The sequence below is a fragment of the Rousettus aegyptiacus genome, unplaced genomic scaffold (genome assembly GCF_014176215.1).
Source record: "Rousettus aegyptiacus isolate mRouAeg1 unplaced genomic scaffold, mRouAeg1.p scaffold_m13_p_17, whole genome shotgun sequence".
In the NCBI taxonomy this organism is placed as follows: domain Eukaryota; kingdom Metazoa; phylum Chordata; class Mammalia; order Chiroptera; family Pteropodidae; genus Rousettus; species Rousettus aegyptiacus.
The window spans coordinates 1,470,785-1,542,873 of record NW_023416292.1 but is presented as its reverse complement, the minus strand read 5'-3'; the positions used below and the strand labels follow the sequence as shown (position 1 = coordinate 1,542,873).

Genomic DNA, 72,089 nt, shown 5'->3' with positions numbered 1-72,089 from the left:
TGGATGGACCTTGATGGCATTATGCTAAGTGAAATAAATTTGACAAAGAAAGACAAAGGCCATGTGATCTCACTTATTTTTCGGAATATAAACAAAAGCAAATAAACAAAAAAAAGAAACTCATAGATATAGAGAACAGATTGATTGTTGCCAGAGGTAGAGGGCAGGGTACTGGTATAGGTAAAATAGGCAAAAGTAGTCAAAGGTAAAAACTTATAGCTATAAAATAAATAAGTGCCAAGGATGTAATATAGAGCATGTGATTATAGTTAACAACAATGTATTATACATTTGAAAGTTAGTAAGAAAGATCTTAAAAGTTCTCATCACACATACAAAAAAGTAACTATGTATGGTAACGGACATTAACTAAACTTATTGTAGTGATCATTTCACAATATATATAAATACCAAATCATCATGCTGCACACCTGAAACTAATATAATGTTATATGTCAATTATATCTCAATAATGAAAAAGAAAAGCATGATAAGGTATGTCCAACTGAGAGGAACGAAGAATAACCATTGTGTCTGATTGTATGGAGGACATTCATGACCATGACAAGAACTGTTTTAGTGTAATGGTGATGGCAAGAGAGAGAAGGGATTCAAGAGAGAGAAGAAGAAAGAATAAGTTTCGATAGCTCTGTCAAGAAGTGTAGCTGTAAAGAAGAACAGATAAATGGGGCAATAACTAGAGAGGAAATATAGGATCAAGGGAGAGGTTTTTAATTTTATTTTTAAATTAGAGAGACAGCATTTTGAGTAATTTTAAAGATGACCACAATGATAACATCACATGCACTTATAGTCAGGTATAATCTTCTGAGTGGAAAGGGGGCAGAAATTTCTCACTAACCTGAGCCTACCTGCTGTGTTGCATACCTTACCTGATTCTCTACATAGGAGGAGGAACATCATCTAACAAGTGGGTTGCAGTGCTAGTAATGTTGGATTATGTATTATTATATTAGAGATTTTACACATCTACTTATGCAAATGTGTATTATGTTAATTTAATTTTTTTTTAACTGTTGGGGTTGTAGACAACCAGGCAATAAAAATAGAAAAGACTTCAATTTCTACCCATGATGAAATAAAATAGACTAGATTTGCCCTCTTACCTTAAACAACTTAAAAAGAAACAGACAAAATATATGAAATCACTGATAGGACAAGTAGACAGAAAAAAAGCAAGGATATAGTCAACTTGAACCACCCTATTAACCAATTGGACCTAAATGACATGTTGAGAACACTGCCCTATGACAGCAAAATACATATTGTTTTCCAGTGCCCATGGAACATTTACCAAAATAGATCATTTGGGCCATGAAACAAGTCACGATAAATTTCAAATGATTCAAAATATGTTATCTGGCCACAAAGGAATTAAATTAGATATTAAGAATAAAATAGTATCTGGAAAATCCCCCACGTATTTGAAAACTAAGCAGTTCACTTCTAAAAACAACCCATGTGTCAAAGAAAAATTTGCAAAAGAAATTAGAAAATACTTTGATCTAAATGAAAATAAAAACATGATATATAAAAATATGTGGGGTGTAGCTAAAGTAATGTTTAGAGAAAAATTTATAACATTAAAGACTATTATTACAAAAGTATGCAAATTTACAATCGATGATTTCAACTTCCATCTTAAGGAATTAGGAAAAAAAGAGCGATTAAATCCAAAGCAGAGAAAGAAAATAAAGGCAGAAAACAAATAGAAAACAAAACTATGACAGAGAAAAATTAGTGGAGCCAAAAGCTAATTCCTAGAGATGACCGATAAAATTTATAAATTTCTAGCCAGATTGCTCAGGGAAATAATAGAGAAGACAGAAATTACCAATATTGAGAATGAAGGAGAGGCAGCATTAGAGATCTTACAGACATTAAGTTGTTAATAAGAGAATATAATGAACAGCTTTATAGCAATGAATTCAACAACTTGGTCCTATGCAACAAGCCAAGAAAAAGAAGTGAGGCATATTTTTGGGGAAGAAGGAAGTGAAGCTGTCTGTATTTTCAGATGACATTATATTCTATGTAGAAAATCCTAGGGAATCTACAAAAAAGACTACTAGAACTTTTGAGTGAATTTGGCAATATTGCATGATACAAGACGAAATCAAGTATGTTTCTACATATTGGCATCGAACAATTAGAAATTGAAATTTTAAAATACCATTCATGATAGCATAAAAAATATGAATCAGGGATAATTTTGACAAACAAAACAAAACCTGTGCAAGACCTTTATGCTGAAAACTACAAAACATTGACCAGAGAAATCAAAAAGTCCCTGAACAAATGGGGAGCTAGATGTCATCTTAACAATACTGACTTCCGATTTGTGACTAAAAATCAGAAGAGTCGGTATTGTTAAGATAGAGTCTTATCCAATTGACCTTAAGAGCCACGCAACCCCAATCCCAACCCTGGTTGGCTTTTGTGGAAATTTATATGAAAAAAACTAGATTAGCCAAAATAGATTTGGAAGAATAGAACAAAGAAGACTTATACTACCTAATTTTAAGATTTATTTTAAAGCTTAGTTAACCCATTTCCCATTTAGGAAAAAAAAAAATGCAACTCATTGCCAGCATTAATTTAATTTTACATAAACATGCTCCTTGAGGCTGAAGCAAATCTGACTGGTTTTCAAATATAAAAACTGTTTTGGAGTTATTTCTAAACAAAACTTGTCTCTAATCCTAATGTAACAGAAATGTATACATAAATTGTGTACATCAAATGAATCTTCAGCTAAGAACTGTTTGAGGACAATGCTAACATCACACGTAGAAATGCTACATTTTCTAGAATTTGACATTTTCAGAGATTGAAAATTACTGTATTTTGTAAATGAAATTACCACTATGAAAAACAAAATGCTATAAATAGAATGGTGTCATTTGTTTCCAAAGATTATCAATATACTAGAGTGATACAAAAAATAATAATAAAAACGAGATATTTCGTGGCAAATTTTGGGGGTAAGGTTAGGACTGTAATCCATGAGCTATCTCAGGGAAAATGCAGCTGCAAGTGCTGCCCGCAAGTATTCTCCGGGCAAATGGGAAATGGGTTAATCAAGACAGTGCAGTACCAGCATAAAGATACACGTGGAAATCAATGGAACAGAACAGAGCCCAGAAGTAGACCCACACACACATGGCCAATTGATTTTCAAAATGGCCACCTAGGTAATTCAATGGTGAGAAATAATCTTTCAACAAATGGTACTGGAACAATCGGATAATCACATGGCGGGGAGGGGAAGCCCACCTTACACTGAATACAGAATTCAAAGTAGGGCATAGACCTAAATATAAGAGCTAATCTATAAATTTGTAGAAGAAAAGATAGGAGAAAATCTCAGTGACCTTGGCTTAGGTGCAGGTTTCTCAAATAGAACACAAAAGCACAAACATTAAAGAAAAAAAATATTGGACTTCATTGAAATTCTATTAGCTACATATTGCTGTTGTAACAAATTAATACAAACTTAGTGGCTTAAAACAACACAAATTAATTTTCTTGAAGTACAAGACGTCAGAAGTCTGACACGGATCTGTCTCGCTGGGCTAAAATCAAGGTATGGGCATGGCCACACTCATTTCTGGGGTCTCTAGGGGAGATCTGTTCCCTTGCCTTCTCCAGTTTCTAGAGAACTCCCATATTTCTTGGCCGTGGCCCTTTTCCTCCCTCATCAAAGTCAACAACAGTGAGTGGAGTATTTCTCACAGTGCATCACTGCAACCTCCTCTTATGCCTCCTCAACCACTTTAGAACTCTTGTAACTAACTACATTGGGCCTCCCTAAATAAATAATGTGGAATAATCTCCCTATTTTAAGGTCAATTGATTAACAACTTTAATTTCATCTGCAGCTTTCATTCCTCCGTGCCATATAGGGTAACATATTTATTGTATGATTCCACAATGCTGTATGATTTCATTCACAGATTACAAGGCTTAGGATGTGGAAATCTTGGGGGTGGGGCATTACTGTTCAAAGGACACTGTTAAGAGAGGACATACTGCAGACTAGGAGAAAACACAAAACATATATCAAAAAAAGGATTTGTATCTAGAAATCATAAAAATCTCAATAATAATAAATTGAACAACACAATTCAAAGTTGGGCAAAGATTTGAAGAGATACTTCACCAAAGATGATATAGATCCATAGATGGCAAATTAAGCACATGAAAAAATGCTTAATGTTGTCAGTCAGAAGATAAATGTGAATTATCACTACAAAAAGATACTACTACACACCCTCTAGAATGAATAAAATTTAAAAGATTTAACACAGCAATTGCTGGTGAGGATTTTAAGCAACTATAACTTTCATATACTAGTGGCAGGTATATAGATGATTCAACCTCTTTGGAAAATAGTTTATCAGTTTCTTAAATTGTTAAATGTAAACATACATGACCTACCCATGTAAAAGTGAAAAAATTCTCCAGTAAGCTAGTCTCAAGGACAAGACAGGGAGTGATATCTTCAGGCACCAGATCCCAAGAAAAAACATTTCCACTGGGGTGCAGATGACAAAACTGTCTATCAGATTACGAGTCCCTCAGAAACAATATATCTTTGTACCGAAGTTGGCTAACAGCCAACTTCTGCTTTTGTAATCTGCTTGCTTGCTTGATCAAGGCTACCAGGACGTAGTTTCAGGCTTTATAAGGTGCCTCCTCTGGAAGCTTGGGGCTAATTCTCTGACCCTGTGTGCTGGAGAGAGTCAGTTACCGGCCAGCTAATAAAGGCCCATAATTAATCTCAATTGGCTCCGTGGGTCTTGGATTTAAACACGCCACAACACCCAGACTTTCTACTCCTCAATCTTTACCCAACAGACATGAAAGTATGTTTACACAAAGACTTGAACATGAATATTTACAGCAGTCTTATTTGTAATAGTCCCCAAAGATATCCATGTCCTAATGCTCAAAATCTGTGATGTTACCCTGCATGACGAAAGGGACTTTGCTGATGTGATTAAATTAAGGCACTCGAGATGGGGAGGTTATCCTGGATTAAGTTAGTGGGCCCAATGTAACACAGGGTCCTTTTAAAGGGGAGGCAGGAGGAGTCAGTGTCAGGAGAAAGGACCACAGAAGCAAGTCATTGGAGTGATATAGTCACAAACCAATGAATGCCAGCAACCTCTAAAAACTAGAAGAGGCAAGGAACAGACTTTATCCTGAGAAAGGAACCAGCCCTGCTGGTTTTAGCCCTCTAAGATTCATTTTGTACTTCTGACTCCCAGTAAAAGAATAATTTTGTGTCATCATAGGGTTTATGGTAATTTGTTATAGTAGCAACAATAAAACTAGTACAAGCCTCAAACTGGAAACAACCCGAATATCCATTAAGAAGTGAATGGATAAACAAATTGTTGTGTATGCAAAAAATGAAATACTACTCAGCAAGAAAAAGAAACAAACTATTGATATATGCAACAACATGGATGAGTCTCAAAATTATTATCTTGAATGAAAAATAAATAAATAAATAAATAAATAAATAAATAAATAAATAAGAACAAATACTGCATGATTCCATTTATGTAAAATCTCAGAAAATAAAATTTAAGTTTTAGTGACAGGAAGCAGACAAGTTATTGCCTGAAGAAGGATAGGATGGGTTGCCAAGAGGCATAAGAAAACTTTGGGGAGTGGTGGATATTGTATTAGTGTTTTTTTCATTGTTGCATAACAGATTACCACAAATCTAGTCATGTAAAACAATATACATTTATTATCTCATAGTTTCTATGGGTCAGGAATCCAGGTACTCCGTTTAGGGGTCTCTCACAAGGTCAGGGTATTGACTGGTCTGTAGTCTCATCTTAAGGCTGGACTAGGGAAGGGTCTGCTTCCAAAATCACGTGGTTGTTGGCAGGTTCAGTTCCTTGGGGCCAGTTGGACTGAAGCCCTCAGTTTTTGACTGGCTGTTAGCTGGAAGCTCTTGCTTACCATGTGGACATCCCCACAGTGCAGCTCATAGCATGGCAGCTTGCTTTATCAAAGCTAGCAAGGGAGAAAGCCTGCCAGGTTGACATTAATCTTACGTAACATAATCACAGAAGCGACATTCCATCATCTTTGCTTTACTCTATTGGTTAGAAACAAAACATAGTTCCTGCCCACACAAAGGGTTGTCCTAGTGCATTCAGGCTGCTGTAACAAAATACCACAGACTGGGCAGCTTGTTAACAACAGGCATTTCTCACAGTTCTGGAGGCTAGAGGTCCAAGATCTTGGTGCCAGAAGATTCTGCGTGGTCACTGGTTCATAGCTAGTGTCTTCTCTCTGTGTCCTGATATAGCAGAACAGACAAGCTAGATTTCTGGGGTCCCTTTTATAAGAGCACTAATCCCATTCATGAGGGCTTCACCCTCATGACCTAATCACCTCCCAAAGGCCTTACCTCTTAATACCATCACCTTGGGCATTAGGAGTTCAACATATCATTTTTGGAGAGACACAAACATTCAGACCATAGCAGGAGTACATGAGGGCATTGATAACAGGATACAGGGATAATCAGGGACCATCTTAGAGTCTGTCTGCCACAGGAATATTCAAATATTTGATTGTGTTGATGACTTTAGGAGTATATACATATGTTGAAACTCACTGAATTGTACCTGTTAAAAATGTGCAGTTTTTCTACATCCATTACACCTCAATGACGTTGAAAAAAACTAACAGACAAAACACTTGACAAGCTTATTGTCAAATTAATATGGAAATACAAGGAGCCAAGTTCAGCCACCACAGGAGGGGAGCCTAACCCACAGAGATATGAAGACTTGTTTTTAGAAACTACCATGATTAAGACACTGTGGTATTCATATAGGAAGAGACAAAAAGTCTAGTGGAACAGATGAGAGAACCCAGAGACAGACTCTCATCTGTGAAAACAGAGACAGCATTCTAAATCAACAGGGAAAAGATGGGCTTCTAAATAAATGATGCAGAGACAATTGGGTATCCATATGGAAAAAAATAAAATTAGGTATTTACCTCATGCATTCACAAAAATAAATTTCGGGTGGAATAGAGACATAGGCGTTTCAAAAGCAAAACTAGAAAACTTAACAGAAAATATAGATATGTCTTTATGCTCTTTGCGTAGAGAAGATACAGAAACACACTGAAAATGTAAGCTATAAAAGAAAAGAATAGCAATTTGATTGCCTGAAAATTATAATCTTCTGTACAACAAAAATATCATCACACTGCCACTTCTTGATCTGTGTACTTTGGATAAATTTCAGTAATTCTTCAGAAGAACAGAGGCTGAGGCAGATGTGTAGACCCTCTTCGTCCCCAGTTGTGTAAAATGTTATCTCTTTCATATATAATTATTTGCCACAGAAGAGTTTTGGAAGACAAGTAGTACCCCTTCTCCTTCAGGTGGGGTCCAGGAAATAACAGGGAAAGACGTAGAACCGGAGGCCCTCCAGGGACACCTGTAGCTAAAGTAGCAAAGGCTTGAGACCCAGATAATGCCAGGGAATGTCAGCCAGAGAACTCTCCTTAGAGCACAAGGGTCTCAAGAAGATAAAACGAATTGTTGCATTATCTAGGCTATGTAAGATGAAGTACATGGGATTAGCAGCTGCCTGGGTAAGACGGAACCTCCTGACCTGTATGTCAAGTTGTTCCAGTCAAGTATACATGGTAGGTAAAATCAAAAAAACAAAACAAAAAACATTTGGTATTTTTCAACCTCTGTTTTGTACCAAGCAGGTTCTACCTTCTGAAGACAGAATCTCCTTAAGGAAATGGAGCCCACTCTACCCCTCTCTTGGGGATATGGCCTTGGTGTCTAATGGGAGTGGATTTAACACCAACACATTTATTCTCTGACTCCAGCAAGGTTCGTTTCTCTCGAGCCAGCTCACAACGGCTTGTAAGAACTAACTGTTCGATTTTCCAGAATTTTGTGAGCTGGTTGTTAAAGGCTACATCATTTGAAATTAAATTATATAAACCAACAATTACATTACATTAAAAACAAAGGTAATAAATACTCAAAATTCACTACTTGCTAATTATGTTATTGCATTTTATTATTATCTATGCTCTTGAGGTTGTGTACATCTAGCATATCTTTCTGATAGAAATGTTAGAAAATGGAATGCAACTGTGCATCTCCTCCTAACTGTGTTTGGTGACTTTTAGGAGTTCCAAACAGGCTATGGAAAACAGCAGAATTTACAAATCAGCATCCATGCCCCACTCTCCCCGCCCCCCCCCCCCACCAAGAGACCTGGTTGTTCGGTATTTACTAGCCCACCTCTGGATTCCAGGGACCCGAGGGAGATTAGCTTGAATGACCACAGCATCGGCCCACCCCAGGAGCCTGCCATTCTCCCTGCCCTATTTGTACAGTTGCCCCTGTGCAGGGAGGGGGCCAATACTGTGTTTACTTGCTTGAAGGGCATCTTGGCCAGATGGTCTTCCTCAGGCAGCAATGCTGAGGAGCTGGCTGAGGAAATATTTTCCCAACTCTGTCTGGTTTCCTTCTGAACAGGAACAAAACTGGTTCTAAGGAATGCAACCGGTAAGGGCAGTTGTGATGTGAGTTCTAGCTGAAATTTAAAACAAAAACAAAAACAAAAACAAAAAAACAACAACTTATGAGTCTAGTCTGTATAAAAATAAAGCTTATGGATTCAGATTTTCTTCCCTTCCTGCCTCCCATCTCTCTCTGACAACAGGACCCCAGTCTGCTGCATTGCCCTCCCCTACCCTGGTGACGTAACCAGCACCTGGTTGTTCCTTGGCTACAGTACAGGATAAACTTGCTGTTTTCTGGACACTTGTGTCCAGTGGCAGAGCCATTTATTTCTCTTTTCATAGTGGATATTATTTCATAGTGGATATTATTAGACTCCATGGGACTCTTTCAAGTGCTCATGATCAATGATCTGCTGTTCTGAGCTAAAATAACCCTCCAGCCCCAATTCCACTCCAAGCTCAGTCATTTCACTTGAGAGCCAAGGATAGGAGGAGATGGGGAACCTAGTATGTTTAGGAATTCAGCTATATTTCTGATCCTCCCTGAAAATACGTAATTTTCTTTCCTACCACAAACCTTAGAGTGATTTAGCCATATTAAAGATGCACGGTGTACATGCACCTATGGTAATACATGCCCATGACACTCCAGAAATGGCTCTATGACCTAGTTTCTGTTTTGTTCAAATATATGTGTTAGGGTGTAATGTAGCCATCTATTGCGAATGCTTGCAGGTATACATGTGTGTGTATACAGGCATGTGTGACATTTTGTAATGTCTGTGTGTTTGAACATGTACAAAATCACATGTGTGTAGCTGTGTGTGCTCCTCTGTCTGTGCTTTTACATATGCATGATATGATTATGTGTATGCAGGAGTGAGCCCAGTAACTTTTGCAAACCTGATTGAAATGTTTAGAGAATGTCATCATCTTCTAAAAATAGAGAAACTAAAACATTTTGAAGAAAAGATTTTTTAAAAAATACAGCCAAACATTTTTTTTTTTTTTAGGACTGCCTATGTTCTCCCTATATGTAATGGAAAAATACCAAATATTTGCATTTTTCTGTCATGATAAGGACTGTTGACTTTATTTAGGGACAGGATTTCAGTTTAAGCTAAAAGTTCTTTAGAGGGATGGTTGTAAAGGAAGGGTGAGAGCCTATGACCCCTGAAAGGGCAGATTTGGATGTATTAACCTTCTCTTGCTTCTCTCCAGCTGCTTCTATCTGCCTCTAAAACATCTTGGCCCTCTTCTCACAATTCAAAGGGAAGAAGCTTGTCTCTAGCTGTCATCCATTTGGTATAAGGGCAAAGGGCCAGGGGTCATTTCTTTCTTCCTTTTGAGGATAAGGAGACACAAGAAGACATGAGATTGTTGAGGCAGAATGAGGTTAGAATGAGGGGAAATGTCTCTACTTTTTTATGGGCCATGAGACATAAAGACTTTCTGAAGTGTTTGTGAAGTCTCTTCCAGGTGTTTCTAAGAGGTGGGAACTCGGAGCTCTCTAAGGTGAACTAGGAGTAGGACCATGGAGGAGCACATGATCAGTAGGATGAACTCGGAAAGTTTTAACAATAACTTATGTTTATTGAGCTGTATTATGATGACATGGATCAAGAACCTTACGTGTACCAACTCATTTAATCTTCACCACACTGCAGAAAGATAACTATTACCCTTATTTCACCTTATGAGGAAAATGAGACATAATGAGGTAAAGACACTTGGTCAAGGTCATAGAGCTTATGATGGATTATGATGAACCCAGGATTCATACCTAGGTGGTTTAACATGAGTCCATGCTGTTAGCTATCCTAGTCCTTCCAAATCAGCTCAGAGGTCTGTGTCACTTCAGAGAAGTCAATGCCTCTTCTTATTGCTTATACACAGAGTGTTAGGGCTTTAATAGTAGACATCAAAGGTTCCCAACTACCAGGAATACTTTCGGATGTGCTTTCATTCCATAAAAACCCAAAGCTGGAAGGGAACCTCGGGAAGTCACCTCTCCTCATAGGTTTGGGGTTGGAAAGTTTCTGACAGGAAGGAAACTAACATGTATTGAGCACCTGGTATGTAACAGCTGCTGAGTTCCTTGCTTGTCACAATCACCAGCAGTGTCCTGACATACTGGTGTAACAAACTGTTTACCCTGTCATTGCTCCTAGGGTTGTAAACTGTATCTTAAGTAAAAGCCTGCTATGCTCATTGGCTTCTAAGTAAAATTGTCCTGCCCATGACCTCTGTAATTGTAACTCTGTCTCCTTAGATACAGTTGATCTAGGCAAAGGTGACCCAATGGCAGCCAATTCACAGCATGCCCAGCCCTGACTAACAAGATTAACCAAGCCACTCAGATGGTTTGTCAGGAATCTTACCTGGGAACCAATGGAAGGAAGAGGTAGTTAACAGTGAAAGTTGAGGTGGAAATATTATCATGTATAGAGAAGGGAAAGGCTATGATGTGCATGTATAAGATAAGGTAATAAGGGGGCAGAAACTGGGGGGTGAAAAGAGGCTATAAGGAAAAGACAGCACACAGGGAGAAGTGATGAGAGAGAGAGAGAGAGAGAGAGAGAGAGAGAGGAAGTGGCTGAATGCCATTGGCCTTCTGGTTTCAGAACTGCCACCAGCCCATATATGTCCTAAAACACCCAAGTCAGCTCTTTGCAACCTACATGCTTACTTAGAATACTATAGTTTTCAAATTATTTATATTATGTTAGAATTCAAACAAAATCAGAGTTATCCCATAATACATCTTTTATTGATTTGTGTTCCAAAATGGCATTTTGGGTGGGGAGAAAATTAGTAAAAGTAGACAAACTTCACATAATGTAAAATTTATTTGTGCCTGTAGTAACTACATCTAATATATATTAATTGTTGTGACAAATACAGATTGCTGTGGTACTTTATATCCCTACAAAGTTGTTTTAGGTATTACAAAAATGTGTGTCATTCATATGAATACCATCCATTACAATGTGCAATGTATGACAGTGGGAAAATGGATGAGAACCAAAGGTAGGTATTTTTATGTCCCTTTTCACAAATAATCAAATTAAGAATCAAAATATTAAGTTCCTTACCTAAAATCATGCAACTATAACATGTCAGAGACAGGATACAAACTTAGATCTTGACTACATATTCTAGCAGTTTGATGGACTAGAACTTCTGAAGGCTTCTTCTGCTACAAAACAATTAGATCCTACAGTTAAATATAATTGTTATTTAAATGCCAGGCTCATAGTAAATAACTCTACAGGGACAAAAAAAAAAAAAAAGCCTTAAAAACCATGAACTAAAACCAGTGTTATACATGGCAAGCATGAGTGAAAAGGAAAGGTTGCCCAGAGGACAAATGCTGATATCAAGACTGCCCTTAGGAGCCTAAGCTTTGAGCTGTCGGCAAAGTGGGAGAGCTGAACTCAAGATTCTGAGGGTAAGCCAAGAATCCACTAGGGCATAAAGCTGTCCCTTGTCAAGAGTGCCCCTATTTTCTAGCAAAAGCAAATGCAAATTCTCACCGAGGAAATCATCTTCATTTTAGTTCTCTAGATTTTTCAGATATGAAAATCAACTAAATATGAACTCACAATCAAAGATCACAGAAGCAAACTGCCACACAAATTTAGCCCCTGCCTTTCCACAAGGACTTTTGGTACTGAAATTATCAGATACAGAATATAAAGTCATGGTATATAAAATGTTTTTAAAATTTTTTAAATGGAATAAAAAATGTGAGTAAGGAGTTAGACATTACTGGAAATGACCAGGCATATTTGAGAAAGAACCAAATAGACATTTCATAAGTGAAAAAATAATGGTTCCATTTTAAAACACCATCAAGAGTTTAAACAGAATATTAGACACAGTTGAAGAGAGAATTAGTAAACAAGCAGAAATATGAAGAAATTACCAAAATGCAGAACAATAAAGAAAATATGAAAAGGCATTAAGTAATAATTGAAGATAGAAAAAGAAAACTGAATAAAATTTAATTAGCTGACATGCAAGCAAAGGTAACAAAAGCAAAAATAAACAAGCGAAACTACATCAAACTAAAAGGCTTCTGCACGGCAAATGAAACCATCAACAAAAATAAAAGGCAACTTACTGAATGGGCTAAGATATTTGTAAATCATATATCTGATAAGGGGTTAATATCCAAAATATATAAAGAACTCATACAACTCAATAGCAAAAAAAATAACCAAGCAATCTAATTTAAGAACGGGCAGAAGTACTGAATAGACATTTTTCCAAAGACTACATAGATGGCCAACAGGTACATGAAAAGATGCTCAGCATCACTAATCATAGGGGAAATGCAAATCAAAACCTCAATGAGATATCACCTCACTTTTGTTAGAATGGTTATTATCAAAAAGACAAGAAATAACAAATGTTGTGAGGATGTAGAGAGAAGGGAACACTTGTGCATTGTTGGTGGGAATGTAAATTGGTGCAGCCACTTATGGAAATCAATGTAGGGTCTTCAAAAAATTAAAAATAGAACTACCATCTGACCTAGAAATTCTACTTTATTTATCCAAATAAAATAAAAACATCAACTTGAAAACTTACACGTACCCTGTGTTCATTGCAGCATGATATATAATAGCCAAGACAGAAACAACCTTAGTGTCCATTGATGGATGAATGGATAAAGAAAATGTCACACGTGTGTGCACGCGTGCGAACACACACACACACACACACACACACACAGAGGAATATTACTAAGACATGAAAAAGGTAAATCTTGCCATTTGCAACGACATGGATAAACCTTGAGGACATTATGCTAAGTGAAGTAAGTAGATAAAGACAAATATAATATGATCTCACTTATATGTGGAATCTAAAAAAATTGAGCTCATAGACACAGATGACAAATTGGTGGTTGCCAGAGGTGGGGGTGGGGGATAGGAGAAGTTGGGAGGTAATGAGGAAAGGTAATCAAATAGTAAACTTCTAATTACAAAGTAAATAAGTAATGGGTATATAATGTATAGCCTGGTGACTTTATTTAGTATAGTTAATACCGTATTGTATATTTAAAAGTTGCTAAGAGAGTAAATTTTAAAAGTGGTAATAAATGTTAACCAGACTTATTGCAGTAATCATTTCACAATATATACAGATATTGAATCATCATGTTGAACACATGAAACTAACATGTTATATGTCAATTATACCTCAATAAAAATCTAACCAGAATCCCAGAAGGAGAGAAGAGAGTGAATGGATTAGAAATAATATTTGAAGAGAATTTTCCAGAACTGAGGAAAGATATGAATTCATAGATAGAGGAATACAACATATTCCAAGCAGTAAAAACAAAAAGAAATTCTCATCCAGACACATTTCAAGAAATTCAAAGAATAGTGGAGTCAAAAAGAAAATATTACAATCAGTAAGAGAGCAAAGAGGAATCACCTGCAAAGAAAAGACCTTTAGACTCATCATAGGATTCCCAAGAAAACATGCCATGTGCTTGTATTGGAGGAGCCTCCAGGGGAACGCTCTTCTTCAGGAAAGGTCCTGAAGTGAAAATACCACTGCTGTACCCTCCCGCGGTCTGCAGCTCAGGGGGCTCCAGTGAAGCAGAGGGCAGCAGTCAGGGAGCATACCATGCAGGCCCCCAAACCCCTTCCAGAAACCTTTCGTGCTCCCTCAGAGGCCACAGCTTGGTGAATACTGTACCTTTAAACACTATATTGTTCCAAGTGAGCAGAACTTGCAGGCACAGCAATAATCAACTCAGTTTTCCCTCCAGATCTGGGGGCTGGCTGAGTTTCCCCTTCCATTTCCCAAGGTCAGTAATTACTTTGTAGTTCACTTGGTTCTATTTCCCTTTGGATAAGCACTAAGAGAGGCTTTAACTGAAAGTTTTCTTCTGCTTGAAATGCACCAAACTCTCAGCTAAGACTCCTGGCCTTTGATCACAGATCCCCCTCCTTCCCACTTTCCCCTTCCCCTCCACCAGAAGCAATCCTGAAGGGTAACTGATTTGCAACATTTATTCCTACAAATATGAAAGGCAGCTGCCTCTGCTCAGTGAACATTTAAGTAATTAATTTATTTCCAGGGCCTGGCATTTCCTAAAGGACTTTTCTGGTCCTCTGAACAGCAAAAAAAGGCAAGGTCCTCTCAGTAGAAAATAGGAGGAACCACAGGAGCAAAAAAGGGAGTCAAAATAAAGACGTTGCAAAGGACTAAATGGTCAGGAGACCCCAGAAATCAGTGGAAGGGCTACTGTGCCCTCCCCGCCAGGGTCTGAATCTTAGGCTCTTCAGGTGTGTTTCCTCTCTTCCTCTCTCCCTCTCTCCCTCTCTTCCTCCCTCCTTCTCTCCCTCCCTCCTTCTCTCCCTCTCTCCAATCTTTATCTCTCCCTTCTGCCTCCTCCCCACCCCTGCTCTGCTCTGGGCTGGCCTATAGCTCTCTACTCTACCCACCTTAGCATTCCTGGGCCCTCTATTTCTTGGACCTCTGGACAAGAGAAGACTTCCCCCCTTGCAACCTAGAACTTGCTGCATCGTCTCTCCTTCACCCTTAATCAAGGTCTCCCAGGCTTGGGCTCCCAGAAATCCTCCCTTACTCCTTGTGTTAGTTGATAACTAACTGTTAGAACAAATAGTCCTAAAAAATATATGGCTCCAATATGATAGAAATTTATTTCTTGCTCATATGAAGTCCAAAATGGGTCTTCTTGATGGGCAAGCGTCCCCGCTTCAAGCAGTGGCTCCCCATATTCACCCCCCTGGCTTCTCAGGTGAGAGAGAAGACTCACAGAGCACTATACATGGGATACTTTATCATTCAGGCATGAAAGTGGTGCTTACCTTCTCCCCATTCCAATAGTTAGAACCCAGTTACGTGGCCCCAAGACTGTCATGAGGGTGGCTGGAATATGTAGGGTAGCTGTGTGCCCAGCCCTGCAGCATCTCCACCTGATACCTGGTAAGGCTGAGTGTGCCATTTGGACATGCTGAGCTGCTTCACTCATTTTTCTTGATGGGGTGGTCACTAGATGTCACCCCCACATCAATTCCAAGTACATGGGAACAGACCCCTTGGCACTCTCTTGAGAAGCATTCTGGGGCTTCACTGGATCTTGAGTGCCAGGATCGACTGATTCAGAGCAGACGTGGTGGCACTGGTGCCATCATTAGCCGTCCTGTTCCATCATTTTGTGTTTATTTCCCTAGTGCCTGTGAATGTCTCAATGGGCAGTGCCATCACCCCAGAGGCCTATTGCCTTTATACATTGTCTTCCCACTGCCTCTTGGATGTTGCTCCCCCTATCCATTTCACGAATTTAACCCCTCCGGGCTCAGCCTCTATGTTCCTGGTTAATCTTGGTTGATTTGCAGAGCAGACCTGTCTTGTACAAGGTTAATTAGGGAAAACTGTAGATTACGCAAGGCCTTAAAAGGCAGCCCACTGACCTAAGCAACACTGAGTAGTGGTGTGGATGGCATGATACAGCTGTGTTTTAGGAGGTGGCCTTCTGGAATGAGTAGGGGGAGCTGCCTTCTGAGAGGGCAGCCAGAAGTCCTGAGCCAGAGGTGCTGCAGGTTTTATCAAAGTGGTAAATAAATCTGGCTCAGGGGCCCCGACTTCTCCGCCTCCTCCTAACACTCAGCCATCCCCCAGGTCCATTATAGCAGAAGAGCTGGAAGCTGAGATTATGATATCCAAGTCACCTTTGATGGATCCCTTCTCCAACACACCAATTGTCTACATTGCTTCTTGATGGCTAAGGAGATGCAAATACATGCAAATCCCTCCCCCAAGTATCTTCTCTATAGTAATGAAGTCCTAGTTAATCCAGCCCTGAGAGGCAGGAACTATAGAGCAAGACTGTCAGGTCTCTAAGTCTGAAACAGGAAATGATCGGCTTCCACAAAGTTCACAATCCTTGATATTCATCAGAAACACATGGAGAGGTTATTAAAAAAAATTTTTTTTAGACTGCAAAAACAGATTTATTTGTATGCACAACAATGAAGATTAGGTTACTAGATAAGGAAAACAGTCTTCTGTCAAATGGAGAAGATAAAGATTCTTAAGTAGCTGACTTCAGGACCTGCTAAATTAGAATCTCTTTGGTTGCATCAATGGCTCCATAGGAAATCCAGATACACACAAAAGTTTGGGAACTACTGGTTTCGGGGAATCATATCTATGGACTCTGACATGAGAGATGCTCTGAAGAGACTCCAAGATATTATAGCTCATAATTTTGTAATCATGAAAACAGTGGTGGGAGTAGTGACGATAGCTAGCACTTATAGCCATTCCCCAGGTCCCAGGTGCTATTTCTAAGGGCTTTACATGTTTTATTTCCTTCTCACAATAACCCCATGTGAGAGAGGAGGCATCTGAAAAAATGCAGAGGAAAGGGCCTGTAAAAGTAACCGACTCAGCCAGTTAAAACTGCTCTTTCCTCCCATGCTGCCCGGTGCTCTTCAGCTGTTTTCTTATAACTACCTCCCCAACCTCAAGAACTTTCTCTCCAGCTCGCATCTGTTGATTGATGGCTTTGCCAACCAACTAATGTTCTTTACCTTCCTACCTTAGCTGCATAGGAATAATACTACTTGTTATGTTACAATTAGAGCTCACCTTTTGGATAGGAATCCACTGAGCAGGTCCCATCTCTGTTCAAGAATCCTATAATGGTGCTGATAATGCCAAGGTTGTGGGTTCTACAAAACCTGTAAGACCAGTGGTCTGGAAATTCCTCCCCACTTGCGGCCCCTCAGCCGAAGCTCCCCCTCCCATCCTGAGTCATGTAGCAAATGTGAAACCTCAGACAAAGGAATCACGCGTCCCTTGCATGGACACTGGAAGGGTATATAAGCTGTAAGAATCTAACCAAGGGGTAATCGTGCTTTGGGTCTGTTGAAAGCCCCATTCTCTCCACTGGCATTAAATTCTCCTTCCTCTAACAAAGTTGTCTGAGTGTCTGATTTCTCTGCCGGGTGTCGCTTCCTACAACACATAAAGTAGGTACAGCTATTTTCTCCATTTTACAGTTGGGAAACTGAGGTATAGGGAGGGTTTTTCTAAGATCTCATAGCTAGTAAGTAGCAAAGCCGAAATTTGATCTCAGAAAGTCTTACTCCAAAGTCTCTGCTCTAAGCCATTATGCCATAAGATTGTCTGTCCCATCCTATCTAGCCTTTTCTCGTTTTTATAATAGGTGCGGGGTTGAAAGGGAGAGTCTAGAGAAGTGAGAAGAAAAAAAGATCAATGAGCGCCATCTCTCCCACCTACCACCAGTCCCCAGCACACTAATAAGAGGAGGATAATGAAGGGGTCATAGAGGGTGTGACAAGAAAGAAGGGCCTCCCCCATTCATGTTTCATTCTGGGACCTCAGTTATGACTTCCTGCTGACCTATCCATGCCTCTGAGGAATGCAAAGTCTGCTCCTGTGTTCCTTGGAAGCAGGAACTCCACAGTCCTGTCTGTCACTGTAGTCCCTATGCTTGGCACATAAAGACACTCAATAAATGTTGTTAAAAAGAAGTGAATGAGGAAGTGAAACACATATCGAGTACCTCTTATGAACCAGACACCCCTAGACCTTGTGGATCTCTGAGGATGTGTGGACATTGGCCTTGATTGCAAAGAATGTACAATCCTGTTAAGAACAGAAGTGTCCCTAAGCAAAGTTGGGACTGGAGGCATCACTGGCCTGTCACGTCACTGTGAGTCAGCTACTGCCCAGCTTCCTCTTTTCTTCCTGGTAAAAAGGGGTTATAAAACCTCTGGGGATATTCCCTATGATTCTGTTATCTACTGCCTATTTCCACATAGAGACATCTTTAAATAGAGAGGCCCATGCGCTTGTTGTCTGGGGGTGGGAGTTCCCAGGGAGGGGGAGCTGGAAAGGCCACCTCCCAACTGCACTAGGGTAGGGAAGCTCGTGGCAGAGTGAGAAGGAGAGAAAAATTGACAGAAGCCCTAGGACCCTAGTAAAGAATGAGAAGTTTATCAGGGAGCCAGCCTGGGAAGAGACAATGCTCCTAGGGGTGATTTTTATGTTTGAGTGCCAGTCTAAGGCGGTTCTCCATAGCTTGCTATTTGAGGGTGTCGGAAGGTGGCAGGGGCTGTTTTCTCATTGCCATCTCTCCCCAGCCAGCTCTGCTCAGAGGCCAGGAATCCTGAGACCAGGTGTCTCCCCAGGCTGCTAAACAACATTTGTTTGGATCTTACATACTAATTGGCTCCACTCTGCAGCTCCAGGGACTTAATTGTGAGCCCATCACGACCCCTTCTGTCCTCAAATAGGAATATGCACGAGCTTGTAGCAGAGCTTGTAAGTTGCACAGGGACAGGAGGCTAGAGAGTGGGGTGAGGGAGAGTTCTTGGGTGTTAAGTTTTGCTTGAATGGATGTCATCTTCTGAAGGATGAGACAAAGAAACAAGGCCAAAGAGGTCCAGCCAGAGCCTTAGAGGTCAAGAAAGAGGCAGACGCATTTCATGAATTTCCCCAACGGAAAACCAGGGGTCAGGACACAGGGTGGAAAAGTTAATGTATCTCCCAGATCCTGGCTATTTTCTTTCCTTCTGATCACAGACACTTCCCAAATGACTTGTCCAGGCCTGCCCACTCCCTCGGCAGAGCCTGGGTGGATGAGGTTAAGGCTGAGAGGTCAGCATCGTCAACAGGATGCAGGATCATCAAGAAACCCATCCATCTTCTTTCCAGAATGAATCAGTCCAGGCTGCATCAGCAGGCAGCCTTGCCTGGCCTAAGCTTCAGCCAGTGCCACAGCATAGTCCTGTGTCCCAACCCTGGACTTGGGAAGGAGAAATTAAAGGTGAGGGAGCCTAGTGCCCTGGGTCTGTGCATCAAGCCCCTGGCTTCTACCTCTGACTTCAGGACCGAGTTCTGACAACCAGTTTTCTGCCTTACTCTTGAGGCCCAGTTCCTTATATCCTGAGGACCTAGGCCTTTCCACCAGTCTTATTGTGAAGACTTGATCTGGTGAGTCCCTGCCTCTGAGCGCTGTCTGACTCCTGGTCCTCCTGCTCTTTCCCAGGGACAGCAAACCCCCACCAGGTACCTGTGGTAGCCATTGCTAATCAATCACATCACTCTTTCCTACTTTTTCTGCTGAAGCCACTTAAAATCCCCCTTGGCCCAGAGCTCCAGACAGCCACTACCAATCCATTAGACTCAGCACGAGAGCTGAAACCTGTTGGCCCTCCCTACTTTTTCTGTCCCACCCTCCACCAGGACCCAGGGTCCTGACAATGGCTAAGGGTGCTCAGGGGACTGGACTGCCACAACTGCCAAACACGTCGACTTGTGTGCCCCACATCTCTGTGCTGTGCCTCATCTGCAGGGACAACTTGGCCATTTTGCTTTGGGACACCCAACCTGCTATATTCCCTCCCCTGCACTACATTCTGCCTGTAAGTCTAGACCCCTGCAGCTGGGTCTTCTGGCAAGTGCCTGACCCACCCAGGGGCAGACCCCAGCTCTTCTCTGTCTCCCCTTTCCTGCTGCATTTTACCAGGCCATGCCCAAAACAGGGTGAGAAGCTCAAAGCTGCTAATGGAACCCTGAGTTCAACTCCTTTCTCCTCTTAATCTCAGATGGAAATGAACATTACACATTTTAGGAAGAGGAGAGTTTGGGGGAGAAAGAAGATACAAGGGTTTTATCTGGTTCTTACTCCAAAGGAGAGATCATCTAATCAGGCTGACCAAAATCCCAGAATATGACCAGAACCATCAGCTTTATCCAATGTCTCCCTCATTAAAAAGGCAAAGTGTGCACCATTTACCTCGGGGGAAGTCCCAGCTTTCACTCATCAATAAACTTGCATTTCACACTTCATTCACACTGCCTACTGCCAAGTATAGAAATGTCTCCATTATACTATCTTTGCCTTAGTTGGGCTCAGAGTCCACCTCCTTGGGATCCCCTGCATGCGTCTTTGGGGGTCCTAGAGCTCTGACTTAAGCATCGGTTTCCTAAAACTTGTGCTTCAGAATTACCTGCACATTTTTAAAAAATACAGATTTCTGTGCCCTACCCAATTCCAAGAATTCCCTGGATTGGGGCCTGAGAATTTGTCCTTAGACCAGTGTCCATGAAGTGTAATCTGCAGGCCAGTGACATCATCAACACCTGGGAACTTCTTAATTAATTTATTTATTTTAAATTACAGTTGACATACAATATTACATTAGTTTCAGGTACACAACATAGTGATTCAATATTTATACACCTTACAAAGTGATCACCACAATACATCTGTCACCATACATACTTATTACAACATTATTGACTATATTCCTTATGTTGTACACCACATTCCTTATTTTATTACATGACTTATTTTATGACTGGAAGCTTGTAATGCTTAACCTCCTTCCCCTTTTCTGCCCAATCTCTATCCTCCTTCCTTCTGGCAACCGTCAGTTTGTTCTCTCTATCTATCGTTTGTATCTATTTCATTTTCTTTGTTTTGTTTTGTTTTTAATGAAGTTTATTGGGATAATATTGGTTAATACAATTATATAATTTTCAGGTGTAAATTATAATTTGACATCAGTATATTCTATTGTGTTTACCACCCAAAGTCCAGTGTCCTTCAGCTACCATATATGATCCCCTTTACCTACTTCACCCATCCCCTTAACCCCCTATATTTGACCCACTTTACCCCAGTTACCTCCCCCCTCCTCCCCCACCCCTTACTGTCTGGTAACCACTAGTCTGTTGTCCATGTCCGTGAGTCTCTGTTTGTCCTGTTCCTTTGTTGCTTTTAGGTTTATATCCCACTTATAAGTGATATCATGTGATTTTCAACTTTTTCTGTCTGGTTTATTTCACTTAGCATTATCATCTCTTGGTCCATCCATGTTGCTGTAAACGGCAGTATTTCATCTCTTCTTATGGCCGAGTAATATTCCATTGTATATATGTATCACAGCTTCTTTAGCCGATCATCCATCATAGGACACTTCTATTGCTTCCATGCCCTGGCCACTGTGAATGATACTGCTATGAACATTGATGTGTAAAAACCTTTACAGATATGAGTTTTCAAGTCTTTGGGGTGAATACCCCATAGGGGGATTGCTGGATCATATGGTAGATCAATTCTTAGTTTTTTGAGGAACCTCCATACTGTTTTCCAGGCTGTACCAATTTGCAGTCCCACCAGCAGTATATGAGGGTTCCTATTTCTCCGCATTCTCTCCAGCACTTGTCCTGTTGATTATAGCTATTCTAACAGGTATGAGATGGTATCTCATTGCAGTTTTGATTTGCATTTCCCTAATAGCTAATGATGTTGTGCATCTTTTCATATATTTATTGGCCATTTGTATATCCTCTAGAGAGAAGTATCTGTTCATATCCTCTGTCCAGGTTTTGATTGGAATGTTTGGGAGTTTTTTTGTTGTTGTTAAGTTGTATGAGTTCTTTGGATATTTTGGATAGTAGCTCCTTATCGGAGGCATTACTTACAAATATATTTTCCCATTCTGATGGCTGTCTCTTTACCATGTTGACGATTTCTTTTGCTGAGCAGAAGCTTTTTAATTTGATGTAGTCCCTTTCATTTATTTTAGCTATTACTTCTCTTGCTTTTGAGGTCTAATTCATAAAATCCTCTTTAAGTCCAAGGTCCTTTAGTTTCATTCCTATGTTTTCTTCTATGTATTTTATTGTTTCAGGTCTTATATACAGGTCCTTAATCCATTTTGAGTTAGTTTTTGTGTGTGGTGATAGACAACAGTCTAGTTTCATTCTTTTGCAGATGGCTTTCCAGTTTTCCCAGCACCATGTATTGAAGAGGTTTTCCTTTCTCAACTGTATGTTTTTTGCTTTTTTGTCGAAAATTATTTGCCCATATAAATATGGGTTTACATCTGGACTCTTGATTCTGTTCCACTGATTTGCATATCTGTTTTTCTGCCAATACCATGTCGTTTTGATCACTGTCGCTTTGTAATATAATTTGAAGTCAGGCAGAGCGATACCTCCAGCCTTGTTCTTTTTTCTCAGGATGGTTTTGATAATTCGGGGTCCTTTGTGCTTCCATACAAATCCAATGGGATTTTGATGGGATTCAATTAAATCTGTATAATGCTTTAGGTAATAAGGTCATTTTAACTATGTTGATTCTTCCAATCCAAGAACATGGAATATCTTTCCATTTCTTTGTACCTTCTTCAATTTCTTTTAATAGGGTCTTGTAGTTTTCATTACACAGGTCCTTCACATGTTTCATTAAATTTATTCATAGGTATTTTATTCTTTTTGTAGCAATTACGAAAAAAATTATTTTTCCACTTTTTTTTCTGACGCTTCATTATTGGAGTGTAGGAATGCTATGGATGTTGATTTTGCATCCAGAAACTTTACTGTGTTAGCTTATTGTTTCTAGTAATGTTCTTGTAGAGTCTTTAGGGTTTTCTATATAGAGAATCATGTCATCTGCAAATAGTGACAGTTTGACTTCTTCATGTCCTATTGGGATGTCTTTTGTGTCTTAATCTTGTCTAATTATACTTACTAGGACCTCCAATGTTATATTGAATAACAGTGACAATAGTGGACAGTCTTGCCTTTTTCCTGATCTTAGAGGGAAGGTTTTTATTTTGTCACCATTAAGTATAATGTTGGCTGAGGGTTTGTCATAGATGGCCTTTATTATGTTAAGGTACTTTCCTTCTATACCAATTTTTTAAAGTGTTTTGATCATAAATGGATGCTGTATCTTATCGAAGGCTTTTTCTGCATTTATTGACATGATCATATGATTTTTATGTTTTAATATGTTTATGTGGTGTATCACATTAATTGATTTGCATATGTTGAACCATCCTTGTGTCCCACTTGATCGTGATGTATAATATTTTTAATATGTTATGGTATTCGGTTCACTAGAATCTTATTTAGGATTTTGCACCTATGTTCATGAGAGATATTGGTCTGTAGTTTTCTTTTTTTTATGTTATCCTTACCAGGTTTTGGTATCAGGGTAATACTGGCCTCTTTAAATGAGTTGGGAGATGTTGCCTCCTCTTCGATTTTTTGGAAGAGTTTGAGGAGAATAGGTATTAAATCTTCTTTGAATGTTTGGTAGAATTCGCTGATGAAACCATCTAGTCCTGGACTTTTACTTTTTAGTAGATTTTTGACGATTGTTTCAATTTCCGTATTGCTGATCAGTCTATTTAGATTTTCCAGATCTTCTTGATTCAGTCTAGGAAGGTTGTATTTTTCTAAGTACTGGTCCATTTCTTCTAGGTTATTAAATTTGGTGTTATATACTTTTTCATAATATTCTTGTATGATCCTTTGTAATTCTGCAATGTCAGTAGTAATTTCCCCTCTTCCATCCCTGATTTTGTTTATTTGTGTCCTTTCTCTTTTTTCTTTAGTGAATCTAGCCAGGGGGGTGTCAATTTTATTAACCTTCTCAAAGAAACAGCTCTTTGTAGCATTTATTTTTTCTGTTGTTTTTGTTCATTTCTTTGTTTTTTCAATTTTATTCATTTCTGCTCTAATTTTGATGATTTCTTTCCTTCTGCTGACTTTAGATTTCATTCGTTCTTCCTTTGCTAGTTTTTTAAGATAAAGCATTAGGTTGTTTTTTTGGGCTCATTCTTGTTTTTGGAGATAGGCCTGTAATGATATGAACTTTCCTCTTATGACTCATTTTTCCATGTCCCAAAAGTTTTGATATGTTGTACTATCATTATCATTCGTTTTTGTGTATCTCTTGATCTCTCTTTTTATTTCTTCTCTGACCCAGTTATTCTTCAGTAGAATGTTGTTTAATCTCCATGTATTTGCGGTTCTTCCTGCTTTCTTTTTGCAGTTGATCTCTAGTTTCAAAGCATTAAGATCAGAGAATATGGTTGGTATGATTTCAACTCACTTATATTTATCGAGATTATCTCTGTGTCCCAGTATAGGGTCAATTCTTGAGAATGTTCCATGTGCATAGAGAAGAATGTATAAGCAGCTATTTGGGGATGGAAGGCTCTGTAAATATCAATTATGTCCAGTTGAAGTAATGTGTCATTTAAGGATGTTATTTCTTTATTGATTTTCTGTTTGGATGATCTGTCCATATCCGACAATGGGGCATTTAGGTCCCCTACTATGATAGAGTTTTGGTCTGCTTCTCCTTTTAGTTCTGTTATTTATTGCTTTGCATGTTTGGGGGCTCCCTGATTTGGAACATAGATATTAAGAAGTGTTATATCTTCTTGATGTATGATTCCCTTTATCATTATGAAATGTCCCTCAGTATCTTTCTTTACCTTTTTCATTTTGAAGTCTATTTCATCTGATATTAGTCTTGCTACTTCCACTTTTCTCCTAATGCCATTTGCTTGAAATACCATTTTCCACCCTTTCACTTGAGTTTATATTTGTCTTTAGAGCTGAGATGTGTCTTCTGGAAGCAGCATATGGTTGGGTTTTGTTTTTTGATCCATTCTGCAACTCTGTGCCTTTTTATTGGTGAGTTCGGTCCATTTACATTTAGGACAATTATTGAAATATGAGGTCTTCTTATAGCCATTTTATCTTTTGCTTTCTGATAGCTCGGTGTTTCCATTGCTTCTTTGTCCTTGTGTTTCTGTTTTTTCGTTGTTGTTGTTTGTTTGTTTTTATTTTGGTTGGCTTTTGTGGGTTTTGTCTCTGTTTCGTCTTGTTTTATGGTATATACTTCAGTTCTGAATCTTTGGTGTGTGGTTACCATTACAAATATATAAAGGATAGTTATATATATATATATATATATATACACACACACACACACACACACACACACACACACACACACACACGCATACACACACAGTTGTCCATTTTCTTCTGCGTGTGCCTTATCTGCATTCCCCTTTGCAAATTTGGATCTTTGAATCCTCCCCTTTTTATTCATTATTATCTCAATTTGTCCCTATGTATGCTGAATGTTCATTAATATCTTGTTATAACAATTCACTTATTATTTAAGCTTATAATGCCCTGTTCTTAGTAAGGGTTGCACTCTTCTGCTTCTATTTGCCTGATAGTCACTTAACTCCTAATTATGTATTTTTGTTGTTTGTTATTTTGTTTTAGGTGAGCTGACCCCTTTCAGTATTTCGTGTAGTACAGGATCCATGATGGAGAATTCCCTCAATTTTTGTATGTCTGGAAAGGTCTTAATTTCTCCTTCATATCTAAAGGAGAACTTAGCTGGATACATTATTCTAGGCTGGTAGTTCCTTTCACTTAATAGTTTAAATATTTGATTCCCTTCCTTTCTGGCTTGTAAGGTTTGTGTTGAGAAGTCTGATGATAATCTAATGGGTTTTCCTTTATAAGTTACTGTTTTCTTCTCCCTGCTGCCTTGAGAATTCTATATTTGTCATTGATTTTTGATAATTTTAATACAATGTGTCTTGGCGAATGCCTTTTTGGGTTGAGATAATTGGATGTTCTGTTGACTTCTTGAATTCCAAGCTCCAGCTCATTCCTTAGATTTGGGAAATTCTCATCCACTATTTGTCTGAAAATGCTTTCTAGTCCCTGCTCCTCTCCCTTGCCTTTGATAATGCTCATTAGTTTTATGTTTCCTCTCCTGATGGTATCAGCTAGTTCTTGTATTTCTCTCTCATTATTTTTCATTCTTTGGTTTCTCTCTTCTTCCTTCTGATTTATTTCTAGATTTCTGTCTCTGATATCATTGATCATTTTCTCCATTTGGTTGACTTTATTTCCCAAGCTTGCTATTTCATTTTTCAACTCTCGTAGTGTGTGTGTGTGTGTGTTTTATCTCAAGAAGATCTATTCTGTTTTTTTTTTTTTGAGGGTTTCAATCTCCTTGCTCAGCTCATTTAGTTGTTTTTTAATTCCTAAAATTGATGATATGACTCATTTCGGAACTCATTGAATTTTTTCAGAAGTACTATCCTGAAGTCTCTGTCATTTAAGTTGCATATTTCTATGTCTGTAAGCTTATTTTCTGGAGATTTTTCTCTTTCTGAGATGCCTTGTCTCCGTGGTTGTTCATGGTGTTTAATGAACCATTTCTCCATCTGGGCATCAATGGAAGTGTATTCTGCTTTTTTTTTTTTTTCCAGAAAGAAGGTTTATTGTATAAAGGTCTCTCTTTAGCCTGAAGGTGCTTTTCTTTTTGTTTCCAGTAGGTGGAATCTAAGCCTCTTGGATGCCTGCTTTATATAAAGCCTTTAAAATGCCTTTTTAAAAAATTTTCTTGTAGATATTTAATTACGCTCACTACTCTCAGTTTCAGTCCCTGGCAGTGTCAGCGACAATCTCAGGAGCATTTGTTCAGATTTCCCTGGGTCTCCTCGGTGTCCCGTCTCTGAGAGTATGGGGCCTGCGGCTCAGCCGTTGTTTTGCAACCATGGCCAGTCAAAATCAACTGTCGTTTTTCTGCAGTCCTGTCCCACTTCTCTGCCTTCTGCCCTGATGACTGGTCGGCCGCGGGGAGCTCACAGGTTTCCCAGGCAGAGGTGTTCAGGGAAGTTGCTGCACCTTCTCCCTTCCCTCTCCTCCTACAGGAAGCTCTGGATGCAAGAGGCAGCTTCTTTGGTTCTCCCAGTCCACCACCCAACACCTGGGGTGTGTTTTTTGTTGAGTTTTAGATGTTCACTTGTTGTTCCAAAGGGAGAGATCTGGGGATGTCTCCCTCTGCCATGTTTCCACTCCTCTGTTCTCGTTTTGTTTTTAGATCCTACATATAACTGAAATCACAGTGCTTGTCTTTTTCTGTACAATTTATTTCACTTAACATAATACTCTCCAGGTATATCCATGTTGTTGCAATTAGCAAGATTTCATCCTTTTTGTGGCCAAGTAATATTTCATTGTGTGTGTGTGTATACAGATATATATATATATATATATATATATATATATATATATATGACATATCTTCTTTATCCATTCATCTATTGATGAGCACCTAGGTTTCTCTCATATCTTGGCTATTCTAAACAATGCTGCAATGAGCATAGGAGTACACACACACACACACACACACACACACACACACACACTCTGTTCGCCATCTGTAGGTCTTCCTTGGAGAAATGTCTATTCAGATTCTCAGTCTATTTTTTAGTTAAATTGTTTGGGTTTTTTGATGTTGAGTTGTATGAGTTCTTTATATATTTTAGATATTAACCCCTTATTAGATATATCATTTTCAGATATGTTCTCCCATCCAGTATATTGCCATTTTGTCTTGTTGGTTGTTTCCTTCAATGTCTAGAAGCTTTTTAGTTCGATGTAGTCCCATTTGTTTACTTTTGCTTTTATTGCCATTGCTCGATAAATTTGTGGATAAACATACTCAAAAAATATTGCTAACATTGATGTATAAGAGTTTACAACCTATGATTTCTTCTAGGAGTTTTGTGTTTCAGATCTTACATTTAAATCTTTAATCCATTTTGAATTTATTTTTGTACATGGTGTAAGAAAGTGGTCCAGTGTCATTCTTTTGCATGTATCTGTTCCGTTTTCCCAACATCATTTATTGAAGAGAATGTCTTTACCCCATTGTAATTCTTGCCTCCCACATCATAGATTAATTGACATATAAGCATGGATTTATTTCTGGGATCTCTATTCTGTTCCATTGAACTATAAGTCTGTTTTTGTGCCAGAACCTTACTGTTTTGGTTACTATAGCTTTGTAATATAGTTTGAAATCAGGGAGTGTGATACCTCCAACTTTATTCTTTCTCAAGATTGCTTCGGCTATTTGAGGTCTTTTGTGGTTTCCTATAAATTTTAGGAATATTTGTTATAGATCTGTGAAAAATGTTATTGGTATTTTGATAGGGATTGCATTGATTGTTTTGGCTAGTATGAACATTTTAATGATATTAATTTTTCCAGTCCATGAACACAGCATATCTTTCCATTTATTTGTGTCTTGTTTAATTTCTTTCACCAATGTCTTATAGTTTTCAGAGTATGTGTCTTTTATTTTCTTGGTTAAATTAATTCCTAGGTATTTTATTCTTTTTGATGCAATTGTAAATGAGATTGTTTTCTTAACTTCTCTTTCTGATAGTTGGTTTAGTGTATAGAAAGGCAACAGATTTCTGTATATTAATTGTGTATTCTTCAACTTTACTGAATTCATTTATTAGTTGTAATAGTTTTGCATGGAATCTTTAGGGTTTTCTACTATAGTACCATGTCATCTGGAAAGAGCAACAATTTTACTTCTTCTGTTCCAATTTAAATAAATTTATGTCTTTTTCTTGTCTGATCACGTGGCTAGGACTTATAATACTGTATTGAATAAGAGTGGTGAGAGTAGGCATCCTTGTCTTGCTGCTTACCTTATAGAAAACCTTTTAGCTTTTTGCTATTTAGTATGATGTTAGCTGTGGGTTTGTCATATATGGCTTTTATTATGTTGAGGTATGTTACTTCTATACCCACTTTGGTGAGAGTTTTTATCATAAATGATGTTGGATTTTGTCAAATGCTTTTTCTACCTCTATTGAGATGACCATATGATTTTACCCTTTATTTTGTTTATGTGGTGTAATATGTTGATTGATTGGTGGATACTGAACCATTCTTGCTTCTCTAGAATAAATTCCATGTAACTATGCTGTATGATCTTTTAAATATGTCGTTAAATGCAGTTTACTAATATTTCATCGGGGATTTTTGCATCTATGTTCACCAGGTATATTGGCCTGTAATTTTTTTTTTTTAGTATGGTTTTGGTATCAGGGTAATGCTTGCCTTGTAGAATGAGCTTCAAAGCTTTCTCTTTTCTTCAATTTTTTGGAATAGTTTGAGAAATCAAGGTATTATTTTTCTTTGGTTTTTCATAAAATTCACCTGCGAAGCTTTCTGGTCCTGGACTTTTGTTTTGAGGAGTTTTTTGATTACTGACTGATTCAATTTTATTTTTAGTAACTTGTTTTTTAGATTTTTTGTTTGTTTGTTTCTTGCTGATTCAGTCTTAAAAATTATGTTTCTAGGAATTTATCCATTTCTTCCAGGTTGTCCAGTTTGTGGGTGTATAATTGTTCATTGTATTCTCTTATAATTCTTTGTATTTCTATGGTGTTAGCTGTCACTTCTCTTTCATTTCTGATTTTATTTATTGGGGCCCTCTCTTTTTTGTTGATGACTCTGGCTAAATATTAATCTTTTCAAAGAACTAGCTTTTAGTTTTATTGATCTTTTCTATTGTTTTTTTTTTCCTCTATTTTATTTATTGGTGCTCTGATCTTAAGTATTTCCTTCCTTCTGCTCATTATGGGCTTTGTTGGGTCTTCTTTTTATATTTCCTTTAGGCGTAGATTAGATTGTTTATTTAAATTTTTTCTTGTTTCTTCACATAGACCTGTATAGCTATGAATTTCTCTCTTAACTGCTGCATTCCAATAATTGGGGGTTATTGTACTTTCATTTTTTATTTGTTGCAAGATATTTTTGATCTCATTGATTTTTTTGTTAACATATCGATTGTTTATTAGAATGTTGTTTAGCAGCCATGTGTTTGTGTTTTTTCCTGTTTTCATCTTATAACTACTTTTTAGTTCCATACCATTATGGTCAGAGAAGATACTTGATATGATATCAATCGTCTTAAATTTACTGAGACTTGTTTTGTGGCCTATCCTGGAAAATGTTCCTTGTTCACTTGAAAGAATGCACATTCTGGTGTTTTGGGCAGAATGTTCTGTAAATATCTATTGTGCTCATCTGATACAATATGTTGTTTAAGGCCACTGTTTCCTTGTTGATTTTCTGTCTGGATAATCTATCCATTGATGTAAATGGGGTGTTAAAGTCCTCTACAAGAACTATATTGCTGTCAATCTTTCCATTTTTGCCTATTTATATTTGCTTTATGAATTTAGAAGCTCCTACATTGCATGTGTAGCTGTTTACAAGTGTTATAGCCTCTTGTTGGATTGATCCTTTTCTCATTATGTAATGCCCTTTTTTGTCTCTTGTTACAGTCTTTGTTTTAAAGTCTATTTTGTCTGATATAAGTAATGCTACCCCCCACCCAGCAATCTTTCCATATCCATTTACATGAAATATCTTTTTCCATCCCTTCATTTTCATTCTGTGTGTCTTCTGATTTGAAGCAATTCTCTTGTAGGTAGCATGTACATGGACATGGTTTTTTTTTTAACCATTCAGTCACCCTATGTGTTTTAATTGGAGCATTTAGTCCATTTATATTCAAAGTAATCATGTATGGATATGTCCTTTTTGCCATTTTATTCATTGTTTTCTGGTGTGTTTGTAGTTCTCTGTTCCTTTCTTCTTTTGGTCTCTTATACATTGGTGACTTTTTTAGTGATTTGTATGGGTTCCTTTTTCTTTATTTTTATGTATCTATTATAGGTTTTTGGTTTATAGTTACCATGAGTTTCATATATAAAAAACTATGTTTATGGTAGTCTATTTTAAGTTGATGATTGCTTAAGTTTGAACACATTCTAAAATTACTACATTTTTAAATCATCTCCTCCCATGTTTATGTTTTCGACATTGTATTTTACATCTTTTGTGCATGAGTGTGTTTCGCTTAATTTATTACTGTAGTTACACACATTCTTACTGCATTTTTTTATTTTTATTTTTTTTATTTCTTTAGGCAAGGCAACACTTGGTTGACCTCATGGATTGCAAGGAACTTGTTAGCTTACAATCTCTCTCTCTCTCTCTCTATCTTTTTTTTTTTTATGCCTACAGTACTTGATCTTCCTAGGTGGTCTCCCATCCAAGCACTAACCAGGCTCAATCCTGCTTAGCTTCTGAGATCAGCCAAGATTGGGTTTGTTCAGGGTAGCATGGCTATAGACTGCTATCTTATTGCGTTTGTATCTAAATTTCATTCTAGCTTTACAATTGGTTGATCCACTACATTTACTGAATGTTTGCCTTTACCAGTGATATATTTTTCTTTCCTATATTTTCTTATTTTTAGTTTTGGCCTTTTCTTTTCCATTTAGAAGCCCCTTTAACATTTCTTGTAATGCCAGTTTTGTGGTGATGAACTCCTTTAGATTTTGTTTATCTGGGAAACTACATCGCTCTTTCAATCTGAATGATAACCTGGGTAGAGTATTCTTGGTTATAGGTCTTTTCTTTAATCAGTTGAATATATTATGTCATTGCCTTCTCACCTGCAAATTTTCTGCTGAAAAACCAGCTCATAGTCTTATGGGAGCTCCCTTGACATAACTAGCTGTTTTTCTTGCTGCTTTTAAGATTCTTTCTTTAACTTTTCACATTTTAATTGTGATGTGTCTTAGCATGCACCTCTTTGGGTTCATCTTGTTTAGGACTCTATCTACTGCCCGGAATTGGATATTTGTTTCTTTTACCAGGTTAGGAAACTTTTCAACCATTCTTTCTTCAAATAGGTTTTCTGTCCCCTTCTCTTTCTCTCCTCCTTCTGAGACTCCTATGATGTGAATGTTGGTATGCTAGATGTTTGTCCCAGAGGTTCCTTAAACTAACCTTGTTTTTAAATATTGTTTCTTTGTTTTTGCTGTTTTGATTGGGTAATTTCCACTACTTTATCTTACAGCTTGCTGACTCATTCTTTTGCATCATCTATTTTGATGTCGACTTCCTCTAGTCTGTTTTCTTCATTTCAGTGGTTGTATATTTCAGTTTGATTTTTTTAAAATTTTCTATCTCTTTTTTAAAGTTCTCACTGAGTTTATTTATTCTTCTCCAATGTTTGATGAGCATGTTTATAGTCATTGTTTTGAACTCTTTATCTGGTAGATTGCTTATTTCCATTTCATTTAGTTCTTTTTCTGGAGTTTTGTCCTGTTCTTTAATTTGAAACACATTCCTTTTTCTCCCTGTTTTGGCTGCCTCTTTGTATTTGTTTCTATGAATTAGGCAAAACAGCAACCTCTCCCAATCTTGAAGGAGTGACCTTGTGTAGGAGCTTCCCCTTTGTATACTACATGTACTGGGCATCTTTGGCAGGTCAGATGGAGCTGGAGTGGATGTGGGCCACAGGGAGACCCAGGACAAGCTGCACTGAGGTCACCTTGGCAGGCCACTTGAAGGTGGAGCAAATGTGGGCCAATGGGAGTCCTGAGAGATCATCTTGTTGAGTCCACCTTGACAGGCTGGTTGGCTATAGTTGAAGGGGCCTCAGACCAAGAGGAGTTTCAGGAGCAAGCTACACTGGAGCCCAGAGCTGTGGTTGGAGAGTGTCCAGGTCACAGTGAGTCTTGGGGGCAAGCTACAGAATTGATGCTTATCTGGGGCACACTGGGACAATGTTGGCTAGGTGGCTAGAGCACCTGGATTGTGCTCCTGCCCATGAGATCAAGGTGGAAGGGGAGGACAAAAAAATGGTGTTCTCTGGTGTCTCTGACACCAAAGAGACTTCCCATAGTTTTCCTTCCATTTGGCAGGTACTCTAGGGTTAGGTTAGTAAATGGATTTCCTTCATATATAGTCTAAGTGACTTTTAAACCACTGTCTTTTTCACTGTGCTGCAGGGCAGGCAAGCCGGCTTGTGGACCCTTCAGTGATCCCTCCCTATTGCAGGTGCATTAGGGGTGGGTTACTGTGGTCCCATCTCTCCATCTCTCCTTTGTTGCACAGAAGATGTTGAGTCAGCCCTCAGTTCTTCTTCAGGGAGAATTGCTGTGTCTGTAGGTGTAGATTCAGTGTGTTCGTGGGAGAAGGTGAGTTCAGCCTCTTCCTGCATCACTATCTTGGACTGGACTCCTGGGAACTTCTTATTAATACAGATTCTCTTTCTATACTCCAGACTAATTGAATTAGATATTCTGTAGATGGGGCCCAGCAATCTGTTTTAACAATGCTCCAGGTGATTCTGATGCACACAAAGTTTGTGAACCACTATTCCAGATGATCATGAGACAGATTCAAGTTTGGGAGCCATCGATCCAAGGGTTGTTCCAATATATTGATTCATGCTGTGGCTCTTTTGGGCACATCCAATGCAGCCCAAGTGATGGGGAGTAAACACTGGGACATCTTTAGTCTTCTCTAGGGGACAAGTCTGTTGAAAGGCAGAGGCTGCCATGGACAACTTCTCAAGGCTATTGCTATACCTGGCAGCAGTTTCTGCTGGCTGCTAGATGGCCAGCCAGCCAGCCAAAGACACTTCTGAAAGGTTCTATTCAAAGTTGTTAGATGAGCAAACACCATCACTTTTTCCTTTCCTCTGCACCTGGAGCTGTGATCAGAACTGTTGGCAGCTGTGGCTTTGAACCCAGGAAGTGGTCAAGCAAAAGAATATCAATCCTCACCTGTTGGGGAGCTGGAGCCCTGTGAAAGAAATGGCCAGCAGGTTTGGAAGAGAGAATGTCTCCCAGAAATAGGGCCAATTCCTTGAAGTGGGAAAACTAGTCCCTTGTCTGTATCCCTAGCACAGTATATACATTTGGAAGGTACCTGAATGGTGGGCTGTGCGGAACACTCACCAGATGGTCTCTGGGCATCTTTTGGTCTGAGAAAGACACATGGACAGGCCTACTACCCCCAGACAATCTAACAACAACATTAAAACCAAGTGAAAACTTACATCACAGCCTTGTAAGGACACTTTGAGGCTGGAGCTATGACTCTCTCTCTATAGCTGCAGAGAGAGAAGAGATTTGAATCTGTCCTGTCCTTCATGGCCCATATCATATGACCAAAGCAGGGCTCTGTGCTGAACTGGCCACTGCACAGAGAGAATTACATAGCTGTATATCCTGTCTTAGGGACCTAGCACTCTTAATCATCTCCACAAGGCAGTGTAAGTCCTGGTTTCTAGTTTCACCTACAGTTTATTTTCTTAATCTCCTATCCTTTGATTCACTTGGGACCAGGAATCAACCCTCTTATATTATATGAAATCATAAGGCCTTGACTGTGCTGAATTTAAAACCCAGAAAGATTGACATGCACTCCATCACCACTCAAATTCTAGGAAGCCATTTTTACCAGCAGTCACCTTCATGCTCTTACCAGCCTCCATTTCTTTATCTGCAAAAAGGAGATGACACCTTCAACCTCACAATGTCCTCTCACAATGTAGGGATTTTATAGAGTCTAATTTCCTACCTATTTTCTCCATTATGCTGGAGAAGCCAATACCCAGGACCACAAAATGGTAGAAGTGGGACCCAAGGCCAGTCTCTGTCTCTCCACCCAGCATTCCACTGTAGTTAGTTGAATTGTGTCCCCCAAAAGGATATGTCGAAGTCCTATTTTTGCAGATATAATCAAGTTAAAATGAAATCATAGTAGACTCGAGTAGTTTATAAATCCAATGACTCATGTCTTTATAAAAAGGGAGAGGGAGATTTAGAAACAGAGACGCACAAAATAGAAAGCCACGTAAACTCGAAGGCAAAGATGAGAGTTATGCAGCTATAAGCCAAAGAATGCCAAGGATTGCTGGGAGCCACTGCAAGGTGGGAAGAAGCAAAGAAGTATTCTCTCCTGGAGCCTTCAGAGGAAGTATGGCCCTGCCAATATCTTGATTTCAGACTTTTAGCTTCTAGAACCTGTGGGAGTATAAATTTCTGTTGTTTTAAGCCACCTAGTTTGTGGTAATTTGTTCCAGCAGCCTTAAGAAACTCATACTCCCATCTTCCCTCAAAACCCAGGGCATGGCTGCTGACCCCTCCTTGTCCGGCCTGGATCCAATCAGCAGTCTCTGCTCTCTTGTTCACTCTAAAATAAGATAATACTTTACACATGAATCATGCTTTACAGTTTACAAGGCATCAAAAATATCCAAGTTTTCATTCAATCCTCACAGCCACCCTGAGAGTTTAAAGTTTTGCTCACCCCATTTAATAAGTGTGGAAGCTGAGAGTTTAAATTGATTATCCTATGATATCATGACAAATAGCGGAAGAGCCAAGATCGAACCCAAATATTCTGACTCTTAAGCCAGGGTTCTTTCTCTTTGTACTGTATGATGATGATGATGATGATGATGATGATGATGATGGAATATAATAACACACATACAAAACACAATGTATGGCAATACCCACATAACCACTCTCTGGGTAAAGGACTAGAAGAATGCCCACCAACTCCCAGCCGTCCCTCTACCTATCACTCTCTCCTTCCTCCTCCCCAATGTGATACTGTCCTTTCCCAAGCCAGTGCTCTTTTCACTAGACCACACATTCCATTCTGACCTTTGTGTCAATGGAGGCTTCAATAAAAAGACAGAAATCCGTGTACTAGTTCCTCCTCTAGACTAAAGTTTAGGAGTTCCCTAAAGTCTCTATGGACTCCTCTTCACATTTCTCTTTAGCAAAAAAAAAAAAAAAAAAAAAAACAGAAACAAAAACAAAAAACCTCCTAACTGGCCTTGACATTTTCCAAACCAATAAAAGCTGGGAGTGGCTGGCACTTTTTTGAATCAGTAAAACCACAGACTTTCAATAAGAAGAGAGGGAGCAGGAGGGAAGAAGGATAGGCCCAAGGGCTGAGATTACGGGTAGATTAATAAAGAAACAAAGCGATAATCACCAAGGCTCTGAGGACAGCCTGTCTGACACTTCTCCCTCCTCTCATCAGAGATGCCTCTACTAAACTGGCCTAAGTCATGCCGCAGATAGGGGTAAAACACATGGATTCTAGGATCCTTCCAACCTGTTTGTGACCTCTCTCTTCTCCAGGAGTCTGTATTGCTGCTCTGGGTATTAAAGGTAGGGTGGGAACAGGGGAGAATTAGAGAATAAGGGCTAGTCAGAAAGCTCTAGCCAGGAATTTGAGCTGTCAATTCCCTCCTGACTTCTGGAAAGTCACTTACCTCCTCAGGGCTAAGGATCCAGCCCTCTGAAGCAAGGGCATGGGGTCAAGTCCCTGTGCAGTGATGGTGAGTTAACACTGATGAAAACATGAGATGCTCAGTTGGACTCCCAAATGAGAAGAGACAAGCAGATAGATCTTTCTATAATGGGCCACCTCCAGGTCACGCACACCCCTGAGCTGCTCCAGGAGGAGGTTCAGTGCAGCTACTTCTGCAGACGGGCTGCAAGGCAGGAAAACCAGGGGCTCTAGACGGGGTAACAGAAGGTAAGGGGAAGTGACAGCTCACCCAGCTGTCAGTTACAATCAATGTCACTCTACCTGCTGTCAGGGCTGCTGCTGTGTGGGCAAGGCCATAGGAGAAGGCAGGACAGTGCAGAGGGCTGGGAGAGCAGAGTGGAGGGGCTGCCTGCTCACTTGCCCTGTCTCTTCTCCTTGGGCCAGAGCAGGGCAAGTCCTTGAGCTCAAGGGTGGAAATTCATATGATTGGAGTTGTTTTCTGGGGAAAAGCTGTGGCCTGAGTTTCTGAAATCTGTCCCTGGAAAACAAACTTTATGGACTAGAAATTGGAAGCCCTCTATTTAGTTCCAATTCTACTATTCACAGTGTGCTTGAGTAAGTCTCTGCCACTCTCTGAGCCTGTTTCTGCGTCTGATAATAATAACATTTCTTAATTTGTTGAGCACATATTATGTGCTAGGTAATGAGCTAGATGCTTAATATGTGTTCTAACATCTGATCCTCACAGGGGTTCTTTGAGGATCAAATAAAAAATGTATTTCCTCAAAAAGTTAAACATAGTACTATCAATTAAACATAGAATTACCTACCATATGACCCAGCAATTCCACACTTAGGTGTATACCCAAAATAATTGAAAACAGATACTCAAATAAATACTTGTTCATGAATGTTCTTAGCAACACTACTCAATAGTCAAAGGTAGAAACAACTCAGAGTCCATCAATGGATGGATGGTTAAATAAATTGTGGTATATACATACAATGGAATATTATTTAGTCATAAAAAGCAATGAAGTCCTTTTACAGGCTACAATTTGGATGAAAATTGAAGATGTTATGCTAAGTGAAAGAAGCCAGACACAGAATCACATATCAAATGATTCCTTTAATATAAAATATTTAAACTAGGCAAATCCATAGAGATAGAAAGTAGATTAGTGGTTGCCAGGGATTAGGGGGAGGGGAGAATGAAGAATGATTAATAGGTTAGGAGCATACTTCTGGGGTGACAAAAATCTTTTGAAACAAGAAAATGGTGGTGGCTGTACAACATTGTGAATACATTAAATGACACTGAATTGTACACTTTAAATGGCTAATTGTATATTATGTGAATTTCCTATCTCTCTCTACACATACACACACACACATATATGGAAGTTTTTGCAATGTGTAAAATCACTGGTGTACATGACAACTGGCTAGCTCTCTTTTTTTTTCTTTTTTAAACACCTACAGCACCTGGTATTCCAAAATGGTCTCGCATCCTAGTACTAACCAGGCCTGACCCTGCTTAGCTTCCAAGATCAGACGAGATTGGGCTCATTCAGGGTGGCATGGTTGTAGACAACAACTGGCTAGCTTATTCCTCTAAAATGAAAAAGGCTAAGGGTGCTTGCCTGAACTTTCCTCTACATCATATTGCAGCCATGCTCCACACATATGGTTGGATTCAGCCTCCCTGATCAGTATTGTTGCATATGTTCTCCATGCAGATGCTGATGTGTCCTCAGTGGTACCCATCTCCTGTAGTAGGGAGTAATCAGTAAATATCATGTTTTCCCATTAGAATTGAGCCTCTTCGTGCATAGCAGTGCCCATAAGGGCTCATAGAAAGGTGAGATGGGCTCTGGAGATCAGAGCCTGCAGCAGGCCAGCCAAGTGGGAGAGTGCGGGGCAGCAGCCATAATACAACCACAGGCTGCGTTTGCCTTTAGCTAATGGATGAGGCATCTCACTTCCCTGGCTCCTCCTTCCACTCTAATCTTCAAGCACTTAAAGGATATTACTCTCTTTGGGGAGGGCCCCTGGACAGGCAGGAGCCAGGAAGGGAGTGGAGCCTATGGGGCTGCATGTGCACCACGTGGAAGGCCAGATGGTGGAATCGTCACTGCTCTGGGCACTGCAGCGGGAATTCAGGCTTCCTCTGCCACTTGGCTTGAGTACATTACTTTGCATGAAGATCCCAGTAGGCTGGGTGGACAGTGCAGTGTGTGTGTGGTGGGGAAAGAACAGTTTTGGGTTCCGTGGGCTCACCAGGAGAAGGCTTCTTTCTTAGTCTGCCAAGCAGGAGGGGCCACCAACTCTCCTCCATCCAACCCCCGTTCTAACTCCAGAACATAGCAGGGTTCAAGCAGTAGTACCCTGGTCTCTAACCTCTGGATGAACTGCCTTGCTGCTCCTGAGACCATACACCTAATGACCCCAGATGAGTGGAGCCAGGTGACTTCTCTGAATGGCAAAACTTGAAGAAGCGAGTTCATGCTGCTGGGCTCTTCTGCCCTGGGTGGCTTGGCCCTGCCAAAGGCCGTGCCAGCAGCACTGAATGTGCCTACTACCTGGTATCCAAGACCACTTAACTACTGGATGCTGAACGCCTTAGGTAATGGCTCTTCACTTTTCTCCTGGACCTAGGAAGTACTGAGACTCCAGGAGAAGCTGCTGACAGCCTGGAGGACTGTGCCTAACCTGATGACTGCCGTGTGGTTGGTCCTTCATTGGGGCACAGACAACAGTTTGAATGAGGTTTTGTAGCAAGGGAGAGGGGGCCATCCACCATAAGGCAGGCAAACTGCTCTTGCCCATCACCTTCTTCAGTGTGTATGGTTGCGCGTGTGCACATGAGCACACACACACACATCTATAAGAAGTAAGTGTCCATACTCTACAAAAGGGGGCATATACCGCAGAAGGGAAAAGAAAGTTGTCAGAAGGGGGTACTCTGTAGCTGGAGAGGCATCCAGTTTATAAAAGAAAAAAGAAACCACAACAAAATCTGACTTTCCTTTAGCTACAACCAACTGGTGTTCTCTTCCCATTCTCCTGCTATGTTAAATTAGAAGAGGGCCTCACACTGCCAAGGAGAGACACGAATTAGAGCATCAGCTTTGTGCCTGAACTCCAGTCACTTTTCCCGATGACATCCCCACATGGCTCAGCCTCCAAGGGGCCTCAGCCCCAGGCTGCAGACTCAGATCTCTAAGAACAGCAGCAAGACTAGGCCAGAACATCTCCTAGCTGCTGACCTTGTAATTCTTCATTCCCTTTCAGGTAATGACACTTGTTCACGTCAAATCCCACGAATTGGTGATGCCAACTCCTCTTCTCCAATAAACCCACAGCAGCCAACTAAAGACCAAGGCTTTCTAACTCAGGGGCCTCCTCCTGCTCCCCACCCCCATAATGGCTCTTCCCTTCCTCCCTTTCTCATCATGTCTGGGGTTCTCTTTCCTCCTGCTGAGGCAAGATGAGGGTGGTATGTGTGGCAGTTGTCAATTCGTTGCAATTGATCACACCTTTACCGAATACCCACAATGCCCAAGACATAGGTGCAGAGCTGGGGAAGCTGTTCCTTCAGCAATGCCAGCATAAACCAAGGCCAAAGTCAATGAAAGCTAGGCAAGAATACTGAAAAAGAGAGAAAGAATAAAAGAACATCTTCGCCTCTGTCCTCTTCAGGCTTGGTTCCCAGGGAAGCCTAGTTCTGAGGAAGGGCAGACTGGGGAAGGCAAGCCTGGGCCCCAGGTTGGGCGACGTCCCGCAATCCCAGACTCCAGGGTAGACACCCAGGAGCAGATCTGCAGCTGGGGCTTTCTGGGAGGGCTTTTTTCCAACTAATATTCCTAGGTGAGCACAGAAGATTTCTTTGGACAAGGTGTGTTGTGATATAGGTCTCAGGGTAAATGCCGAACGCCTCTGGCGCTGCCCTCATCTGCCATTGGCTAGCACTGCCTGAGAAGCCTGGGAAAACTCCAGTCTGTTCCCCTGAGGGACATCACTGACAGCATGGCTCCAGGTGACCCTCAGGCAGGTGATGCAGTCAAAAGAATCCTGTCTTTGGTTCCCACTTTACTTCATTCACTCATTAGTTCACTCGTTCATTCATTCATTTGCTCATTCATTCATTCATAGGTATGCCAAATATTGGGCTTGTATTTAAATCTTAGTTCACCTCTGTAAGCCTCAGTTTATCTGATGTGTTAAATGGAGATAATTGTAGGGGTGTTTTAGGTTTTATGAAGATTAGATAAAATTGTGTATGTGGAGGACCTAGCCTAGAGCCTTCAAAAATGTTAATACCCTTCTGTGCCCTTCTTCCAGTCCTCCAGAAAGAAGCCCCTTCCTCTTCTAATCCTGCACCCCACACCCCAGCTATCCCCTGGAACCAGAACACATTTGTTCCTGTTTTGTTGCTGTTTTGTTGAAGTTGGTGAAATGAGGAGCTGGAGGATGAGCAGGCAATGGATTAAGAGAGCGGGGCAGGTCTGAATGTAGCCAGACAGAAACACCTTAGGGGAGAAGTTTGAGAATTTCTTAGGAGGCTGGCTGCTGTCAGGGAGGTGGAGGAGGAAGCAAATGCTCCCACAAGGTGTGTCTCTCAAAGTGGTTGGAGGTCTAAGAAGTAGGAGGTAGGGGTAGGGAATTAATCTTTCTGTATCTTGATTGAAGATTAAAACAATTCCTATCCTTGCAAATTTCCTTAGAAATACAGCCTCATGGGGATTGGAAAAGGAATTTGTTTCTTCACAAAGTTTACCAAGCAGCCTGACTGGGAGCCATTCAGCAGTCTCCCCAGCAGGAAAGTTGTGGAAGAAGTAAGAGAGCCCTTCCTCCCCAATGCTACAGCAGCAGACATAGGGGGCTGGTCTGTGGGCTCCTGTCCTGGCTGACCCCATAGTGATCAAGATGCACAGCAGTAGCTCCCCCAGAGGTCCTGTCCCTCCATGGACCTCTATTTTAAAGATCATCATGCCCATCCTCCTCCTTTCAGATAGCACTCTCAAACCTGGCTTACACATGAAAATCACCAATGAATCAATAAAAAGATTCCAGGCCCCATTGGCAGAGATTTGATTTTATTTATTTGGAGTGGAACCTGGGCCTGGGTGTTTCCCCAAAGCTGCCCCAGTGGCTCTCATGCGTATCCAATGTTGAGAACCACAGAGGACTGACTATACTGTCAGTGTTCTACATCCTTTGGGCTTGCTAACTTCCAAGCTCTGTTTTTTTCCTACGAGTGTCAGGTATTTAGTCTGTGATTTTTTTTCCAAGCTGATGCCACCCACATTGCTACTAGAATCATCTCACCAACCTTCCCAGAAATTATCTTTTCTACCCCACCAATCAGTTCCTGGATGAACGCCCAAGATGAGAAAAGGAAGTGACACCTTGTAAGTGTGTCCCATGTGCCAAGTGCTGTGCTTGATACAACTGTTTTAAAGCTATCCAGTGAGATGACTATTAACCATTCCATTGTACACATAAGAAATCTGAGGACCAAGGAACTCAAGGAACATGCTCTAGATTTCTGGGATTCAAAAGCTCATTCCAGGCTCTTTCCAGGTCACCAATGACAATGCATTGCCTTTTCTAACTGGCCACATATTTCAAGGGCTTTTCTTATTTATTTTTTAATTGTTAAACTATTGCTTTACTCCAGCGACCATACAGAGTGAGCAGACAACAGAATAAACTTGAGTTCAAGGCGTCTCACACATTTTGGAATCATTGTCCCTGGTCTTCCCTGAACTCTAACTGAACTAAATCCAGGTGGTTAGACCTTTGGATGGCCCATTGGATATCATTAGTTCTTACTTTGAGGAATCGCCCCTGGCCATTCCCAATTAGGAACTAAGCTCTGTCCTCAGGCCAGGGGGATTCAGAACAGTACTATGGTTGAGTGGTATTCTTGTTCTACTCTCCTCCCACCCCGAGTCTGATTCCTAAACTCCTGTAGGGCACCTCCTCTTCTGAGCTGCTCTGTATTTGGCTCTTAGATTCTCACCTTTTCCATGACCTCCTGGGTAAATAAGATATTTCCTTATCTATTCCCCAAAGATATTTTCTAAGTCTGTAACACTGACCTTGAGGTCACCTCTCCTCTCCTTCTTTGGGTTATTTTTTTTTATAATTCCAGCCAATGAAAGTTCCACCTCTACCCTTGACTAGCTTATCTCTGATTGGTTTAAGTTACCAAAGTAATGTGCTACCCTTTAGTAATAGCAGCCTCTTCACATTTCATGTATTCAAGTAATGTTTAGAAATAGCCTAATGTATGCTAAGCAGTCAGCCAGCATTGTGCTGACCAATGGAGACACAGTGGCACTGCCTCTCACCTCAGGGAGCTTATAGGCTCCTAAATAACCAAAGGTGGCTGTCACACGTTGGAAAGCCACCACCTGTTAGTCTCCTTACTAGAAGCTTCTATTCTTTATCTTTAGTGCTTCTAATATCTTGTGGGGTCAGAGTTCTTGTCCCATTTTACAAATAAAATGTTGGGTCTCACTAATGCTAAAGGAATTAGCCCAAAGTTATGTAGACAACAATGATAGAGCTGGAATTTCAACATACATCCATGTCCCAAACCCATGCTTTTTCCTTTACCGTGGAGATTCTATATGGCATAGTGATTAGGAACCCAGATTCTAGAAGCAGACAGACTTAACTTTAAAATCTCAGCAACGTCACTTAATTGCTATGTAATCTTAAACAAATAGCTTTTCTGAACTTTGATTTCCGCATCTATAAAAATAAGATATGAAAACATCTATCTATAGGTTGTGGTGATAATCTCTGAAATGATAGCTGATATTTTAGAGCTAATATCCAGACCTGGCCTTACCTACAGCCAGGTAACCTTTGTGGCAGGTGCTAGCATCCTAGGAATTGGTCTGTCTTTACGTGGTTTCTCTCCAACATCCCCCAGCACAGTTTGAGAAAAACCCTAGTTCTTCGCTCATTTGCAGAACATAAGTGGATGTCCTGTACTGAGTCCCTGAATGGCCAAATCCTCCGGGATTCAGCTTTCAGGTTATCTCTTTTACCTTCTTCTTCATTTAGTTATCTTTTCCTGAACCAATATTTATTTCTCAACTCAAATACACTCATACTTTCTAGAAGGTGATCTTCTAGGATCTATTATGGCATCATCATGTTAACAATACCAAGCATGCAGTAAATACACAATAAAAATAAGAGATGCCAGTAAAAGAGAAAGGTTCTTCTCTGTCTTATTCTTATTTGAAAGAAATTCTGAAGCCCTTAATATATCTCCCAGAACTTGGAATTTGAGGTCTCCTTCCTATTGCATTTGAAAGAAAACAAGTCTTCACCCCAGCTCCAACATCTTCGTCTCATCTTTCTTGATAGAGGAAACTACCCATGGCAAGGACTTCTAATGACCCCTCCATGCCAAGGGAATAAGAAAAACAACTCTATTGGAAACTTTGGAACACCATTGTTGGGTTCCAGTATAGCCAAGATTTTCCATTAAAACATCACACTATTAAAAAATCCCTCTCTGTGTCAAGAGTTTTCAGGAAAGGTCAGCAGCAGGACCTGAATCGTATCACCACAATCATCTTTCTACTGACTTCTTTATATTCAATCAAGAAATCTGGGTAAATTTTCAGTCTTATCCTCCATCCCCTGGTTGTTTGGTATAAGAGGCTATGATATAAAAATAGGGGCTTTTGGGTAAGTAAGAAGTTGGTGAAACAGGAGCATCACTGTGTCTTTGTTGGTGAAAATTTAAATCAGAAGGCACTTGGTCCCTTCTAGACAGGATAGGTCCACTGTCAGAGGTAATCAACTTCAGCTTTTTGGGGTGGGGAGCATGTAGCAGTGGCCTGAACCCCTGGAAAGTCTAATGGGCCTAAAGGTCGGAGGGTTTTCCTGGCCTGGTTGGTGGTGGTTTCACCTGGCACTGGGTACTGAAGACAAGTAGCCTCTGTAGAGAGCCAAAAAATTCAATTTATTTCATAACTCTTTACTGATTACCTACTAAGCACCAAGCACTGTAGGCCCAGGTGAGAATGGGGGCTCTAGGGATTGGTAACATAGCCTTTCTCTTTAGTTTGCTTGCAGTCTAATGACTTGGTAGACACCTAAATGGCTCTCTCAGAAAGCATCAGTGTCCCAAATGAACCTCCTTCATATGTAGACTCCATCTTTCCAATGTCAGGAAATGAAGCTACCACCCACCTTGTTGCTCAAACTGAAAATTTAGAGTTCATCCTTGATTTCCCTAACTCTGCATATCACGGTCCATCTTCAAGACTGGTCAGTTTCCTGTCTAAAATTACATTAGCCTCTTCCACTGCACTAGGCCAATCTGCCATGAATGGGCCTGCTGCCACCCTTGCTTCACTCCCCCCCGCAGAGCAGTCTCTTCCATGTGCCTTTAGAAATCTGATTCAAATCCTGTTGCTTCTGCTGCTTAAAACGTGTTGTCTTTTACACATTTAGAATAAAAACTAAATTCATTCCATGGCCTAAAAATCCCTTCCTGGAGAAGTTCCTGTTTGCTTCTCCAACCTCATCTTCCCCTGGTTTAGGGTGTCTATGGCTGTAAAAGGGGTTCAGCAGAGATCACCTCTCCCACATAGTCAGCATCAGCGGTGTCCCAGGCCAGGTACCACACACAGTGCCTGTTTCTACCGCGCAAGGTGTTGAGAATCCTGACTGTTGTAAGGATTAAATGAAGGTGTATGATGCTGGTGCACAGCAAGCAATCAACACATGTTAGATCTAGTTCCTTCCTTTCCATTTGCTCCAACGGTGGGGTAGAGAAAGCTTGTGGCCTAGGTAAGTCTACATTGGTCAGAGAGAGAAATGGAGCCAGGGTCAGCTGTCCTGGGTCCTGCTCTCTTACACGCTAGCTTAATCATTTGTCTGTAGGGGGCGCTTGAACCAAGAAGGGTGAATATAAGGGGGGAGGGGGCGGGGACACAGGTCGTTGAAAGAGTTAATTAAGATGCCTCTTCCTAAATCCTGGCTTTCGCTATCCTGGCATCTGCCCTTGAGGGTTTAACGAGAAGTCCAGGCACTTTGTAAACCTGAACAAATAACTTCGAGGGCGCCACTAACTCATTCCGCAGAAAGCGACCCAGAGCTGCCAAGGCTTCAGGGAAGATAGTGAGTGGAAGGTGGTTTTTACTGGCTAGGGCAGACAGAAGGATTTTGCGCGGTTGAGTGTGAGCTCCGCCCCTGAAGCAGAGCTGAAAAAGCCTGGATCCGGGCTCTTCGGCCCCTCTCTTCACAATATTTGATTAGGAATTTGGGGGCGGGCGCCTAGTCTGGCACAGACTCGGACACTCTCAGTAGACACTCTCACTCCTGCTCTCTCTCACACACACTTTCTCCAATCCAAGGAGGCCAGACAGAGGGACGTGGTCACTCTCTGAAAAGTTCAACAGCAGGTAAGTGTAATAATTTCACTTCAGTTTTTGTGTCTTGTGGTTCCATAAAGAAGATGAAGGAAAGGGGCTAGGGAATAAGGAGAGAACAGCAAGAAGGAGTCATTCTTCACTGTCTCTGGGCCATGACCCCAGGATGCTAGAGAGGGCAAAGGGGGAGCAGTAAGAAGGGGTTCCAACATACTACCTTTGTCCTGCAGCTCCTTTCTGGTCGTTGGGGGGACCTCCAGTTCTCAGCCATGAAAGAGCAAAGGGCCAGGTACTAGGGGAGCTAGCTCTGCCCTACAGTATACTATTCATACATGCCACCATCCTAGCCCTGTGTCCCTGCAGTCTCTCTTACAGAGGAGCTGTGGAACCTAAATGCTGCTATGGGGAGGGGGGAGTTCTGTGTATTGTTTCTGAGTATGTGTATGTGTGCGTGTTGCTGGGGTGAAAGGGAGAGACTAAGAAGCATTAAGAATTGACCATGGCCAGGGAGTTGTGAAGTGGAAGTCCAGTCTAGGGTGGAGGTGGTTTCTGATGTGACCTCAATTCTGATAGGAGGGAGAGATGATTCTCTAGAGTGGCAAGATGAAAGGAAAATTGTAACTCCTGAGTAAGCCCTCCAACTCACAATGTGCCAGTCCTAGAAACTTTCCACCTCACAGAACTCTGAGCACAGGAGGGTCTCTAGCATTAGGGGGGAATTTAAGAGTATATGGCCCTGGAGCAAAATTGCTAAGAGATGGGGGTGGGGAAAGGAGAAGCATAACGTCCCCACCAAACTCAGTCAACAGGGCTCCTAAGGAGAGGTCAGAGTATGCAGGGTGGAAAGCTAAATCTTGAAGAGGAAGGTGGCTTTTGCCTGCCAAAATGCCCAGTCTGGAAGGAGAAATGGAGACAGAGGCTCACTGTGCCAGCTTCCAGACAGCCACCTTGGTCCTGCAGCAGGCCAGGGCTGTGCATGGAAAAATATGCTGTTGGCAGTGGGCTGTTCCACCAGTCTTCTCTCCTGTCCAGAGCCAGGGCCCAGCCGGCGTGCCCATGCACTGGGCCATTGGATCAGCTTCTCAGCAACACTGTGAACTCTTTGTTTGAGGCCTCGGGCTGCCTGAGAAGAAGCCAGGGGCGCCTCTCCTCTGCAGCCTAGAGACTGATGGGAGTCGAAGGGAGCCACTTTCCAGGGACAGAGAAGTCTGGGAGTGGTGATAGTGAGAAATTGACAAGATTGTCATAGTCAGGATCCTTCCCAACAGTCCATGGGATTTGATGTTGGCTTTTAGACTCCTTTCTTTCTCCTGTCCACAGTTGCCAACCCCAGCAAGGCCCAACAGCAGCATGTGGGATATATGAGACTTTTCTGGACGAAGAAAGTTTCTAAGGTTTTCCCACCCAAGGGTGACACTCACACCTCTGGATGACGCCCATTGCTCATAGGGGATATGCAGTGCCTTGGCTGTAGGTATTCAGAGTAAGGTGCCTAGGCCTGATATGCTACTCTCCAGTCCCTCATCTTCTATACCTTCAGCTGCCCTCTCAGATGACACCAAGCCCACATTTCTCTTCAGGCTTGCCTGTCTCATCTCACTGCATTTAAGCTCAAAGGCAACAGGCTGATGGCAGTGTGGAGGCCTCAACAGGGAGCCTGGTAATCCAAACGTCATCACAGGAAGCTTGAGATGGGAGAGGGGGATGCCAGAATCCCATTATTAAGCCATATTCCCTTGGGCACACTTGAGAGTCTTCAATTCCTGTTCCCTTTTTTGGTGTTCCTCATTCATTTCTCTCTTGGCCCCATGTGGCTCTTACATAATATCCATGGTGGAGTATGCAGAGTGCTGACACTTTACTGGACACCAGAGAGGACAGCCAAGTGGACTGACTCAGACTCTATGCACTCAACCGCTCTAGAAGATAAGCGCCATACCTAGGTGCCAGTGTCCTCAGTCTGGAGGGGATCTATAACTGTTATATGAAAACCCTGTGCCTGCAAAGTTCATGTGTAGCCACAAACTGCTAATCCATGAGTTGTCTTACCCAGCAAACTGTTCTAGATGCTAGCACTTTGGAGGGCAGCCCGAGCCTTGCGGTGGCTGCAGAGGGACCACACCCCTCTCCAAAGACTCAAAACCAGAGACCAAAAAATCTTTCAGAAGTAGTTCAGATCTTCCCCTTTGTGGTTTCAAGCCACTTCTAGAGGTTTCCCAGAGACATGGCTTTTTCCTTGGACTCTTGGAAAATATTATTTCCCTGGGGAGTCCCACCTGGACATGAATTCTGGCCTGAAGAGCACCCCACCCTCATTCCACAGGGATTGCTATGGGGTCTCCAGCTGCCGCATCAGAATCTTCAGGCTCCAGTGGACCTACCCCTCTACAAAATGCAATGACCCCCATTCAAGTTTCTTTTAATCTCAAAGACTGCTTCTGTGACTTTATGACCAGGAGAAAGTACGCTTAGCTCCCCTCAGATAGCCAAGGTCCACCTGGACCAAGTGTGCAGAGCTGGCCCTGGAAGGAGGCACAGAAGAAGTGAGAATAAGTCTCCTGCTCTCAGACGTTTGGTGCTAAGTCAGATCTGCACAGCTCGAAGCCTAAGGCTCACTCATTCTGCCTCTCTAGAGTTTCACTCATGCCTGCTTGTTCTGTTCTCTCTCCCTTCCTGCAGAGAGACAAAATGCAGTGGACCTCCATCCTGCTGCTGGCAGGGCTCTGCTCCTTCTCCCAGGCCCAGTATGACGAAGACCCCCACTGGTGGTTCCACTACCTCCGCAGCCAGCAGTCCACCTACTATGACCCCTATGAGCCTTACCCTTATGAGCCCTATGAGCCTTACCCTTATGGGGTGGAGGAAGGTCCAGCCTATGCTTACGGCTCTCTACCCCCACCAGATCCCCGTGACTGTCCCCAGGAGTGCGACTGCCCACCTAACTTTCCCACAGCCATGTACTGTGACAACCGCAACCTCAAATACCTGCCCTTCGTCCCCTCCCGCATGAAGTATGTCTACTTCCAGAACAACCAGATATCCTCCATCCAGGAAGGTGTCTTTGATAATGCCACGGGGCTGCTCTGGATCGCTCTCCATAACAACCAGATCACTAGTGATAAAGTGGGCAGGAAGGTCTTCTCTAAGCTGAGGCACCTGGAGCGGCTGTACCTGGACCACAACAACCTGACCAGGATGCCTGGCCCGCTGCCTCGATCCCTGAGGGAGCTCCATCTCGACCACAACCAGATCTCACGGGTCCCCAACAATGCTCTGGAGGGGCTGGAGAACCTCACAGCCTTGTACCTCCAACACAATGAAATCCAGGAAGTGGGTAGTGCGATGAGGAGCCTTCGGTCATTGATCTTGCTGGACTTGAGTTACAACCACCTTCGGAAGGTGCCTGATGGACTGCCCTCAGCCCTTGAGCAACTGTACCTGGAGCACAACAATGTCTACTCCATGCCCGACAGCTACTTCCGGGGGTCACCAAAGCTGCTGTATGTGCGGTTGTCCCACAACAGTCTCACCAACAATGGCCTGGCCTCTAACACTTTCAATTCCAGCAGCCTCCTTGAGCTTGACCTCTCCTACAATCAGCTGCAGAAGATCCCCCCAGTCAACACCAACCTGGAGAACCTCTACCTCCAAGGCAATAGGATCAATGGTGAGAATTTGACAAATGGGCATGGGGAGTGGCTGTTGATTTCATTGGAAAGATACTATTCTAAGTGCTAGTGGCAACAGAAAAAAAATAGCAGTGGTGTAACCAAAGAGCACAAATGAAGCAACCTGAAAACCTAGCCTTATGCTTACACTAAATGGCAGTGTTAAGAAAACTCAGTGGGGAGTGGGTTGATTTGGAAGAAGACTTCTGAGAAGAGGTAAGTTTCATTCTAGGTCTTGAGAGATAATTGGGCATGAGCTGGAGGAACTCAGGACTAACCCATTCTGGGAAGAGGAATTGCTACAAAGGAAGCAGCCACTGAACTGCCCTCAGCTAGTAGGGGACAGCCAGGAAATTCATATGTCTGAGAGGAAGGAGTCATGTATTGAGGAGCAGTGAGAGATGATTTTGGAAAGGTTTGGGAGCGGGCACTTCATGGAGAGGGGGATTCGAGTTGAACTTCTAGGGTCCATCCTGGGAGGAAGGTGGGCTAAGAAACCAAAGCATCTGCACCTCCTCACTGACCCAGAAGAGGATGAGCTCTCTGTTCTCACATGATCTACCCCCGCCACTACAGCCCAGTCTTGTGTTTTGGTGTATATTTGTTTTTCAAACATAACAGCTGGTGGACAAGAATGTGCAGCCTCTCAGAGCTGAATGCAGTACTTGTTCCAGTAAGTTCTCCCTGGCATACAAGGAGCTCCTGGAGGTAGGGCAGAGATCCCTCTAGGGTGACATGAGCCTGACCACCACAAAGCCCTGGAATGGTGGGCAAGGACACCAGGCTTCTTGTTTTCCAAGCACTTCCCTGCAGATACCTAAAGGAACCAAAAGAGCTGCCTCTCTGCCTCTAGGAACTAAAATACTTATTTCAAACTGGATTGTCTAGTTGCTTTTCAGCTCCCGCTCAGAATCTTGTGTTCAGAATGTGTTTGCATTACTCTGGAGACTCTGATGTCTTAATCCCAGCTGGAAGGTCCTACACCAGCATTTAACCTCACTTTCTTGTTAGCAAAATCCTCCTCTCCCTGGGGAAAGGAGGACTCATAAATGACCACTTACAAAACACTTTGAAGTGGAACCTGCTGAAAGTTAACAGCACCAATAGGGACTGAGTCCTCACCCTGTCCCTCTCAATCCTTTTTCTCCCTGTGCTCAGGGAATAAATCAGAACATCCGAAAGCACTTCGGATTTTCTCACATCCCTACCCCAATACTCTCCAAAAAAGGGTATTTCTCATTTCCCCACTCTTCCCAGCATCTCATTATTCTTTGGCAAGATGTTAATGAGCTGGACAGCCAGCCCTTTGAGTGAGAGCGGCACCAGTCCCAGAGGTTGACAGTGGGGTGAGAAAGGTGAAGAGGTGTCTGGTCCTCCAGGTTGAAGTGAGTACAGTGCAAACTGTTTTGTCTTTAAAGCCTTTCTTTCTTTGGGGCTTTTCTTTTTACGAGGAGGGGGCCAGTTCTCAAAGGGTTTGACATTTACCCATAGGTGCCCATCATCCCACCAGAAGTCACTACTACTTACTTGCCACACACTCTAAGTCCAAGAGGACTGTCACATCAGAAATGCCCTAGTGTATGCTGTGCTTCATTAGAGTTTGACCCTGAGAATGTGACAGGAAAGAGCAGCTGTCATGGGAGAGAACCTATTAATTGTTGCCTAACTACACAATTAGAGAAACTTGGAGTGGGAATGGCTCCATCACAGCAACTGTCACCACCCTGTCTTCGTTCGAAACCACATCTGCTGCTCACATCTGAGGTAGTCCACCTCCTCCAAAAGCTCTGCTGAAGAAAGAATTACTTCAGTCAAGTGTCTCAAGGTCGTGCAAGAAAGTTTTCCCTTAAGTCAAACAACCAAAAAATCTTCAGTGTCTGCTCCAAATCCCTTATCATGCAATTTAAACCAAATCCTCTTTATCTAGGCATCAGTCTCTCTCCTAGTCTTCTCTTTAGGCAACATAATACCAATTTCTTATTTTTCTAAATTGGAAAGTTCAGGTCTGAGCACATAAATGAAAAATTAATGCATGATTACTATTATTATTCAATTTTCTTATTGCCACTTTGAAGTTGACAGGCATAATTTTATTTTATTTTACTTTTTGCATTGCAAAGCTGAGGAAACTGAGACACAGAGAAGGAAAAGCAGTCTCTCCAGGTCACCTGAACTGTGTAGTGTAGCACCCTGAACAAACCTGCTTTCAACGTCCAAGCGTCTCTGGCTGAGAACATGAGGAGCACTTCTCTGATTCAGACCATCATCAGAAAAGACAGGAACCCCTCTCCTAGGGTGAACGAAAGGGAGGTCGCCCTGTACATCCAGTCAGAGACGGGGTAGGAATGGTAAAGGTGGGATCAAAGTAACCCTCTGAGAGAGGATCCAAAAGGACAGGAGCTAAAGGGTGTGCAGGGGAAAAGGCCCATTCTCTCCCTCCCCTTCCTTCTTCCATTAGCATCTCCCTTAGTTTTTCCAGCTTGGCAACAGCAAAGGAACACAGCTAGGAATGTTATTCAGTAGCTTTGAGATCCAGTGGAGCAGGGCGGGTACGCCAGGAGGAATTTGGAAAGACTTATGTCAGTATTTAATCTGGGCTGGAAAGTGTCCTCAGAATCTCCAAACAGAAGCCTTGTCTATTCATGGGCTTGGGGAAGACACACAGGAGGGCTCACAGGGCCCAACATGTGGATAGAATCTACATACACACCATGTGTCCAGCAGCCCCCAGGTACTCCCGTATTTATATATGCAGAGTTGGGGGTCAGGATTTGAGTAAATAGTCTGGGGCTCCCGGCAGGAGTAGAGAATCTATCATGGGACCTCTAGCACTCCCAAATAGGGTTGGGGCATACGCTGGGCCACTTTACTTCTCCCCAGCCCACCTCACTCCATCCTTTTTATACAGACACCATAGACCCAGCTCCTGACCTTCATTCTGCCCCCAACGGGCCCACCTAGAGGTTATTCGATCTATTCCCTGGTAACAGAAAGGAAACATCTGAAAGCACTTTGGATTTTCTCACATTCCCTACCCTAATACTCTCCAAAAAAGGGTATTTCTCATTTCCTCACTCTTCCCAGCATCCCATTATTCTTTGAGGCTGGATTTTCTATCACATTTGTAGTACAAGTTAATGCTGCGGCCTCACCCCATTTCTCAGTTCTTAATAGAGGGTGAAAACCATCGATAGTGGTAATTTAAAAACGTGTTCTTCATCAGCTTAAGCTCTTTAATACTGTCTTCCTTGCTACCTTCATTTTCATCCCCCATAACCTCTCCCTCCACGACGCCCTCCAAGGTTGCCTCTGGGAAGACATAAAGCCTTCCTCCCACTCCCGCTGCCCAGCCCCTGGCCACCAGGGCAAGCTGAGGAGCACCTCCGATAAATGCAAAAGCAAGCCCCACTCTGGGCCTGCCCACATGTTATGGCTATTGAGATGTGCTGTGATCTTACCCTTAAGACCCGATGGGGACTGTCTGTCATACAAGTGACCTTCCTGAAGGAGCTGAAGAGGCCTCAGAGCTTTTCAGTAGTAACTTTTGTTATTCCTGCTGGAATTTTATCTGTGTTCTTGATAATATCTTTTCAAGTTCCTTACACAGTAGACTTAAGACAGAAGTGGTTGATTTGTTTAAGAGGCAATTTGAAGAAGAGGGTGAAAGGCAGCAGAATGATTTATGTTAAAACCAAACAATTATCCTACCTACTAGGATTGTGTGGTTTGGGGAGAAACCTTCAAAATGGACGAAATTCTTTAGAGTTTTGTTGTTGTTTTTGGAGATTTTTTTCAAAAGAGGTAAACCATAATCATATAAAATGCAGGAGGCAGAGGGAATTACATACTTGACTTTTGAGGTCCATAGTAGGCCCATCCGTCTGTGAATTCATTTCCATCTCCTTGAATTTCAGAGCCTCGCTCAGTTGCTCCTCTGACAGTACTTGGAATGGAGACCTATAACCCCTCAAAGCTCTGGCACTCAGAGACACCTGTCTCTGCCCAGGTGTTCTCGATTTAATTTCCTGCCACTTTCTCTATCTGCAGGGTCAGGAATATTCCAGATTTAAGTCTGTCCATTTTTCTAGTCTTTTTTCTCAAAGCAATTCAGCAAAGCTCTCCCTCTCCAAAAGCAATCAAGTTACTTCAAAGCTGCTAGTGAGGGTCTTTAATTACCTTGTGCTTCCTTCCGCTGCACACAGAGGGAAGAGATCAGGTCTGGTGGAAGAACACTCAAAGATGCTACAGGGTCTACAGAGTACCATCCAGGCTCGCTGGGTAGGCGGCGGAGCGGCGGAGCAGCAGAGGCTCCACTCTGTCCCTTGTTTTGCCCCTAGTGGTGCAAGTCAGTGTGACTCCGATCCTGGAAAATGCCTGCCCCACCCACCCAAGTTCCAGCCCTTGGAACAAAGTATTTAGAAAGTTTCAGAGAGGCTGTCCAGCCTTGCTGTGGATCCGGGTCCCCGATTCTGGCTCCCCTCACCCACCACCGCCCCTCTTGTCTCCACAGAGTTCTCCATCAGCAGCTTCTGCACGGTGGTGGATGTAGTGAACTTCTCAAAGCTACAGGTGCTGCGCCTGGACGGGAACGAGATCCAGCGCAGCGCAATGCCGGCGGACGCGCCCCTCTGCCTGCGCCTGGCCAGCCTCATCGAGATCTGAGCAGCCCTCGCACTGGGTGCGGGGCCTAGAGCCCCCATGCCCCATTACATTTGGCTTGATGGTTTGGTTTGGCTTTTGCGGGAAGGTCTAGGACCGACCATGTGACAGAACTCCACAGGCTCCCCCCTGTAATCTTTCCTGTAGGCAGGGTCAGGTGGGATGAGGGGACAGGGAGCCTATGGCTGAGGGACAAGACCCAAATTCTCTTTTCCAGGACAGAGATGGCAGCAGAGACAGTAATCCCCTTAAGTTCTTTCCCAAGATCTAGTGTCCTGAACTTTAGAAGTTGCTTGGCCATAGCACATAACCAACTTTCCCAAAACTCCAGACTCTGCAAGCGACGTGGGACAGTTCTCCCGCATGCCAGCCTGGTCATGCAGTTCCTCTGGGCTCACAGTCACTGCTCCTCAGAATATACCTCTTGCCCAACTGCCCCCTCCTAAGTCCACCTCATCTACTCATCTTGTTCCACAAACATCTCTTCTATGCCTTAGGCAGAGGCAGAAGACCCCAAGGCATGTGGGCATCTGCGTGTGCAGAGAACCTTCGCTTGTATCTGAGGTTGGAAGGACATCAAGAGTCACCTTTGCACCTCCCTAACCTCGCTCACTGAAACCCACCAGACTGGAGGTTGCCAATATCATGACGACATTCAGGGCCTGATGAGGGAATAGACGATCAATCTTGGGCTTAGAGAAATGTGTGGAGCTATACTTTAGCAGCTGGGCAGTTCTTTGAAGGTGTCTCAGACTTCACAAGAGGGAAGTCCAGACTGAATTGGCTGGACTGAGGAGGCAGCCCCAATCATTCCATTCTTGCCTAGCAGTCTGCACTGCCAAAAGTTCCCTATTTGGGTCTCTATCTTCAAAGGTGGAGACTATGTGGTTCTCAAAGCATGAGGAAGATAGTTTGTCCTCTCCTCTTCTCCAAGCAGGAAAGTCTAAATCCTGATGGGAGAGGCAGACACCCATCAGCCCTGGACTTGCCCGCTAGCCCAAAGGAGGAGGCTGTAGTTTGTCTGTATTCATTTGTCCCAAGGCCACGGTTAATAGTACCAGCTCTGGCTAGAGATGCTCACTGGGTTCGTGAAGCCCAGCAGGCCGCCAACTCCTGCCTGAGCTGAGCATAAAACCCTCTGCTTTCATATCCCTGAGCTACATCCTCATTACTTAAGATGACTGTCACATTATAGCTTAGCTAGAGAGCATTGAGTTCTTCTGTTTCTGAAAGGTAATGTTGCCTGGGGCCTAACCCTCCTTCTCTTTGGGGGATCACGAGGATGGAGCCGCCGGAGCAGCTGGGGCAGAGACTGCTGGAGGAGAGCTGGCCCTTGTCTGGCCCCTGCCAAGATGGCATTATGTCCCTCATCCTGTGTGTGCTTTAAAGTGGCTTCCCTAAGAAGCAAAGCGGGGATCTTTGGTCTATGTTCTTGGCTCCAAACCCTGAAATCCACAAAAGCCAAACCAGCTCATTTCAACAAAAGAGCTCTGATGTGAGGGGCAAGACTGCTCCCTGCCCCAGGGCTCTTCAGAAAGCATCTGCATGTGAACACCATCATGCCTCCATAAAGGATCCTTATTACAGGAAAAGCATGAGTGGTGGCTAACCTGACCAATAAAGTTATTTTACAATTGCATCTACAAGAATGGAGTCATTAAAAGGCAGTCACAGAAAAGTTACTTTTATGAGATCTAGTGGGGTCGCATGGGCCTCAGACAGGAAGAACTCATTTTCTCATCTGTTCTGCTCGGGCAGATGTTTTTAAATATCATCTGTAGCTAAGGGGTTTTTGAAAATCATCTCATTAGCGTACTTTGTGCATTGGAAGTTCTTTAAGTCTAACTTCATCTGGCTACACATTTCTTTCCATTTGGTCCCCTAGAGACAAAGAAGAAAGGGTTTTTTTTTTTTTCAATCATTCTAACATTTTCTCCTTCAACCATCCTCCTAGGTCAAACCAGTCATTCTGGGTCTTGGCTGGTCCTGTCTTAACCTCTCCTGCCCTCTAGTGGCAAATGTGCAGAACCTGGGCAAGCTGAACATTGCAAAGTCCACCTGGGCCTGGAAAAGGAAAACAAGCCTTCAGTCTCCCATCTTTTCTTTCATTCATCCTCTCCATACACATTTTTCAAAAGCCTTTTAATGCCAGATGTTGCATTAGGTGTTTAGCAAATGTTATAGAAGTTAAGAGGGCAGACTAGGCTTGTGCTTTCAGAACAATCTATTTTCTAATAGAGAAATAACTGGTATTTGTTGAACACTAATATATTCTGTGAAGTTCTGTACCAAGAATGTTATAAATGTTGTAACTTCATCTGAAGCCAGAGTAAAATAATTTGATTATAAATCTCTGGAACAAGAGTTAGGCAGGAATGTGAGTGTGTAAAAGATCAGAAGGAAACCATGACTTTACACACAGTCCTCTGCAAGGACAGTATGTTCAGTACATCATGAAGGAGGTGGAGACATGGACATACAGGCAGGTTTCCAGCCAAGATAAAAGGAAGAATCCTCTGCCTCTAAGTTTTGCTTCTTAACAGCTCCCAAGAACATCCCAACCAAGACAGAACAGGGGCAAGAATCAAAGCCAGCCCCAGCTCTGCTGCAAGTTTGCCCTCCTTTTTAAATCTGGTGCTTCTCAAGAGCACTGACTACCCATCAGGCTCCAGGCTCTGTTGGCTCTTTCCCTTTAGGAACCATTCGATCAGTACTTATTATGTGCTAGGTGCTTTCCTTATGTTACTTCATTAGCATTTCTAACCATTCTCTATGCTAGAGGTACTGTGATTTTCACTATTTTACAGATGAGGAAACTGAGGCACAAAAGGCTGAGACCATCCAGGAAGGAAGCATTATGGCCAGGATCTGACCCCAGGCCATCTATGTCCCCACCTGTCAATCTTGCTAAACTGTTTCTACTGTGCGACCCTGGAGAGCCCTGTGTTACCAGTGTAAGTAGGACCGCTGGAGTATGGAGACGCTTGGCGGTAGTGGAGGGAGGCCATCTGACTTTATTTTTGTGTACCTAAATTTATTCTGCAAGCATTCACAGTCCCTTTATGAATTTTCCAATTCAAATTCACTCTTCATCAATAAGTGTTTACTGAGCATCCTTAGGCAGAACTGGGGATACTGCAGAGAACAAAAACAAACATCCCCTGCCCTTGAGAGCTTTATGGTCTAGTGCAGTGACGAACAATGAACAGCAACAACAACAATAACAAAATCACTCCAGGGAGTGTGTAGTTAGTTACAAACTGAGAAAGAGCTGTAAGGGAGACAAGCACATGTGTCTACACAAGGATTCCCAAGGAGCCTGGCCTAGACTGGAGGTTTAGGATTAGGGACTCAGATATGGAGGGAGAGTGTAGTTATCCAGAAGAGGAGATGGGACGGGCAGTCCAGTAAAGATAACAGTATGTATAAACACTCTAATGCAGAAGGAAGCTTCAAGATGTTGGGGAGAGGGAGGGAAGAATGAGGAAAAGATTTTCAAGGGATGAGGCTGGAGCTGCAGGCAAGGGTAAAACCAGCTATTTATTGCCTACCAAAATCCCCAACCCTCGAGGTGTCCAAGGGCCTTTATTCACAGTCCCATAGTTCTGCCTTTCAGTCACCAGTGGGCAGCATCTCTCTTAGCACCCATTTGAGGCTTTTCTGAAACTTAAAAGGCTTGAGACTGCACCCACATTCTCCCAATCTGCTCTGATTAGTGCCTGCTCTCACTGGACACCTACCAAAAATCAAGACTCCAGAAGGCATGGCGTGACCACGGGTCTTGACCTTGTGTGCTGTGGACCCCTTTGGCAATCTGATGAAGTCTACAGATCTCTTCTTAAAACATTTTTAAAGGCATAAAATAAAATGCATAGGATTACAAAAGAAATCAATTACAATGAAATACAGGTAAGATGTAAATATATATAATTATTTTATATAGTATATACATATTTATTATTAATGCACTAAATAACAAGATCTAGCAACAAGTCTAACTACAGTCATTTCAAAGTGTTGATGAGCATAAATGGCATTTCAAAGTATTTTCAATAACCATATGTGATATAAAAACACCTATGACTTAAGTTGCTGACGAAGTCTCAGGTACTAACACTGCTGCGGTGTGTTACCTTCATAATTGAAGGGAATGCTAAATTTTAGTTAGCTGTGTGAAAAATAAATACACAGTGTTTTCTCATGGAAGTTCATGGATCTCTCTAAGTTAAGCCATGAAAAGACAGGCAGAAAGCTGAATCTCAGAGAAAAGACAGGAAGAGAAGGTAAGTCATGATTTTTTCTCTTTCTGAGCACAGCTCAATCACTCAACAGATTTTTACTGTATGTAAAACCCTGAGCCAGATGACGTGTCACTAGTTGGTACTTTTAGGATATGAGTGCAGAGCTCTCAAGGTACTTGATGTGGAGTTTGGTGGAGAGAATAACATTTATCTTGCCTTAGCCACTTATAAGACATTTAGGTGATTTGAAAACCCATAAGGCAGTCTGATGTAAGTGTCGAAGGAAGTATATGGACAAAATATCTCTCTATTCTTTTTGAAGTGGAAAGAATGATGAGGGGTGGAGTGGCCAGCAAAGCACAGTAGCAGCCCCAAGCACTCTCTGGGGCTGGGTGGGGGGGGTGTGCGCTGGGAACTACTCCTTTATTTGCGAGCTCAGCCATTCATTCCACCAAGTACTTGGATGCAGGGTCTACAGCTGAAGTGTGTCATCAGGAAACTCAGTATCCTGTGTAGACCCTCTCAGACTCTTCTAGAAAGCACTCTGCCTCAAATAGGCTGATGGAAGCTCCTACCACCAGCTAAGCCTCTAGGTGACCCAGGCCACCATGCTGTGCCCAATGGGAGCAAACACATTGCTCAATCCCAAGGCAGTCCAAATTTCCAGAGTAGCAATCCTTCCTGGAAACTAGGCCACGCCCTGGGGACAGAACCCACATGTGGTTTGAGCGGGACAGACACAAGAGACTGAACTAAGTCCTTGGCTTCCCCGTGTAGCCCAAGGAGCAGAAAAAGGGAGGAAACCAGCATAGAAAGGCTGAAATGGAAAAAAAAAGTGAGCAGACCCTGCCCCATCATGCTAGGCTCGAACGAAAACTGCCAACAGTAAAAATGAATGTGCTGCTCCTACCTACATGTCTGGGTTGCCAGCTACACTTTGAAGAGAAAGAACAGAATTACACTTGACCCAGTTTAAGAAATAATAACAGGAAATGGGTCAGAGTCCCAAGAAGAGATAAGACCTACCTACATTAGCAAAAGCACTAAAAGCTCTAGGGGTGACCTCAAACACTCCTAAAACCCACCAGAAAAGAACATTCTACCCTAATAATCCCTACATCTACTTCATGGATGCCATACAGAGCCACGGATCTTGGCAAAATAAGACTCCGGAGACAGGTTGGGACAATAGCAGATGGATGTCATTGGTGCCAGGCTTAGCCAGCAGTTCTATAAGTAAATATGTCAGAGATTAGGGCCAACAATTGCAGTTTGCACAAGAATATGTGGGAAAAGCTATTCCAGGGAAGAAGCCACAAAACCCAAATCCTAAAGAACAAGATACACATGGTCAGGAAGTCAGGGGCACGATCAGCTCTAAGCCTAAGAGGAAAGGTGAGTCAGGATCGGAGGGGAATACACTTATGGCAACGTGGGAGTGCATCCCTGATGACTGTAGCTCAGTGCGAGTGTCAGGTGCTGCTTTCTGACCCATCCTCACATGCGGATGCTCTCAGTCCACAGGCACCTTAAAAGTATGAAAGCATCTCTCATTGGCCTCAGTGATCACATTTTCTGAACCAACAATTATAATACATTTCACTAAATATGCCTGTCTTCATGGGACCGTAAAACAGAATACTTAAAAACATTTGTGTCCTAAGAAGTCTAAGTCATGCAATCCATTAAAACTACTTGGAGGTCAGACTGTCAGAGGGAGGCATTGTGCCAGTCCCAATTCTTAGGTTGCAAGCAATAAAAATTGAATTTAGCTGATTTAATTAGAAAAAGAATTCATTTGTTTGTTTGTTGCCCTTTTAAGGGGGTGTCATATCAGGTCACTAACAAAATCCCTGGGAGGGCTCTAGAACCAAGTGTAAGGGACAAGCAGCCAAAAACAATGCCCAGGACCATGTCCATAAAGACCCCACAGCCACCACTCTTGAGGTGCAGACACAAGGGTAGGCTCCACCACCACCACCAGCTATGGATAGTGGATGCTTCATGGGAACCATAGCTGCTCTTACCTGTGGAATCTGGATGTAGCTGGATCACTGCCCCAACCTCATCAGAGTGGGTCCCACGGGCACCTTCTTTTACATGTCACTAATCTTCAATGCAAGGTTACAATGGCAGAACCAAGTAATGTACTAGTGAGGCTGGGCAAGTGAGCGCCAGCATACTCATCCTAAATAGTTGAAGTCAGGCTGTCATGTGGTGGGGAATGGCCAATAATAAATAAGGGCTCAGATGCTGAACAGCCAAACTAATGGCAGAGTCTCCTTTTGGAAAATCTGTGGCAGGCAGTTCATAAAGTGCATTGGTCCCCACACCTGCCTCCATGGCAACTCTGTGGAGCTGAGTAACAGACACCACCATGGTATAGGGTGTCCTTATATGAACTAGGACTGCGGCATACAGATGCCACCTTCCTCTCAATGCAGAAATACTTTATTCTGGCTAACACTGTTTTGAGTCTGGTTTCAAATCCTAGGGCTGCTGTAACAAAGTACTACAAACTGGGTCACATAAAACAATTTAAAAATTTTATTTATTCTTTCACAGCTCTGGAGGTCAGCAGAGCAAAATCCACGTGCCAACAGGGCCCACGCTTCCTTGGAAGGTTTTAGGAAAGAATCCTTCCCGGCATCTTTCAGCTTCTGGTGGCTCCTGGTGTTCCTTGGCTTGTGGCCACATCATTCCAGTCTCTGCCTACCTCCATCTTCATGTGGCTGCCTGCTCTGTGTCCTCTCCTCTTCTTATAAGGACACTAGACATTGAGTTTAGGGACCATCTTAATTCATTATGATATCATTTCAATCCTCGACTATCTGCAAAGACCCTGTTTCCAAATAAGGTCACATTTTAAGTGTCTGAGTGGACATGAATTTGAAGGGGATGCTATTTAACCCATTATACCATCTAAAGGGGACTTCCCTAAGGCAGATTAAAAGAGCTTTATCTAGGGTTTTGAGGATGGAATACCAGCCAAGTACCACAGACCCAGGTCCCGCCCTCTGGTGGATGATGTCTCGACAATGGCAAAAACAATCCAAGGTAGGTATCACATAAGTACTACACCAAACAATATAGAGACAGAAGGGAAGACATCCTTCTGGGTCAATGTAAATGGAAAACAATCCATGTGGATCTCTGAGCCTACACTGTTCCTTTTTAAATTCACTATGAAATATTTCAAACCTGCCACAAAGCAATATAATAAAGACACTCATATGTTTACCATCCAGATTTAACAAATGGGAGCTCCAGTGGTGTAATCCATTGGTGTGCAGTAGTACTTATACAGATTTAACAAATGTTATCACTACCATGTTTGCTTTAGCAAAAGCTTTAAGAAAATAAAATACTGTAACACATTTCAAGTCCTCTGTCACCTCTCCCCATTCCTGTCTCTTCCTCTCCAGAAGTACACTGAGGTTTGTGTGTTTTTATCATTTTATCACGTATTTTTGTAGCCATAAACTAAGGAGAGAGTTGTTTGGGCCTGTACACTGCATAGGGTAGTACTTTATGTCTCACTCTGCTTCTTTCACTGAATATTACATGTTCAAGATTTATCCATATTGATTCTTATAGTTCCAGTTCATTCATCCTATTATATGATACACCTAAATTTACTTCTCTGTTCACATTTGGAGAGACTGAAATCTAAAATAATTTAGATTATTCTCAACATTTTACTGTTAGAAATAAATGAGGCAGTGAACACCCTTTTGTCTCTTTGGGCTTGCATTTGAGAGTATTTCTAAGGCATATGTCAGAGTTTCTCAATAGTGATGCCATTGGCAGCTGGGTCTGGATAATTCTTCATTGGACAGGGCAAGGGAGGATGGAGTGGATTATGTTTAGCAACATCCCTGGCCATTATCCCCTAGATGCCAATAGCACCTGCCCTCTCCTGAGTCAAAACAAAAAATGTGTCCAGTGTTGTCAAATGTTCCCTGGGGCCAAAAAAGCATCACCAGCTAAGAACCACTGGTATATATGCTCAGGAGGGAGCTGCTGAGTTGTGAGGTATGAACAATTTACCTTTACTGGCTGCTGTCAAACTGCTCTCCAAGGGGTTCTACAAAGGTACACTCATTACCCATGGCACAAGTCCTCATCTCCCCTCAATGCCAAATATTGCTTTAGACTTTAATCATTTTGACAGTCTGATGGGTGAGACTTAGTATTGATTTTTATTTGAATTGGCAATGTCCCACCTCTTATTTTCAAACAGACAGCAATAACACTAATCTGTTCCTTCTCAGAAGCTATGCTAAGCCTTCACTGGCAATCCCAAAAAAGGAAAGGACCTAGATCTGCCAGCGAACACTGGGGATCTGGAGCTGGACTGTGTCTACCAAGCATGCAGCAACAGAACTGATTCTCTACCCATCCCAGACAAGCTCCCTCCACAAAGAAGGCAGAGGGAGCCTCCGAAGTGGGCACAGCCCTCTGTGCTATGGGAAAAGGTAAAAGCACCTTATATCTTTTCTAGTCTACCTGGTTTTGGGGGTGGGGGTGGGGAGCGGCGGCAAATGCAGATATTAGAAGGGCACACTAGCACCCTTCTTCCTCTTGTGGAAGGGGGAAAAGAGGTGGCCTCTCTTGCCCAGAACAGGGAGGGATGGGGATAACGGTAGCCCGTGTCCCACGTAGGGCCCACCCCAGAGCAGCTGCTGCTGCTACAATAGCTGTGATGGCATTCATAGGCAGTGGCAGTGGGCAAGTACTTCAGAGAAAGCATCAGGAACAGGTACCTACATGACAGTAGATGAAGTACAGCATCAAAGATGAGCAGGAGAGGAGACCCCAGTGAATTCAAGACCCAAGCCTAGGTCACAAGGCATTGGGCCATGACTCATGAGCACTGGTGAAGACAGCATTAAGGATGGTTTATAAGACGCCGTGGTTCTCTAAGGACAGAAAAGGAAAGGACAGAGGCCAGCAGTTGTACTGATCAGAGTGGGGTACATCAGCCTGAGTTGGCTCCATCTCACATCACCAGAATATCCTTTTCTTGTAGGCCAGAGTACAATGGGGTGGGGAAACATCGCTATAAACCTGCAGTAACACGCATCAATGTTTCATGTGTTATTTGAGCAACCTGGCTAGACTGTAAATTCTTTAAAGGTAGAGATCATGTTATATGATTCCTCCATATACCTCACCACAGGTAGCACAGAGCTGGACTCATAAGTTTTTAATAACACCTGTTGGATCATGTTACATTGGGCCCAGTAAAAATACTGGCATGAAATGGATTTAATAGCCTTTTACCCCTCCACATATGTACATACCACATGCGCCTTTTTTCTTTCAAAAAATATAAAGTACTTTCAATTGTATGATGTAATTTATCTTCCTAAAATACCTATACAGTAAGGAGATACGTATGATTCACCTGTCTCACAGTTGGGGTAACCGAGACCTACCACTTTTGATGGACTTGCCCCTAAAGGCACAGACTAAACACTGACACCCAAGTCTATTGGATTCCCATTGAACAGTAGTACCCCAGTGCTGTGTGCTCCTCGCCCTCCTCCCTGTTCCCATCATCTGGCACCATGGAGAACCTCAGCTACATCATTGCTTTTGTTCCTAACAATGCAAAATATCAACAAAGGCCCCTTTCTGACATCGACAGGGCCCAGCAGTAATAGAACTGGCTGGCCACATGGGTCTGTGAGCACTGGATTAACAGTCTCTGGTTTCACTGAAAAAAATCTATGTACCAGTGTATAGTATTCATGGGGGAAACAAAGATGGCAGAAGAGATGAGTGTCTGGACCACAGGGAAGGACTTGAGGAGTTTTGGGAAACACAATCTCATCTTGATATTAAGGTAGTTATATGTAGAGATCAGGTAAGGTACTCCACAAGTCCGTGAAAAAAGGAAGTTAAATCCTATTAAAATGGAATATATTATAATCCTCAGATGCTACTGTTCTAAAATTTTGAGAGGGAAGAATCTGAAGAAGAGTCCTTGAGGAAAAGAGGAATCTGGTCTTGCCAAAAGATTTCTCTCTTGGTAAAATCCATGAGCTGAACATGGTTCCATAGTGCAGCAGTTACCATGTCTGCTTTACACCCAGTGGAGCCACACTCCGTGGTCCATGGCCATGCCACCCCAAATAAGCCTGCTGTCTGATCTCGGAAGCCATGCCACCCTGAATAAGCCCGATGTCTGATCTCAGAAGCCAAGCAGGGTTGGGCCTGGTTAATACTTAGATGGGAGACCACCTAGGAAGACCAGGTGCTATAGGTGCTTTATAAATAAAAATAAATAAAAATCCATGAGCTAAAAGCAGCACACACTGTAGAGTTGGGGACTGTGAGATTATACCAAATTTTATTCTGAATCTTATATGAATTGTGTTACTGATAGAAATTTTAAATATCCCTAGAATTGAGTGTTGTCCCTAACACCTAAACCAATGTGGGAAAGATATATTCTTTCCTGTTATACTTGAAATATCATCATTTATCAGTATTGTGTGCCAAGCATTTTGTCACAACAATGCTAGGATGCAAGTGCTATTATCATTAGATTTTTTTTTCATAGGAAGAAGAGAGGTTAAGTAACTGCTCAAGATCACACAGCCAGTAAGTGGCAAAGGCTGAAGTTTAACCCAGGTCACCATTCGTAGGGTCCTAATCTCAATGCTCCTATGCTAGTTTCTTTGAGTCTATATGTATGTGCATGTTTCTGTTCAAGACACTTTCTCTTCCAAAGCTCACAATCTATGTTCTCATAAAATGTGTATTCTTATTAGTGGTACGAGGCTGGCTCGAGCAGGGTCAGTATAATGAATGAAGGGGATTGTAAATTTGGTTTTTTGAGGGCAGGTGATCGGTAATACGGCCATGGGGGGACGTGGGCACACACAGAGAAGAAAAACCTGAAGAGGGCCCCAGACACAAACATGTAGACATAACTGCCCAAATTTTGAGGAGACTGGCAGAGAGGACTGGGAAGGGTTGGAGGTTCAGAAACCCAGCACCTCCAGATTGTTCCGGAACGCCTGGGCCAGGCCCTGCAGTCAGCCTGTGGGATGTAGCGGGAGTGTTGAGAAACGCGGGACGACTGAGACGCTCTGGCAGCAGGTGGCGAACGGGAGGGGCTCCGAGTCCAGCCGCCACTTCGCCCAGGCCCTCCCCACGCTTACCTCTTTCCCGATAAGGCCAATTTTCCACCGCAACCAGAGCCACCCTGCTCCGGAACCACGCGCGCCCCCACCCGCCAGCTGGTTTCCTTCTGACTCGGCCGCGCCCGAGCGCAGCGGAGGCCATTGATTGGCTTGCTCTGCCCCTGGCCAGCCAATCAGAAGTTTGTTGCCGAGGTGGCTCCTGGCGGCGGCGGTGGGCGGAGAGCCGGCTTGGAGGTCCTGGCCGGTCTTTCCGTGTGAACTGACCGACATGGCGGGCAGGCGAATAGCGGAGGGCACCTCCCTCGAACCGCGTCCGGAAGGGAGTCGCGGCCGAGCACCATCCTACCTTCGCCCCGCGACTCGCCATCACTGAGTAGGGCTGGTTGCCCGCGGCGCGCAGTGAGGTCGCCTCACCACCATCCTCCCCAACCCCGTACCACCCCCCGCCCCCCACACACCCCCGCCCCCCACACCCCCCCCGCATACACCCCCCCCGCCCCCCACACCACCCCCCCCACTCCGTCCCGGGCCGAAAGGCATCACCATTGTCCCCGGGCATGTTGAGGACAGGAGAGCTTCCTCTGCTAGAAGGAGCAGAAAACGACCCCACTCCCCCCAAGTTCGGAGCAGACCAGACTAAGAAGTGAAGAGGAGCTAAGAGGATGCTGTCTTGCCGTGGGTGTCTCACAGTGACCTGGTACCGGGTGACCTTGCGGCCTGGGAGGGGCTTACGAGAGTGGGAAAAGCTCCAGGAAGCTGAAGAATCAAATCTCAAGCTCGCTAACCGCTTAAGTTGGTCATTCCATCAGTAAAATAAGCCCAACGGCAGTGCCCAGATGACCACAAAGCAAGGATCTGGACCAGGCGGAGTCAGCCCGAGCCCAAGAGGAGCTGGAACTGTTGGCTTAGCCTGGTGACGGCAGAATAGGGTGCAGGTGGGAAAGGGGGTTCCCTAACAGGGCTAACATTTTAGAAACGGTAAAGAACACATTTCCAACCGTTACTCCTTACAAATGGAAGAAGGGATAGAAACAAATCTACACCTCCACCCCACCCCCCAGCCTTCCCAGCTGTACAAAATCCCCAATTTCCAAATCGCTGTTGCGGTTTTCATCGGTTTTCATCGTGTGGTATGTATCAATGCCTCCTGATCTGGTAATGGTAATAATAATAATATTTAAAAACATGTCCTTACTAAGAGCCAGGCACTCTTCTAAGTACTTCACAGATGTTAATCCTCTCAACATTACTAAGTGGGAACTATTTTTTTTTTATCTTTGATAGATGAGAAACTAAGGTATGGAGAAATTAACTAAGGTACCTGTGGTAGCAAAGCTGGATTTGAACTTAGGTAGTAGATTTTTACCTAAGGACCCCATCTGACCTTGTTCTTCAAGAAATGGGGAGCCCTTACTGCAATATTATCTGAGAAAAAAGGCTAGAATGGGTGGGCTTTTGAAGCAACATGTGCCCCCCAAGAGCAGGACTTCCAATTATCTGCCTTCTCAGTTCTTCACTGTATGGTCTCAATATTAAATGAAACTAAATAAAATGATGAATTTTGTTACATGAGTTTTACAACAATTTTTAAAAATATAAAATCAGAAAATTCTCCCACCCACCTGCCAAGTTCTGGTCACCAGTAAACCAATGTGGAGCATCCTTAAGCGCTAGAAGACAAGTGTCGGGTGAAACCTCCACAAGTCATGGATTTATGAGTTCCAGAATGGATCTCGCTTAAGGCAGACACAAATACTGAAGTTGGGGAGTGGTGGGCTGATACCCTGCCCCCAGCCGGTGCAGGGAAAGGCCATCTGTAGGGCTTGTTGGGTCTAGAGGGCAGTCTCCCTTTCATTTTCCTTCCTCTATTCTCTAGTTCAGCCTTCCTTACCTTCTCCACCCCACCCTCACTTACCCTGAACCCCTTTTGCAGCTCCTTAGGCATACCATCTGCCTATGCTCCCCCTTCCCCAGGGACTTAGCTCCTTTATTGAGACTTTTAAATAATTAAATGCCCCTAAAGCCTCCCCACACTGACCCCAGCCCCTGGCCTGGGGTGCTATTCAAAAACCAGGAGCTGGGCGTGATTACTGCCAACCCCACCTCTATTCAGCTCCTTTCTTTTTCCACTCAGCTGCCTGGCGGCTAATGGGCCTTTTCTCCCGCTTTGGCCCCGCCTCCTGCCAGGCCATGGAAACCAAACACAAAGAGAGGAGCTGTAGGGAATGATGGGGGTGGGGAGGGAAGACGACCCCCAATCCACCTGAACTGGGAAAGAGACGGGGACAGGGAGGTCCAGAGCATCTAGTCTTGCTCCCTATCCCTACAGCAGAGCTGGGGCCACTTTCTCTAACTCTAGGGAGCTGTTTGGCCAAAAGGGAAGGTGGAGGGGGCATGAAATAGGGAGAGGGCTAGAGGTTGTCATTATTTGAGTGGTTTGGGACTTGGGCAGCTTCCTCATGCAAATTATCCCAGTGAGTCACTGAAAGTTCGGTGCAGACAAAGAAGATGCTTCTGACACCCTGCCTGTCTCCACAGCCCTAGGCAGCACCATCCCCCCACCCCCCAGCCAACTAAACAAAAGGCCAAGCAGAGCCCAGTGGTGTGTGGAGTAAATGGGCCAAACCTCCCTGGTGACATCCCACCAGACAGATGGCAACAGTTGCCCTGCGTCAGTTGCAAGCCTCTTTTCACTGTCTTCTCAGTCATAAAGAAAAGTGGCCCCCATCCTTCCAGAGTCCATTGGCTCCTCAGGGCCAGCCCAAAGGCAGAATGGGGCAGGGAGGGGAGCAAGGGGGGGGAGTGGAGGCTGCTGAGGAGTGGGAGATGAGAGGGAAACGCTGGCTGTTTGGCTGGAAAACAAAAAGGTTGTTCAAAGCCCTGGCGCTGAGGCCAGCCTGCCCATCTGTCCTCCTTTGGGGAGGCTCTGCCCCACGTTCTTCCTGGGCTTGTGGCCAGCTCTATGCAAAGCTCAGGCCCCTGGGAGGGAAGACCGATTTGGAGCAGCAATGCTGTACTGAAGTAGTTGGGGGCTTTCTGCTTTGAGGTTCTCCTTAGGCAAAAATCCCTGGACTGGGCATTGTTTCGCCTCTTCAGAAATATAGTTAAAAGGAAAAATCCCAAGTCTTGGGGACAGATGGATAAGAGTAGGATCTGGGCACTCTGCCATTAGATAATACAGTTTGAGTTGTCCTAGAATGGAATTCCACCAAATAATCATGTGTGTCTTCAAACATTAAGAAGCTGGGTAGAAAGGAGTGTGCCAGAGGTCAGAAGACCAGCTTCCACTCTCAGTTTACCATCTGCTTAATGTGTAATACTGAGCAAGTCATCTAGGTCAGAGGTCCTCAATCTTTTTGGCACCAGGGACCAGTGCTCCTGTGAGAATCTAATGCCTGATGATCTGAGGTGGAGCTGAGGCAATGATGCGACCCAGTTTCTAACAGGCCATGAACTTGGATTGTTCCGTGGCCCAGGGGTTGGGAACCCCTGATCTAGGCTTTCTGAATCTCAATTTCCTCTCTGTAAATTGGAGTAAAATCACCCACCACCTCTACTCGCAGTGTGTGGAGAGTACGCTGACTGTGATCCAATGCTCTATAAATACAAATGGAGAGGTTGTGCAAGCATAAGACTTTACTCTCAATTCCCCCACCCACACCTCCCAGGAGGTAGAGTGGGCACGGCACTTTAAACATTTTTCAAAATATGTCACATTTATTATTTCGTGAGGAAATTAAGACCAGAAAGGTATTTTTTTAGAGAATAGGGGTGGAGGCTTCCCTCCCCTTATTCCTGAATCTCCCATTTTTGTCTCCCTCCTCCCTCTGCCTTGCAACATCAGCCCAGCCTGATTTAGGAGGACTAGTGGGAACTCTTAAGTTCAGGAGCCAAGAGATCTAAATAAATTCAGAATCAAAGAGAATCATTCTCTATATCTTAGAACAGTAAAAATGTATCGCACATGCTAGTTATGATTCTGAGGCCACAGGCAGGTGTTCTTCTGGGCTGAACCCTTGCTCTTGCTCTTTCTGAAGAAGGGCTAAGCTGGTGGAGGAAGTGGGGGATGGGGGGAGCAGAATGGCTGCCCAGAGAACACAGGGAACAGAGCTTACAGCTCCCTCCTACCTGGCTTCATGCTTGCTCTTCCTCCCACCCACTGACCTGTTTGTGTTGGCCAAGGTGTTCGTGCTCAGAGCTAGGTTGGGTTTCTTCTCTCTGGCATACGAAATAGCAAAGGCATTTCTCAACACATCTTTTTAGCTCAAGCTAACCTCACCCATCTCTGATCATTTCCATTTTCCTAATAACCATCTGAGCATTTATGTGTAATGTATCTTTCTGTGTAATTCCATTAGTTTGCATTTAATCCCATGTTGTTTCTGTTTTATGTACTCCCATATATAATTATCCCATCACCTCCTTTGGACCAACAACACCCTGAGGACGAAAACCTAGTTCTCCTGTGTCTGCCTTCCCCTCCAAACTGTGCATCTCACAAGGACCGACCTTTAGACATGAGAGGGCAATTACTCCAGTATACCCATGACCTGCTGGGCAGACAGAGCTGCAAACTCAAACCCATAGAAATGTCTCTCAAGCTGCCATGTGCAGCTGGTCCTGTCTAGACTCCAGATATAGATGCTGGACTCCAAAGCCAGTAGTGATCCACTTCGGTCCCTCACATTCAAATAACACTATAACCTTAACAAGTGCCTTTACCTCCTGTTCCACCCTCCTAGGTATCTTTGAATCTCATCCGAGGACACAATCAGTGTTTCTTTTTTTTCCACCTGGGAGGTGCCATGGGAAAAGCCTATTGGTCAAGTAGTGACTATGACAAGGAGATCATTTTCCTTTTGTGAAAACAAAAGAAGCAGCTGAGAGCTAAGCCTCCACCCTGAGCTGTGAGAAAGGAAGTGGGTCACAATGAACAAACACAAGGAGTCCCCATGTTTTGCACCAAGGCTAGGAAGTCGGCCGCTGAGGGTAAAGGAATCCATCTGTTTGATCTGCTGTAGCCGCCAGCCCCCGAAAGACACACAGACCACCAGAACTCAGTAAGTGAGTTAAAGGAAACACTCTTTATTCAGCCCACTGGGACTGCCAGGTTACATAGACCTCAAATTAAGCAGTCCCAAAATATAGAGGTACAGGGTTTTTAAGCCCAAAATCCCATTCTTCATTCTGTCTAAACACAAAGGTCTATCTTTCTTCTATTCACTACCTGTCAACTCACAGGTCAGGTGCGTAAGTGGGGTACAGAAGCAGAAAGCTTGTTTAGAATGTTATGTTCCTATAATCAAAGGCCTACATGCCCATAGTGATAGTCAAACAGTAATTTCCAGTAAGAGTCAATTTTTCAGCTACCACATTCCCAACTGGCCTCAGCAAACAATCAAATTTTTGATTCTTTATACAGAATTTGCTTATAGCCTCTATTCTGTAATACTAAAAGACTTATAGAATTAACTCTTTTTCTTATATATGTAAACAAGAAATTAAGGAAACATGGGCCAAAAGTTAATAATAGGAGGAGGATGATTAAGGGTCCAGCTATAGCAGATAAAAAGGGTTGTTAGCCATGGTGACCAATTGAACATCCTATGAAACCAGTTATTTGATTCCTGTCTTTGTCTATCTCTGGCATCTAAATTTCTCTGTATTAGATGTAAGCTTTCTCTAATTACTCTAGAGTTATTGGCATAGAAGCAAAAGGTTTTACCTACAGCCATATATAATCCATCTTGTTCTAAGAATAATAAATTTAACTTCTTTTATTCTGAAGGACTACTTCTGCTAGTGAATTGATTTGAAATTCTAGCCTGCTGAGCTCAGTTAAATTTAGGGAAGTTCCTACCCCAACATAGTAAGGGGGTTTTGGGTTTAGACACAACCAGCAATCTTGTCCTATGTCTGGGGTGGTCTTATTTAAGACCTTGTGTATTGTTGTTAGCAAAGTTATTAATGTACCTTCTGGTTCTGGTTGTGGCTGGCCTAATGCCTGGGCTAAAGAGGAAAAGAGGAAGAAACAGAGGGTTATACTTATGTACGCTTGAGTCTTAGTCTTAAGGGCCCGTCGTCTTGAGCTGTCCACTCTCGTGCTGCCTTCACATGGGAGTGATGAATCCATGATGGGATGCCGTCTACTTTAACTGCAGTGGGTGTTGTCAGGTAGACAGTGAAGGGTCCTTTCTGTTTGGGTACTAGTCCTTTGGAAGTGAACTTCCAGATCCACACAGAGTCCCCAGGCTGAAAGTGATGGGGAAGTCTATCCTCCAGAGCTGAGAGGACATCACGAAACCGGGACCAAATTTTCTTCTGTACACTTTGAAGGGCCTGTAAAACCTTAAGTAAGACAAGGTTATGCAGTTCTGCCCTTTTCTCATCTTCTATTCTAGGTACAAAAGGTGGGAGTTTTCCAAAGAAAATTTCAAATGGGGTGAATCTATCAATATACAGAGTACACCTGGCTCGGAGAAGAGCAAAGGTAGAAGTTCTACCCAGGTCCCACCAGTTTCTAATCCTAACTTGAGTAATGTCTCCTTTAGGGTC

The 72,089-nt window shown here is 42.6% G+C and overlaps 1 protein-coding gene, 1 long non-coding RNA gene and 1 pseudogene across 2 annotated transcripts; 2 read left to right on the top strand and 1 right to left on the bottom strand.

Annotated features, from left to right (window-relative positions):
• Positions 1-37,872: 37,872 nt before the first annotated feature.
• Positions 37,873-37,991, bottom strand: LOC118613038 (annotated as a pseudogene).
• A 6,272-nt stretch (positions 37,992-44,263) lies between these two features.
• FMOD (fibromodulin) lies at positions 44,264-55,983 on the top strand. The gene is made up of 3 exons (XM_016139696.2): positions 44,264-45,842; positions 48,489-49,476; positions 53,988-55,983. The coding sequence occupies exons 2-3, from the start codon at positions 48,498-48,500 to the stop codon at positions 54,137-54,139; spliced, it is 1,131 nt and encodes a 376-aa protein (XP_015995182.1). The 5' UTR covers positions 44,264-45,842; positions 48,489-48,497; the 3' UTR covers positions 54,140-55,983.
• Positions 55,984-65,790: 9,807 nt separating this feature from the next.
• LOC118612971 lies at positions 65,791-67,018 on the top strand. The gene is made up of 2 exons (XR_004955323.1): positions 65,791-65,907; positions 66,105-67,018. It is a non-coding gene; the product is annotated as an uncharacterized LOC118612971 (long non-coding RNA).
• The last annotated feature ends 5,071 nt before the right edge of the window (positions 67,019-72,089 follow it).

Bases quoted from the DNA above. Each gene is read 5' to 3' on its own strand.
- FMOD (XM_016139696.2), top strand. From the start codon at position 48,498: ATGCAGTGGACCTCCATCCTGCTGCTGGCAGGGCTCTGCTCCTTCTCC. The intron at 49,477-53,987 runs GTGAGAATTTGA...TTGTCTCCACAG, and splicing joins CCAAGGCAATAGGATCAATG to AGTTCTCCATCAGCAGCTTC.